Source organism: Mobula birostris, chromosome 32, assembly GCF_030028105.1.
Source record: "Mobula birostris isolate sMobBir1 chromosome 32, sMobBir1.hap1, whole genome shotgun sequence".
NCBI lineage: Eukaryota > Metazoa > Chordata > Chondrichthyes > Myliobatiformes > Myliobatidae > Mobula > Mobula birostris.
Window position 1 is genome coordinate 7,375,149 of NC_092401.1, and position 72,089 is coordinate 7,447,237.

Consider the following 72,089-nt stretch of genomic DNA (forward strand, 5'->3'; position numbering starts at 1 on the left):
GAGTTCATTAGCTGAGAAATTGCAAGTAGAATTGAACATGATGAACTTGTCGTTGCTGATTAACTAGAGTCTGAAAACCTGCATTTGTTTCTCAGTCACATTTTATTTGTGCACAACAAGAACAGTGCCATTCCTGTCACCGAACTGTTCTAACATCTGAACAAAGAAGTGATATTTGTATACAGAAGATGACTGGCTGGATACAGATATTGATCAGACGGTAACTTGCGGAAGTCTCTTATTTGTATAATCAGTCACTAATCACACTGCGATAATACATGTAGTAATAGCTAACGGAGTCTTCGTACTAAGGGGCAATCATACTTCAGAGTTAGTAAAGCAATGGACCAATAGTAAGTGTCACTCCAGAATCCTTTGCTTGCTTCCTTATCTTGTCTCCATATGCCAAATGGCTCCAGTCCCCTGCTGTGCAAAGGGAAACTATGCTCTTGAAAGACCTTTCTTGCCTGGGCTGACAGCACACCATCTGTAACCCATCCTTGCCTGGACATTATCTTAATCCTTGCCTTATCAAGAATTTTACAGAATTATAGGCAAACAAGGATTTCTGACCTCATACAGGAAGGAAGATTATCAAAGAAATGTAGTTGAACCCAAGAGCTCCTCCAGTGATGTCCTGGGGCTGAGATGATTGAATGACAACATTAATAACACCCTCCTCTGTGCAAAGCATGTGTCCAGCCTTTGGAGAACATTTTCCTTACTATCTGTCGACTTTGTATTACCAGAAGTCGTCTATGTCACATTCTGCAAATGCAGCCTTCATTTCAAGGCAGCCACTTCCCTACATTTCTGGATTCCAGTTTTTAGGCTCACATTTTTGACCAAGGCTATAATGAGGTTTGGAGTGTGGGAGTCCAGAGCAAGCCCAAATTGAGCACTGGGGAGCAGATTATTGATCAGTGAACGCTGTTTGATAACACAACTGAAGATTTCTTCCATTTTTTGCTAACGACTGAGTGTAGACTGATTATAGAATTTGTTTGACATTTTATTAACAATTTTTTTTTCACAATTCTAGCTATAAGATACAGTATATTTTAATTGTAGTTGAATAGCTTGGCTAGTTCAGAGCCATAAATGTTCAGTATTGTAAGCAACACACACAAAATACATGAGGAACCCAGCAGGCCAGGCAGCATCCATGGAAAAGAGTAAACAGTCGATGTTTCTGGCCAAGGCCCTTCATGACAGCCACCTGGAAGAACTGGAGAACAAAATTGAACAGTATTTTGCCTCTCTTGCCACACAAGTGTATGACTGGGCGAGGGACCCTTTCTCTGAATCTTCTGTTCAGCCTGAGAATTTGACTTTGACAGAAGAGGTGAGATGCATTCTGATCATGCACTCAAGATGAGATTTACTGTCCTGCCCCTGAACAAGTTCTGAATTTCTGTGAAAGAAGAGTATTCTCCATTCATCGGAAAGCAATGAACATTTTGCTTCAGTTTTCAACTCGTAAGCACACTTTTTCTTGTTTAACAAGCATCAAGAGCAAGAATAGAAATCGTCTCATTTCAGTTAAGGGAAAGAAAGAGATTAATTTCAAGAAAGGTAAGCTAAGCTTAACTACCTTGGTTTTTTTTTCCCCCCGAGAAAGATTAGCTAAAAAATCATTCTCTACTCGAGCAATGAAAATTAATTTTGGATTATTATATCTACAACTTACTGACCATGCTAATGTATGGTGATTTGTAGATAGAATAATTTTTATGCAGGGATTCCCTGAGACCAGAAAATTATTTCAAGGGTTCCTCCAGGGCAAAAACGTTGAGGAATGCTGCTCTATAGGTTTCAATGACATCCAATGGCTAGCACGCGAGGGCACAGTTTTAAGGTGCTTAAGTAGGTACAGAGGAGATGTCAGGGGTAAGTTTTTTATGCAGAGAGTGGTGAGCGCGTAGAATAGGCTGCTGGCGATGATGATGGAGGCGGATACGACAGGGTCTTTTAAGAGACTCCTGGATGGATACATGGAACTTAGAAAAATAGAGGGCTATGGGTAACCCTAGGTAGTTTCTAAGGTAAGGATATGTTTGGCATAGCTTTATGGGCCGAAGGGCCTGTATTGTGCTGGAGGTTTTCTATGTTTCTTTGCTTCTATGTGTGTGCTGCTTGGATTTGCAACATCTGCAGATTTTCTCTTGTTTGTGTTCAGTGTTGTAGTTGGACACAGATATTTCCAGGTCAATGGAGAGAATTTAATCTCCTAATTTGTCTTGTGAGTGGTGGAAAGACTTCTAAGAAGTTGGACGTTAAATCACTCACCACATAATAACAGCCCCTGAACTATTCTTTTGTCATTTTGCTGATGACTGGCTGGACTGAATTTAACCTAACTAAACTGGACTAGACTTGGCATAACTAGACATCTTTTGATACTATCAGGTACTGTAGATGGCAGTGTTGAAGCTTTACAGAAACTGCTTGGCTGACTTTGAGACAAAGTTCTTAAATCCGCTGCCATTGACTTTAATATCATATTCAGTATTTGATGCTTTTGAGATAGTGTCAAGGTTTTTTTAAATTGTGAGGCTGAAAAAGTCTTCATTCCCTTTGTAATTACTACTTTCCTCAGGAGTAACACTGTATAATTACCTTACCAATTTGCCCAATTTATTGATGTAGAAAATTGGAGGCTCTCCTGAATAAATACCCCCTTTCTCTGTAAGTTTCAAAATATGGTAAATTTTCAATAGACCAAACAAAAATGAAGACAAAAGAGTAATTCAAGGCAAAGTAGGGAATGATAATAGAGAAACACAAATCTTGGGAAGGACATCAATTTAGAACAGAGATGAGAAGATTTTCTTTATCCAGAGGATGGTGAATCTGTGGAATTCATTGCCACAGATGGCTGTGGAGACATTGGATATATTTAAAACGGGGGTTGATAAGATCTTGGTTAGTCAAGGCATCAAACATTATGGGGAGAAGACAGGAGAACGAGGTTGAGAGGGAGAATAACTCAGTCATGATGAAATGTTGGCGCAGACTCGATGGGCTGAGTGGCCTGTATCTGCTCCTATGTTTTATGGTCTATTGTCTTAAGTGTTTATCAGCTTTGATACTGACACAGATAATATAAACTGTATAATAAGCAATATGTTAAACTCTGGCTGACCTTGCTAAAACTTTGCATGAATCTGCCTTGCACCCAAAAGTAGCAGCTTCAACTTACTGCTGGTCTCCAACCACGGTAGCCACTCCTCCCGTTGAAAAAGCACTTATTTACATTAGTGGAAATGAAGGCAGTTATTTGTTCATTTTTATTCCATAATACTGCTGGATTTTTTTTTCTGGCATTCTCTCCATTCTTTTTCCTCATTCCTTAACTAAGAGAGTTGAAGATGTACCAGGAGAGCTCCAGCATTGTTTGGTACTGATTCTCAGAACTTGTGCAACTTGATCAAGTGTCTGCTCTCCTGCACTTCCTTGGAGCTTGATAGCAAGGTATCATAATGGGTTGATTGTGGAATAGATAACTACCAGGTGTCATTGGACTTTTTGCTATGTGGTCTGACTGAATGGTTATTGGGTGTGTCATGTGACTGACTGTACAGATCACAGCTATCACTTCTTTGTGATAAGGCATGCAAATAGGTTATATGATTTGCATTTTTGCTTTTTCTCACATTTCACTGAGTAGTAATAATGGCAATAGATTGTGATTACAGCAAGCAATTCAATGACATTAATTTAGTTTTTTCATTAGGTTGGTATCAAAAAACATCTAACTGTGTTTTCTCCCTCTCTTCCAGAAGGTATTTCCCCTCGCCTGGATGAGAATGCAGATGGGTGGCTTAGAAAGTTTGCGGGTGATACCAAGATTGGTGGAGTTGAGGATAGTGTAGGAGAGTGGTAAAGAATACAGTATGATACAGGTCTGATGCAGGTATGGGCTGAGAGATGGCAGATGGAGTTTAACCCAGATAAATGTGAGTTGTTGCACCTCGGTAGGGCAAATGCAAGGAGACGGTACACTGTTACGGACAAGGCCCTTAAAGTCTTGCTGAGCAGAGAGATCTTGGCATCCAAGTTCATAACTCCTTGAAAGTGGCTGCACAGGTCAATAGGGTGGTTAAGAAGGCTCATGAAATGCTTGCATTTATTAATGGAGGCATTGAGTTCAAAGGTCAAGAGGTTACATTACTACTTTATAGAACGCTGGTTAGGCCGCATGTAATAATCAGGAGCAAAAATTCCAAATAATAATTTTGACTAATCTCTCTGTTATTTACCCAGATTCAATAAACTTGCCAGCAGCACAATATCTAAGACACCTAATTTAACATGAGGCATTGACCGAAGTGGTTAAACTCTTGACTTATATTTCACACAATGCGGTATATTTTCACACAGCAGAGCAGTGGTGATTTCATTTATCAACGTGCTGGATATCTTTACACTGCAAGTACACAGGGAGCAAGATGTGCAGAACTAAGAACTGCAGTGACCTAGAATATTGTGTGAAATTCTGAAAGGTAGCAAACACAACAAGGCTTCAAAGCAGACTGACTGCCTCATTTTAGACATGACTGTATATTTTTCTTGTTATATTAAAATATCTACAGGATGTAGAGACTTAAGTAACAGGCTCACCATTGAATCTCAATGTAATACTTAGGAATGGGTAGTATAGAACATGGAACAGGATAGGCTCTTTGGCCCTCAATGTCTGAGCAAAGTAACATGCCAAATTAAATTAATTCTTCTGCCTGCACGTTGTCTATGTCCCTCCATTCTGTATATATTGCTGTGTGCCCTTCAGGTCTTCTAATAAACAGTAACAAAGTACAACAGATTCAGAATGGATCAAATTATAAGCGTGTTTACTACTTGCAAGGGAAAGTCTACCTCCATATGTTAAGTTGTTGGAAGGTAGCTTCAATCTTATAGCTCAAAAACAGTTTTTATATGTTTCTAAAGTCCAGTAATTCATCAGCTTTATGTTTTTAAGGTCATCCCATCCCATAACTGCATTCCTTCCTTTTCTGTATCCATCACATCTGTCTTCAATCATTCTGTTTGTCTTTTGCGGCTTCTTCTAACCCCATGACAACTGTGTCCTGTTTTCCTCTGCTGTGAAAACATTCCTGCCATAAATACACCCCCTGCTATAAAGCGCGCGCGCACACACACACACACACACACACACACACACACACACACACACACGCGCGCGCGCGCACACACACAATTCTTGTAAGCCTCCATCCAAACCAGCAAAGCACTCTGGGAACACACAAGTTCCATTTTGTTACATTACATTTTACAGAAGTTATAAATTCATAAAGACTACAGGGTTACAGATACATCTCCACAATATTTATGTGCCTGTCTAAAAGCCTCTTGAATATCACTATCCTATCTGCTCCCACTACCACACTTAGTTGTAGTTTGCAGGCATTTACCACTGGGGTAAAAAAAAATCTTTGCACACCCCCTTTATACTTCTCACCCCAACTTAAAGCTATGCTCTCTAGCATTTAACATTTCTACCCTGAGAAAAAGATTGCTGCTGTCCACCCTCTCATAATTTTATAAGCTTCTTTCTGGTGGAGATAGACTTAGAAGAAGTGTGAGTGTTTCTCACCATAAACACTCACAAAGGGCTTTATCTCTTTAATAGGCTTATTTTTGGAGTAGCATCTGCACCTGTACTCTTGCAGAAACCTAAGGGCCAGGTGCTGCAAGGTTGCCCAGGTACTCAACGTTACCTGGATGACATTATTGCTACCAGTGAGGATGACAAGGAACATCTTCAAAATATCAAGGGAGTGTGTTAAAAAGATTAGAAGATTATGGGCTCAGAGCACAACGCAACAAATGTGAATTCTTAAAACCAATCATCACTTACTGTGGTCACACCATTGACACACAAGACTTAGATAAGGGTGCTGAGAAAATTTGAGCAGTGGTGGATGCCCCAAGGCCAAAGAACCTGTCACATTTGTGTTCGCTTTTAGGATTTGTTAATTACTATAGCCAAGTCCTGCCAAACCTGGCTCCACCCCTTGAACTTGGCAATGGACACAGGAATATGAGGTGGCTTTCCAAAAGGTAAAGGAAATGGTGACACAGTAGTCAGACATTACGATCCACATCATCCAGTGAAGTTTGCCTGTCAGGCCCTGCCTTATGGTATCAGTGCAGTCATGTCACATGTTTTGAGTGATGGAAGTGACTGCCCTTGCATCATGTTGCTTTACCCCTGCAGAGAAAAGTTATGCACAAATTGACAGCAAGACCTTACCTCTGGTTTTTTATTTGTAAAATGTACATGTATCGGAGAGAGTTTACCCAAAACTGCAAACATCTACAGCCATTTGTACAGTGGTCGGTACAGAAGGCAGAATTTTGACTGTGCAACTCCAATTAAAATCAAAAATTTGCATTGCGTTACAGCCATTCTAAATGTACCTGCTTCTGATTAGTAGTCACAGGGCTCGGGAAACACAGTCAGCAAATCATTCCAATGCCGTAAAATCTGACTTGACTTGTTCTTTGGCCTGTGACCAACCCAGACCCCAGATCCCCCCATCTCTATTATACATCTTGAACAGAAGATGTATAACCCCTGAATTGTATCCTGGCCTTCAACTTGATTCTCCCATTATTACCTCCACTGAAACAGATCTGACCTCCACCCCCATTCATTATTCTACTTTGGAATCCATCTCTTGAACTGAAATCTACCTCAGGAACTGCATTTTTCAGCTGACATCCCATGCTTTATCAACTGGGTATAGACTCTAAGATTCCTAGCTACATCATCCAGTTGTTGATTTTCTTCATGAGGTTAATCTGCCTACATGCAGGAAAACAGAAGATGTATATGATAAATACGCAAAAACCTGCAGATGCTGGAAATCCAAAGCAACCCACACAAAATGATGGAGTAGTTCAACAAGCCAGGCAGCATTCATGGAATGAATAGATAGCCGATGTTTCAGACCCAGATTCTTCTTCATGCTTAGCAGAGATTTTTGTGCCTTCTTTAGCCACAGGTGAGGTACCGGAAGACTGGGAGGAGGCCAGTATTGGGCCTTAGTTTAAGACAGGCTGCAAGGACAAACCAGGGAACTACAAGCCGTAGAATCTAATAGTAATGGTGGGGAGGAGGTGATTCCAAGAGATAGGATCTAATTGAGGCTTCTGAAGAAGTGACCAAGAGAATTAATGAGGGCAGTGTAGTAGATTCCATAGACTTTAGCAAGGCTTTTTGACCATAAAACCATAAGGTGTAGGATCATAATTAGGCCATTCAGCCCATCGAGTCTGCTCCAACATGGTAGGATGGTCCAAGAGAGTGAGATTATGGGATCCCGGGTGAATCAGCCAAATGCATATAATATTGCTGGAAGGAGTCCATAAGACCAGAAAATATAGGAGGAGAAATAGGCCATTTGGCCCATCAAGCCTGCTCCACCATTCAGTCATAGGCTGATCCAATTCTTCCAGTCATCCCTACTCCCCTGCTTTCACCCCATACCCTTTGATGCCCTGGCTAATCAAGAACCTGGCTAATCTATCTCTGCCTTAAATGCAGCCAATGACTTGGCCTCCACAGCTGCTCTTGGCAACAAATTTCACAGATTTACCACCCTCTGACTAAAGTAATTTCTCCACACCTCTGTTCTAAATAGACGTCCTTCAATCCTAAAGTTGTACCCTCTTGCCCTAGACCCTCCTATCATGGGAAATAACTTTGTCATATCTAATCTGTCAGAAGTGTTTTTTCCAGACTGAAGACAAGTGGTGTGCGGCTGGAGTCAGTGCTGGGTCCCCTGCTGTTTGTTATGTATGTTAATGACTTATATGGGAATGTGAATGGCCTGATTAGTAAGTTTGTGAATGACAGTAGGATTGGAGGTGTGATGGACAGTGCAGAAGGTTCTCCAAGACTACATCAGAATCTAGATTAACTGGGAAAGTGGGCAAAGGAATAGTAAATGGAATTTAATGCCGACAAGTGTGAAGTGATACATTATGTGAAGTTAAACTGAGGAGCAAGAGGTTTACACAGTTAATGATGGGGCTCTTAGGATTGTTGGAGAACAGAGATAGCCCAGGGGTACAAGTTCATGGTTTCTTGGAAGTAGCAACACAGGTTGTCAAATTGGTGACAGATCGTTTCTGTCCTATATAACTTTGTGACCCTAAGAACTGTTGTTAAATTGGGCAGGATTAATATGTATTTAGGCCTGCTGGCTTAACTTCCAAATACTTCATTTCTCTAATCTGTATTGAGGACTTATTTGCTGTAAAGTCTAAAAAGCAGGGCAAAGCTGCTTGACTAGTTTCGGTTTAATAAAGTGATGTGATCCTCCAAGAGCTTTGACAGATTTTAAAATATACTTAAATATTCAGGTCCCTGAATTTCAACTATACATTGGCTAGGAAGAGACATGCCCCAAAGGCAATTTTGCCTATTGACAATCTGTTTCTGAATCTGTACTCATGGTCTCATCATTAACCAACATGACCTTCTCTAACTCCACTGACTCCAGCAGCACAGCACTGGTCACATGTCTTCAGTCTGATAAACTCGGTGTTCCTCACACTGAAGGTAAGGTTTAACCTCTGTTTAAGTGATTTTGATGACCAACCTATGCATATGCATTTTTAATCCAGCCATGGGACGCACAGAATTGAACCTGAAAAATGCTGGTAGCAGAATGTGCAAATCTTCTGTATGAAATCTTCGTGTTTTTAGAGCTCAACTGATTTATTTCAGGGAAGGAATCCTGTCCTACCACATGAGTTGCCAGGACAATAAAAGTGGCAATAACTACTTTAGTCAGTGTCACCCAATTCCCAGAAATTACCTAAGATCACAGTAAAGTTCAAAGTAAGTTCAAAGTAAAGTAATTTTATTATTATCAGAGTACATATCTGTCACCATATACAAAACTGATGTTCATTTTCCTGAGGGCATTCTCAGCAAATCTATGGAATAGTAACTATAACAGGATCAATGCAAGATCAACCAGCGTGCAGAAGATAACAAATGTGAAAATGCAAATATAAATAAATAGCAATAAATAATGAGAACATGAGATGATGAGATAAAGAGTCCTTAAAGTGAGACCATTAGTTGTGGGAGCATTTCAATGATGGGGTAGGTGATTATCCACTTTTTTATTCAAGTGTCTAATGGCTGAGGGGCAGTAGCTGTTCTTGAAACTGGTGGTGTGAGTCTTGAGGCTCTTGTACCTTCTACCTTATGGTAGCAGTGAGAAGAGAGCATGACCTGGGTGGAGGGGAATCAGTACGTTGAATTTAGCCCAATTGCACTATTTCTTCTGCCGGTATTCAGTTGAAAGTTGTTCTAACTTGAGTAAATTACATTTGCAAACATTCTGAAGTTAAATCTTGAAATTTGACCAGAGACTTCCCATTGTTTCTGTCCTTGTAGATGTGGGGAGGAAAGAAAGGATGGTTTATATGCTCTGGTTAAAATCCTTGACACAATGTTAAAATGAGGGATTAAATGTTGTGATGTTACTTGTCATGCAATACTTGGTGCATTGTAGAGAGGAATTGGAGAACCTGGCTTTGAGTACTTTCATTGCATAATCCTGGGAGAAATATAGGCGTCTGTTAGTCTCATGAGACCACGGATTTGCGCCTTGGAAGGTTTCCAGGGTGCAGGCCTGGGCAAGGTTGTATGGAAGATCAGGAGTTACCCATGCTGCAAATCTCCCCTCTCCACGCCACCGATGTTGTCCAAGGGAAGGGCATTAGGACCCATACAGCTTGGCACTGGTGTTGTCACTTGGTTAAGTGCCTTGCTCAAGGACACACGTTGTGCCTCAGCCAAGGCTCGAACTAGCGACCTTCAAATCACTAGACAAATGCCTTAACCACTTGGCTACGTGTCAACACCTGGGAGAAATACAGCTACACAATCCTTGGGATGTCCATTACCCACTGCACTGACTCTAAAGCCCCAGCGTGCTGCTGTTGATTCCCAAATGTGTGTCTAGTTTCCAACACCACCTTTCCTGCCAATTATGTCCAATTACTCACCTCTTCAAAAGCCCATATCCGATGCCATGCCCACAATCTCAGATGCTTTGTTACATGCACTGGGCTTTAACTCAGGTTGATCTTCTTGACCTTGTCCTTCAGTATCCACAATGGACCACAATTTTATTGTAGGGTTTGGAGGCTTGTGTGCCTCAATGACCCAGAGGGCAATGTTGGCTGGAGTCAGGGCTTTGTGCTTTGATTCTTGGCAGGGTCACTAAGACTAAGACTCGTCCACCGGTCCTCCAGGCTTGGAGGTTCACCTTGGGGCTAGCAGCCTTGACTTGTCGAACAAAATTGTTATGGAAACAGCAATGAAGAATCCTTCTACATCTGAGTGCGACGGTATTCCTGAGTCTCCACCTGGGACTTGCATGACCGACAGTGGTGAAAACCGAGAGGAAGCTACTGGCATGATTAAGAAAGCCCTGAACATCACCAGAGATGAAGGACCTTCAACTCCAGCAGTGTAACAGCCAGTAAGTAAGTCAGTATGCTCAATGGCAGGATGGTTGCAACGAAGGCTTTGTGACTGTTGTATGGTGTGGCAGCAATCAAAACGGCGATGATAAAAAGGCTTAACGATTGCATCACCATTTGAGAGAACTGCATGGCTGAATGATCGATGTTTTTTTTGTCATGGCCCATTGCTGAAAAATTCTATTCTGAACGAGGCGTTACAGCAGTGGTTGGATTGGGACTCTGAAGGTCAGATCAAGGTAAATGTAGAGAGCAGCAGTCAGGGCAAGGGTGGTGTGCTATAATCAGCATTTGGGGTGGAGTCACACTTCGCTACTGGGGAAGGAAGATAAGGTTTGCATGTCGCTGCTGGAAGTGGGTGGCATTGTGATTAGCTGTTGGCTGTTGGAGGGGTTCGAGGGAGAGTTGCCAGGAGAGGAAGCATTTATTTAAAGGCCACTTATTGAAGTCAGTTCCCACAGCTCAGCACACTGGTGAATAGCTCTTTATTTAAACATCTCTACATGTTACACACCTTAGCACGAAGGAAGGCAGTATACTTTGGAAGCCACCCAGCATTTATTATGTGACCACGTAAGCATTTCACGGCCAACATATTGGTCATCGTTGGAGAATGACTCAGCCCAACCATCTGCCTCCCGGGTTGCACATCTTCTGAATTACTTTCAATAGCATTGTATGTGTTCCTGCCTCAGGGTAAAGAGTTTTAGTTTTGTGTCTGAAACACTTAAAGCAATGCCAAGTATCAAAAGATTAAACACATTCAATGCCAAGCGTCAACATCTTGCAGAATCTATCCGAGGCCCATTCTTAGATGCAATGGTTCTCCTTCATGAGGAGTTGGAGGAGATTTGCTGTGTTGCCAAAGCCCTTTGCAGATTTAAATAGGTGTACGCCGGGGAGCATTCTGACTGGTTGTATCACAGACTGGTGCAGAAGTTCCAATGCGCAGGATTGCAGGAAGCTGCAGAGAGTCGTAGACTCAGCTGGTGCGTGGGTGCAACGCGGGTGTCATGGTAACGGAACGGCTACCGCAACGCTGTTGCAGCTGGGAGCGTCTGTGTTCAGAGTTCAGTTCCGATGTCACCTATAAGGAGTCTGTACGTCCTCCCCATGAATGCATGGGTTTCCTCCGGGTGTTCCATTTTCATCCCATGGTCCAAAGTAGTACCGGTTGCTAGGTTAGTTGGTCATTCTAAATTGATTAGTCTAGGGTTGAATTGGCAGTTGCAAGGGGAGAGCAGCTTGAAATTCTGGAAGGGTCTGTCCTGAGCTGCATCTCTAAATAAATATGTCCTCCACCATCGAGGACATCGTCAAGTGGCTGTGCCTGAAGAAGGAGCATCCGGCACTCAAGGTCCTCATTGACCTGAACACGCCCTCGTCTCATTACTACCTTCAGGGACGAGGTACAGGAGTCTGACGACCCACACGCAGCGATTTAGGAACAGCTTCTTTCCCTCTGCCATTAGATTTCTGATGGGACAATGAACCCAAGAACAGCACCTCATTATTCCTTTATTTTTGTATTATTTATTTATTTGTGATTTATAGTTTTTTTCTTTGCACTGTACTGCTGCTGCTGAACAAGACATCTCATGCCAGATATGTCAGTGAGAATAAACCTGACTCTGATTCTATGATTAAACCATGAACCCAATCACCAGGAGAAGAAAAATTACTGCACAATACGTTTGAGCAGTCCAGTTCACATCACTGGCCCACAAGAAATCTTTTCTTTCTTTATTAATCTTTTTATTGATTTAAAAGAAGCATAAATACAATCGAGGAGAATTATCTCAAATATATATATTGGTAACAATGCAAACCGAGATTAAGGTAGACATTGTCAAAATCATAGATATTGTTAAACTAGTATAAAATATATAATAAAAAATGAAAATAGCAATTCTCCTCTTATCAGTTTATAAAGAGAAAAGAAAAAATATTGAGTTTTAAATGAAGAGGAAAAAAACCCCCACTACACTATATAAAAAAAACAAAAAAAAAGGGACTGGGCAGTCCATTTTGAGGATACGACTAAAAAAAAGAAAGACTTTCTGATCAAATCTAAAACTTCGAAAAAAAGATTGAAAGAGTAATAAATCAAATTAAGTGAAAATATTGGATAAAAGGTCGCCAGATTTGCTCAAATTTAAAGGATGTATGAAATGTTGGACTTCTTATTTTCTCTAAACTTAAATAGGACATCATGCCCACAAGAAATCTAATGAGAAATAGATAATACTTGTGACCTTGCGATCAATATTCATGACAATGTTAAAAGTGAAACCATCCAGTGCGTAAGATAGAAGGCTGGCTAGTTTAAAAGTTATACAATTGGAAATTAGTTTGTTAATTTATTGTGTTCAATACCCATGTCAAATTAGGCTTCTCTAAAAAAATTACGTTAGCTGGAATACACTGTTTATAATGACTAGGACCACAAAATCTGCACTAAATCAGGACTTGCTTGTGTCCTGATGTGAAAAACTGAAATTCATTCTGCTGCCAGCAGATTCTGCTCAGCGGGATACATGCCTTAAGGGGTGACCTCTGGTGAGGGGAGACCTCTGCCAAGGGGGCCCAGAGACCTGCTCGGGTAGTAACACAAAGAGCTTGGCAAGACGTTCATACTATCCAACACAAGGGATAATCCTACCTCAAAAGTCAAAAATCAAAGTAAATTTATTATCAAAGTACATATATGTCACTATATAAAATAAAGAAATGCAATAGAATCTGTGAAAAACTATACATAAATAAATACTGACAAACAACCAATGTGCAAAAGAATACAAACTGCAAATTAAAGTGGTGGTGTGGAACCAAAGGCTCTACCTGGCACCCAATGGAAGTCGTGAGAAGAGAGGTCGAGGTCCTTGCCCTATAACTGCTGCTTCCCTGTGGTGCTCGATGGTGGTGACTTCATTCTCACTAATCTAACTGTGGCAGGCACAGATATCCATGATAACATTTCCATGAGTGACAATCACTGTCCTTGTGGAAATAAAACAAGGTCTTCACACTGTTCATGGGTAGTGCTAGAAATGTGATAGACTGAACCAATAAGACATTTCAAAACTGGGTTTCCTTGAGACACACCACCACAACTTGTAACCTGACATGTTCTCCATTCTCCCATTACTGAAAGGAGGAGCGAGGGAAGATGATGTCAGTGGTTTTTACAGACCCGGGTGACTTCTTCCCCATCCATGAAACAGCTTCTTATTCTTCTCTTCTGTCTTTCTTTTCTTTTCAAGGTGGTTGGGGTTCTTTGTATCCTTTCCAGTTTCAGTACATCCTCTCTAAGATAAGGGGCCCAAATCTGCTCACAACTCTCCAAGTGAGGCCTCATCAGTGCTTTATAAAGTCTCAACGTTACATCCTTGCTTTTGAATATTAGTCCTCTTGAAACAAATGCTAACATCACATTCTCTCTCCACATGCTGGAGGAACTCAGCAGGTCGGGCAGCATCCGTGGAAACGATCAGTCAACATTTTGGGCCGGAACCCTTTGTCAGGACTCAGAAAGTCCTCATTCCCATCTCTCTCACTTCCCCCCAGCCATTGTTTCACTTCCCCCTTAAAATTGTGAAACCTCTCCTCCTTCCTGCTTTCCCATGATTTGTCCATGTGCCATCCATACACTCCAGGCCATTATGTCCCACAGATTTCTCAGGGATTTGCCTATAACCTTGCTGCTTGCTGTTCCGTGATGTTTCCTCGGCTCTGCATTGATCTGTGGGTCTCAGACTCTCTTTGTGAACTTCAGTTCAGAAAGCTATTTGCTTGTGTTTATTGTTTGCATGATCTGTTTTTTCTCTCTGCACATTGGATGTCCGACAGTCTTTTTTTAAATGGGTCAGTTTGAGTTTCTTTGTTGTGTGGCTGCCTGTTAGGAGAGGAATCTCACGGTTGTCTGATGAATACATATTTTGGTAAAAAAATGTACTTTGACCTTTGTACCTCAAAGATGTACGTCATTGGGTCGGATTTGGTGAATTTCAATCATTTCCCTTAACGCCAAACTTTCCTGTTACCATGCACAGTGAAGATCGCTCAGTGAGAATGCTTTGTTTCTCTCCCAGGATACAGGGGTTATGGATGGTGTAAATCATTCTGAGAGCCTGATTGGGATGCTCAAGATTCTGCACTTGCCATTTCCCGATCCTCATAGGTGTTATCTTGATGTGTGGTGCTGGATATAACTTCAGTGTACTGGCATATCTATCTAGCACACTCTCACACACTCATACACACTCTTGCACACTCTCGCACACTCACACACAGCTAGGTGTATAAGTGCTCCATGTGAGTACATTTATGCACTTGTTTAGAGTCCCATGCCATACGGTATGTCTCAGCCCAGCAGGTTTTCTCTTCAACATGGGTGCTCTCCCTCTTTTATTTATTCAGATATAACACGCGTGGCCAAGTGGTTAAGGCGTTCGTCTAGTGATCTGAAGGTTGCTAGTTCGAGCCTTGGCTGAGGCACCGTGTTGTGTCCTTGAGCAAGGCACCTAACCACACATTGCTCTGCGACGACACCGGTGCCAAGCTGTATGGGTCCTAGTGCCCTTGCCTTGGACAACATCAGTGGCGTGGAGAGGGGAGACTTGCAGCATGGGCAACTGCTGGTCTTCCATACAGCCTTGCCCAGGCCTGCGCCCTGGAAAACTTCCAAGGCACAAATCTATGGTCTCACGAGACTAACAGATGCCTTAAAGAATAACACAGAATAGGCCATTCTGGCCCTCTGAGCCGCACTGCCCAGTCATCCTCTGACTTAACTCTATCCTAATCATGGCACAATTCACAATGACCAATTGACCTACCAACCGGCACCTCTTTGGACTGTGGGAGGAAACCATAGCACCCAAAGGAAACCCGTGCAGTAACAGGGAGAAAGTACAAACCCCCTACAGGCAGTGGTGGGAATTGAACCTGGGTTGCCTGTACTGTAAAGCATTGTGTTAACCACTACGCCACGGTGCTACCCCTTTGTTTGGGTGCCCACTGAGCAAGTACACACGCTGCCTCCAGCCCCTACAACCACAATGGCAAGTAACCCCGTACCACAACCAGTGACCCTGTCACACCAAAGTACCCAGTGCCGTCGCATACACACAGTCACAGCACCAGTCTGCTGAGGATGCTGAGAATGGGGCACATGTTGGACAAGCCCCCAGTTACTGTGACTATGAACAAGCCATACTGAAAGTAGAGGTGTAAGTGTAAAAAGTCTTTATTCAGTATAACAAAAAAGGCATTCTGGAGAATCTACATTTACAGGAAAAAATGCAGCAATATTTTACCAAAAAAATCATAAAAAGAGACTGACAAACAGCCAATGTAGAGAAGAAGATAAGCTGAGCAAGTACAAATAACACTGGGAACATGAGACTGGTTCTATGGATCGGAGAATCAGCTCATGGATGAAGTTAACCACAATGATTCTGAGGCTGGCTCAAAGATTGTTTGCAATTTCATTAGTTATCGCAGACTTCTGTTGTCCACTGCTGATGTCTGGAAGATTCTTACAACCTGTTCTTTTTTTCTTTCTGTTTAAGTTGTTAGAGTAAGTCTTGGAGCTCTATGGTCAAGCAAGGAGTGTCTTCTTCCTGTAGCTTCAGAAAATTCTTTCCTTGGTGGTATCAACAGGTGGCTTATGAAAGAGTGATGGCATTCTGTGTTACACAGACTCAAATCACTAACCTTATCAATTACTGTATGAAGTTAGGTGTGACCAACACCCCTTTTGACTGAATGGCTTGGATGTTGATGTTACCAAGAGTGATGAGAGGTTTACATTGACTCTTGCGGACAGGTATACGTGCCTTCACCTTGACTTCATAGATGATGGTACACAAAGACATATTAATTAGAAGCAGGAGTAGGCACTTGACATTTTAATCCCCTTGTCAATTAATAATATCTTAACTGATCTAATTCTAAATCAATCTCCACATACCCATCTATTGGAGATGCCCTTTCCACCTCTTGCTTATCAAGAACCTATTTACCATAAGATCATAAGATATAGGAACAGAATTAGGCTATTGAGTCTGCTCCACCATTTCATCATACCAAATCCATTTCCCCCTCAGCCCTAATCCCCTGCCTTCTCCCCATATCATTTCATGCCCCAACTAGTCAAGAATCTATCATCCTCTGTTTAAAAATACCTAATAACTCGGCCTCCACAGCGCCTGTGGCAACAAATTGCACAGATTCACCACTCTCTGACTCAAGGAATTTCTCCTTATCTCCATTCTTAAAGGACACCCCTTCTATTTTGAGGCTGTGTCCTCTGGTCCTAGACTCCCGCATCATAGGAAACATCCTTTCCAGATCCACTCTATTAAGGCCTTTACCACCGTCTTAAAAATACTTAAAGGCTCTGCTTTCACCATTCATTAAGAAAGAGAGTTTGAAAGATTCACTACCCACTGAGAAAATAATTTTGATTCATCTTTGACTAAAATGGGTGACTCCTTATTTTTAAACAATGCCCCTGGTTTAGATTTTGTCACACGTAAGAAAATTCCTTAACACTTCCGTCTTGTCAAGAAAGCTAAGGATCTTAATGCTTCATTAACTTCTCTGTCACCACGTTACATGTCAACAGAGGCAAGCTAGTTTGACATCCTTTCCTCACAAATCAGCTCTCCAGTGCCAGGTACTAGTGGAGAAAACACCAACTGATACGTCTTTGGAATGTGGGTGGAAACCCACGTGGCCAAGGGGAGAACGTACAGACTATTTACAGGCAGCAGTGGGATTTGAACCCGTGTCACTGGTACCGTAAAGCATTGTGCTAACCACTATGTTACCACTCTGTAAGTGAGCAAGAATGCCAAGAAACACTTGTTGAGAGTCTGTGTTTTAGAATAGGTTTGAAACTTTGGGGTAACACTCTTATATGAAAGGGAATACAACAGGCGTCACGAGTTCAGCAGCACCAATCTGGAGGACTGCAGAGTACATCCTCTGTGGTTTTAAGTACATGCTATTTAATTTTATTTGTCCCTTATACCTTGCTTAATATGGGAGTTAGTGTGTAAATATTTGAGGGAGACGTTATACCCAGATATATCTGTCAGGATGGCATTGATTGGGATTAGGCAACGTCAGGTTGAGGACCCTGATGACCCATGCCAGCCCTTGACCTTGATTATTACCATCCATAAGCCCTTCATCCCAAGGGAAAAACAGATCATTTTGTCAGAGCCGCCTTTACTTAAAATTGCTTGTGGGAATGCAGGATTATGGTGCAAGTTCAATGAAATGATTGAAATTCACCAGATGCATCGAAAAGGGATACATGTGTTGGTAAAAGCTAAATTCCAGGGGAATATGTAGGGCAGTCTAGGGAGTCTGTGATAGTGCATGGGTGTGACGGGATCCTGAATTATCCTTATGAACTGTGCTTTTAAAAGATGGAGGGAGAGAGAGAGAGTTGTTCAACACCAGACACCTCGTTATTAAGAGAGAGAGAGGTGAAGACTGCTTGGAGATGGTGTTATGGTTTCTCTGCAGCATGTTTACATTTTGCAAGGACACTGGCAGCTTCCAAGTTCTTACAGAGAGAGAAGGGAGGAGCTGCTTGATGGCAGCTGGTGTTCAGCACGTGAGATAAATAGGTCAGCTGATAGACTGACAGGCACGTGGTTTTGGACACTGAATGAGCTTTGTTGTGCTCACAGAAAAGGTGAGTTTTGGAGGATCAATCAGGCAGATCGATCAATGGCTCTCGCAGTGTGAAAAGTGTGTGACCGGTGGGGAGTTATTCGTGTGTCCGACCCTCACCTGGGTTGATAATTCCACCACAGAAGAATGGTCCCCTTTGTTGTGTTCACAGTCGGTGACTTCTAAAGGATTTCGGAGGACAACGGGACGGTCGACAGCATCAGCTCACCTGAAGACTCAAATCTCTCCCTCTCTCTCTTTTAAAAGCACAGTTCATAGGGATAATTCAGGATCCAGTCACAATGGGTAACTAGTGGGAATGCTAGTAACAGAGAGATATCACTTTTTTAAGGGAGAAATAAGCAGTGACTAGGTGAAGGTGAGAGTAACTGGGGAATGATATTGTCATTAGCTCAGAGAGCAGATGAGCCTGGCATGGATTATGTAAAATGTAAATATTGATCTTATGAGAAATTCTCAAGGTTGGACAATCCACTCTTCCTGAAAATGCTGAAGGAAGGTCTGAGCTCAGCCCAGCAGGAAGTTTTAGATTTGTGGAAAGCAGTGGGATCAGCGTGATTGAATTATGGGCTGGGCAGATAGACGATAGATGGATGAAGAGAAGTCATAAAATGGCTGTAGTGAATATAGCTGCTGTGAAGACAGAGAACTTGCTTTCTGTGCCAGCAACTGGGACACCAAGCAAGGAGTGATTAGAATGGACATAGAAGGGAGATGATATGTTACTGCTATGGTCTGCCAGACCATCGTTGGAAACTGAATCCCACAAACGGAGGAATGTGTGAGAATCAACCACCAAAATGGGCAGAAATGACAGCAGTCAGTGTCCTCCCTGTCCGATCTGACTGCTGACTAGATCATAGAGCTGGTGAGAACAGCATCCAGGTCCGTCAGACTGCTGCCAGTGTTGTGTATTCAATATTTAAGTAATATTTAAGTAATCTTGTAAATATGTTGTTGATTAAGCATTCTTGTTCGTTTTAAAATAATTCATTGTGGGTTATATGTAAAAATACGTTAATTGCACGTGTATCACTCTACCACATATGCCTCGCTTAAAGTAAAGTCATAGTTAGACCCCTGCCTCCTCTTTTGAATTAGTTTAATATTTTCAAGTTACAAAACATAACAGCTAGCAGCTTCCATTGCCAGTAATAGTCACCCACGGAGGTTTACAGAAGTTTATTAGGGGGCCAGTGTTGAATGTCTGTTTGATTTCTGATCCTCAGGGTTCTTCCAGGAGTCAAAAATACCAAGCAATCTAATTCCAAGGTTTCAGTTTATTTTAGAGCACAAACAAGCATACAACTACTAAGCAAACTAATTAAAGAGCTGTGAAATGATGCTAAGAAGGGCATTCATACATCCACTGCAGCCACTGGTCAACTTCTCTTCCCCCTTCTCTGGTCTATCTCGCTGGCCCGCGATACTGTCATTGAGTAGACCTTTCTCGCTGCTTTCCCCAAATCTAAAACTTCCTGCTGTGCTGAGCTCAGGCCTTCCTTCAGCATTTCCAGGAGGACTGGGCCATCCCTCCTCCAATTATCCAACTTTGAATACTCCTGATACGCTCGATATTTACCTTCTGCATATCCCATGGCAGGCTCCTTAGCTCTCTGAACTACTGACAGTATCGTTCCCCTGTTATTCGCACCTCCCCCCAGTCGCTCCTCATTTCCGCTTTAAAGAAGTGATTTCCCTCCATTGCTGGCATTCCCAATAGTTGCCCATGCACCACCTTGCACTCCCTGGGCCATACTGATTAACATCTTCCTCTGGCACTTTGCTTTTACCAACAGAGCTTGGGAGGATTAATGGCACCTAACGGCAACTCCTTTGCAACCATCATAGCTTCTGGTTCCAGGTGAGCCCCTCGCATTGCCCACTGGGATCTGAAGTTCTTTATTGTGCTCACATAATGACACAGGTCAAAGTGTTTGAAGTTGCCGTTACTGGGTAGAAGGTTCTTGGGAAACGGACAGGTCTGAAGGTAGATAAGTCAACTGACCAGATGGACTACATCCCAGGGTTCTGAAAGAGGTAGCTGAAGAGATTGTAGAGGCATTAGTAATGATCTTGCAAGAGTCAATAGATTCTGGAATGGCTTCAGAGGGATGGATAGTTGTAAATGTCACTCCACTCGTTAAGAAGGAAGAGAGGCAGAAGAAAGGAAATTATAAGCCAGTTATCCTGACTTCAGTGGTTAGGAAGAAGTTGGAGATGATGGTTAAGGTTGTGGTTTTGGGGAACTTGGAGGCACATGATAAAATAGGCTGTAGTCAGTTTGATTTCCTTAAGGAAAGATCTTGCCTGACCAATCTGTTGGAATTCTTCGAAGAAAAATACAAGCAGGCTAGACAAAGGAGAATTGGTGGATGTTGCGTATTTGGATTTTCAGAAGAGTTTAGACAAGTTGCCACACATGAGGCTGCTTAACAAGTTAAGAGCCATGGTATTACTGTAAAACTATTGGTATGGACAGATCAGTGGCTGATTGGCAAGAGGCAAAGAATGAGAATAAACAGAGCCTTTTCTGATCAGTTGCCAGTAAGTAGTCCTGATCTCGTCCCAAAATGTTGACGATTTACTCTTTTCCACAGATGTTGCCTGGCCTGCAGAGTTCCTCCAGCATTTTGTGTGTGTTGCTTGGATTTCCAGCGTCTGCAGATTTTCTCTTGATTGCCAGTAACTAGCGGTGTTCCACAAGGCTCTGTGTTGGAACAGCTTCTTTTTATTTTATATGTCAGTGATGTGGATGATGGAATTAATAGCTTTGTGGCCAAGTTTGTGGATGATATGAAGATGGGTGGAGGGGCAGTTAGTGTTAAGGAAGCAGAGAGGCTACAGAAGGACTTAAACAGATTAGGAGAATCGGCAAAGAAGTGAAAGATAAAATATCGCGTCAGGAAGTGTGTGTTGTCATGCACTTTGGTAGAAGAAGTAAAAGTGTACACTATTTTCTAAATGGAGAAAAAATTTAAAAATCTGAGGTGCAGTTGGTCTGGGGGGTTCTCGTGTAGGACTCCCTAAAGGTTAGTTTGCAGTTGGTGGTGAGGCGGGCCAATGTGATGTTAACATTCATTTCGAAAGGACTAGAATATAAAAGTAAGGATGTAATGCTGAGGCTTTATAAAGCTCTAGTGAGACCTCGCTTGGAGTATTGTGAGCAGTTTTGGGCCCCTTATCTGAGAAAGAATGTGTTGACAAAGGAGGTGCGGAAAAATGATTCCGGGATTGAAAGACTTGTCTTATGAGAAGTGTTATGAGCCCACTTCTGTTTCATCTCTTATATTCTTTTAAATTTTTTGAAATTGCAAAGGAGTTCTTTGGAGAATGGAACCTCCATACAGGTAATTCATTTAGACCCAAAAAGCCTGCACTACAGTGATAACATGCCTGAACACCGTTCTCTTAGCTATTGCAAAAGAATAAGAAACAGGTTTATCTTTGGTCTGGGTACAATATTTTAGAGACTACACAAATGGCTAAGGCATTTACAAACTTAACCATGTGATAATATTCGCAGATTTCAATACATTCACCATTCTGGGAAAGCGTTTGCCTGTTGCACGTTTTATAGCTGATAAGAATTGCTTTAACTTATCTCTATCACCCACAGGCCCTTATGTACATGCAAGATCTCAAACACCAACTGTAGAAGTTAGGAATGAATATGACATTTTTGAGTTTAGACTGATATTCAAGCAAAATCTTTGCTTCTTATGTGAATTCTTTTTTATATTCTCAGATGCATGTCTAGAAAACTAGAGAGAAAAGCAAGAAAAAATGTCTCAAAATTCAAAGTTCAAGTTTAAAGTACATTCATTATCAAAGTATGTTTACGTTATACAACCTTGAGATTTGTCTCCTTATAGGCAGCCACAAAACAAAGACACCCCATCGAATTATTTAAGAATGGACTGTCAAACATCCACTGTGCAGAAAATAAAAACAAATGGTGCAAACAACAAAATCAAGTAAACAACTAAATTTCACGTAAGTGAGTCCATAATCACGAAGCCAGTCATCATTGCTGCCAGTTCAGGAGCCTGTTGGTTGCAGGCCGCAGCCTCAGTTTAGTGCAGATATGAGTGAACCTCGTGAGCATCGAGCTGAACTGGCCTGTCCCTCACCTCCAGCCCTGACACCCTGACCTTTTCAATCTGCTCTAGCACTTAAGTTGTCCTAATCTCAGGACATTCCTCACTCTCGGACCTGGGCCCATCTGCTTCGATATGTCCTTGGGCCTGGGCCCTGTTGCCTTGATTTGGCCCGCTCACCACCTTTCCAATTCGGCCCTGCACTTACATCAATCGAACCCCGAGCCTTACCTTGTTCTTAGGCCTACTGGAAAAATTCAGTAGCCCAATGTCCTCTTTACCATTATAACAGACAGGACTAACTAGACAGAGATGTGTTGGTAAACCAAAAACAAGAAGCTAAAATTGTCAAATTTATATTTGAAGTAAAATTTATATTTGACATTATTTTGAAGGTGATATTTGGAGAAGTTATTTTTTATTATTTCCATTGATTTATCTTTAACATTAAAACACAATATAATCTGGTAATGTTTTGAGAGAAAAAACAAAATCAAAACATTAAGCTGTTTACTTGCACAAAACTATTAAACCGAGCAGCACTGTGATGTTTAATAGCCTTTAGAAATGACCCAGCAAGCCATTAATTTCAAGCAATTAGTATTGGAAAGTAAATTTGGCCTAGCCAAATTATAAGTCATAGGAATTTATAAGACCATAAGGCCATAAGATATAGGAACAAATTTAGGCCACTTGGCCCATCGAGTCTGTTCCGCCATTTCATCATGGCTGATCCATTTTCCCTCTCAGAACCAATCACCTGCCTTTTCCCCATAACCCTTCATGCCCTAACCAAACAAGAATCTTTCAACCTCTGGCTCTTAAAAGACCCTATTGTATCCGCTTCCACCACCGTCGCCGGCAGTGCATTCCATGCACCCACCACTCTCTGTGTGCCTTGTTAATGTGAGAGGTCAAAGGAGAATGGCTAGACTGGTTCAAGCTGATGTAAAGGTGACAATAGCTCAAAAAAAAAGTGTTACAGTGTTCTCGTGCAGAGGATCATCCCTGAATGCAGAGAGATCCCTGCTTTACACAATAAAGTGGCTACTGAGTGTAAAAGGGAACCATGTGTCTAGTTGGTTTCATCATATTCACTATCACTTCTGCACCTGGGGAGCTGTGACTTTGCTTCTCCCACTTTTCCCCCACTTGGGAATATAGCCAACCCTTGCCTCACATATCTCTCCTGTAAAGTTAACCTGTGTTGCAATCTATAGGAGATCTCTTTTCATCCTATAAAATTTCGGCCACCTTGACCAAAGTGAGGTCCCCGAAAGAACAAGCCTAGTCTGTGCTGGACTGACTGAGATATGTCGAGGGAAAGACTTCAGTGGCTGAAGTCTCTCCCTGTTGGCCAACTGAAAAAGTACCCATTGTACAGAGGATCTCCAAAGTTATAACACATCTACGATGCCAAGCAAAGTTTCAATAAATAACGTTACATTTTCTGGAAACCCCTGCACACAGCAGCTTGGCCTACAGAAGTTCAGTCAAGCTTTGTACAGTAATCATGGAAAGCTGCCTTCAGCTCCCTTAACTATCTGACTTTACCACTCTTTCTCACATCCGTCATGATGTCAGTTGGTCTTCCCTCTGTGAGGCTCTGCTTTAGGCTTCTTCCCTCTGCAGTGACAGGAGGAAGTAGGCCAGGGCCTGAGCTACCATTCTGGACCCGTGTCCATAAATGACGAAGTACTTATTGTACAGAGAATCTCCAAAGTTATAACACACTAACAAGACAAGTTCAAGCTGACAGGAAAGTGACAGAAACTCAAATATACATATGTTACAACGGTGGTGTGCAGAAGAGAGCCTCTGACTGCACAGCAGCAGAAAACAAAGCACATACACTCAGTGGCCACTTTATTAAATAAAGGAGGTACCTCATAAATTGGCTAGTGAGCGTGCCTGAAGGACTGTATTGCTTGTTGTATTACTCTCAGTGATAGAGCTTCAAGTCATCCAGAATGGAGGTCATTCACCAATGTGTGAAAGCAACATAATTACGTAATTAAAGTTGTTAAGTTATTCAGCTCCATCATGGGTACTAGCCTCCATAGTATCCAAGACATCATCAAGGAGTGATACCTCAAAAAGGCGGCATCCATCATTAAGGACCCTCATCACACAGGACATGCCCTCTACTCATCGTTACTGTCAGGAAGGAGGTACAGAGGCCTGAAGGCATGAAGGCACACACTGAACAAATCAGGTACAGATTATTCCTCTCTGCCGTCCATTTTCTGAATAGACATTTAACCCCTGAACACAAACTCACTCCTTTTTCATTTCTGTTTTTCTGCACTACTTATTTAATTGAATATATATATATATATATATACTCACTATAATTCACAGTTTTTTCCTCTAATATGATGTATTGCAATCTATTGCTGCTGCAAGCTTAGCAAATTTCATGACATATGCCGGTGATATTAAATCTGATCCTGATTCTGAAGGACAAGTGATTGATAGAACTTATTCACTGATCTACCACACCTTTGTAAATACATGCTGAGATTTGGCATGATATTTCATACTTCATACTTTATTGTTATCAAACAATTGATACTAGAACGTACAATCATCACAGCGAAATTTGATTCTGCACTTCCCGCTCCCTGGATTACAAATATTAAATATTAAAAATAGTAAAAAATAGTAAATATTAAAAAAATTATAAATCATAAATAGAAAATAGAAAAATGGAAAGTGAGGTAGTGCAAAAAAAAAACCGAGAAGCAGGTTCGGATATTTGGAGGGTACGGCTCAGATCCAGGTCAGGATCCGTTCAGCAGTCTTATCACAGTTGGAAAGAAGCTGTTCCCAAATCTGGCCGTACCAAAACCTTTGGCACACTTCTATAGATGTGCAGTGGAGAATGTATTGACTGGCTGCATCATGGCCTGGTATGGAAACACCAACGTCTTTGAATAGAAAATCCTACAAAAGGCAGTGGATTTGATTCAATATGTCACAAGTAAAGCCCTCCCAACCAGTGAGCACATCTGCATGAAACACTGTTGTAGGAAAGCAGCATCCATCATCAGAGATCTCCACTACCCAGTGCGTGCTCTTTTCTTGCTGCTACCATTAGGTAGAAGGCACAGGAGCCTCAGGACTCCCATCAACAGGTTCAAGAACAGTTACTACCCCTCAACTATCAGGCTCTTGAATAAAAGGGGATAACTACACTCACTTGCCCCATCATAGAAATGTTCCTACAACCAATGATTTCACTTTAAGGACTCTTTATCTCATTACTTATTGCTGTTTATTTATGTTTGAATTTGAGCAGTTTGTTGTCTTCTTTGCTCTGGTTGATCTTTCATTGATCCTGTTATAGTTACTAATCTATAGATTTACTGAGTATGCCTGCAGGAAAATGAATCTCAGGGTTGTATGTGGTGGCATATACGTACTTTGGTAATAAAAGTTATTTTGAACTTTGGTAGAATAATTGGTACTGTGAGTCTTTATGCCACATTCAGTTATCATAGTCATAGTCATACTTTATTGATCCCAGGGGAAATTGGTTTTCGTTACATTTGCACCATAAATAATTAAATAGTAATAAAACCATAAATAGTTAAATAGTAATATGTAAATTATGCCAGGAAATAAGTCCAGGACCAGCCTATTGGCGCAGGGTGTCTGACCCTCCAAGGGAGGAGTTGTAAAGTTTGATGGCCACAGGCAGGAATGACTTCCTATGACGCTCTGTGATGCATCTCGGTGGAATGAGTCTCTGGCTGAATATACTCCTGTGCCCAACCGGTCCATTATGTAGTGGATGGGAGACATTGTCCAAGATGACATGCAACTTGGACAGCATCCTCTTTTCAGACACCACCGTCAGAGAGTCCAGTTCCATCCCCACAACATCACTGGCCTTACGAATGTCATTCTGAATAACAAACATGATATAGAGTAGTAGTTTATTTTGGACTCATGTTTATTTCTTTTTATCCACCTCAGGACCACGAGACTCAGAAATAGGTACTTCTCTGAGCCATCAGAGCGGTTAACTCCTCCACCCATTAACCCTCAATGACGACTATATCCACATAACCTAATGTCACTTTATGTACATGCAATCAATCCATGTATGCAACAGTTACTTGTACACTGTGTTTTATCAGCTTGCTTTTATTCTTCAAATCAAATCAAGTATAATTATCACTCAACCATACATGGATGCAGCCAAATGAAACAGTGTTCCTCTGGAACCAAGATGCAAAACGTACACAGCACATACAGAATAGTGAGCAAAAAAACATAGTCATGCAAAAAAAAAAACGCACATACATAGACCAAGACCCTGAGCGACATGTCCTGCCAATTAACGGTACAGGTCTCGGCAATTGTGCGTGCAGCACGCAGGCATTCCACCAATCCAATACTGGAGGGTACACCGACAGGCGAGGCCAGCCCCCAACCAAGCATTGACTCTGCTGTCCCCTCTTCTGCACTGCAACAACAGACAAACCTATGGTTCAAGACCCTAGTCCTCACTACAACCAAGGCTATTCAGCTTCCTCGCCGCCTGTTGTACCACCAAACAAGGGAAATAGGCCTGCTGTCTTACATTATCAATGTCCAACAGGGTCTTGCAATAGCAAGAGAGAACGCAAGTCATATTTATAATTATTGTGCTTTTGCATGTTCTTTATGCTTTTTGTGTTCATTATGCTCTTTTATGGTCCGGAGTAACAATCATTTTATTCTCCTTTATGCTCCAGTGCTGAAGAATGACAATAAATGGTCTTGAGCCTTGGATCTTGATATTAACTAAACTTGTTTGGAATAGGTGTCATCTCTGGAATTTATTCACTGAATTCATCCAAAGGGATCATTTTTCCTCATCTTGTACTTAATTAAGTTCTGAAGGATTTTCCCGAGTTACATAGCTTCCACTTTTTGAGAGGTAGCATAACACCCAGCAGCAAATGACAGCCAGTATAACACAGAGAACAAACGCAACTTCTATAATAATCAGCGCTATCATCCATTCTTCACCTGTGAAAATAGTAATAAAGATACATATTATTGATTTTTTTTTCCTGGGCAGTCCATTTTTATTCAGCTTCAGATAACATTCAAAAATCCACATCTTCAACAGGGTGTGCGTCACACCAGTGCAGTGGTGAGTGTAACACTGCTACAGCTCGGGACATTGAAGTTCAGAGTTCAACCCAAGCAGCTTCTGTAAGAAGTTTCTACGTTCTCCCCGCAGAATGCTTGGGTTTCCTCTGGGTGTTCCTGCTTCCCCCCACAATGCAAAGACCTACCCGTCGGTAGGCTAATTGGTGGTTGTAAGTTGTCTTGTGGTTAGACTAGGGTTAAATTGGGGTTTACTGGGCAGGGTGGCTAGAGTGGCTGGAAGGTCTTACTCCACCTTGTATCGCTAAATAAATAAATAAACAAATAAACGGCTGGATAAATAAATTAAAATGAACAGATAAATAAATAAATAAATAACTACAGTGCTGTGCGAGAGCCTTAGGCTTATATAGGATGCCTAGACTTTTGCACAGTACTGTAGTAATGTTATGTATTGCACTGCACTGCTGCCACAAAAAGAAAAACAAGTTTTATGACCTATGTGAGTGATAATAAACCTGATTCTGATATGAGTCTCTATTGTGGACTGAGATTGGACAGGGGACTCATGATTGAGAAAAGGGGAAGAGAGAGGGGAGGGAGTGGGGAGCACCATTGAGACATTCTGTAATAATCAATAAACCAATGGTTTGTAATCAATTGACCTGCCCTGGTGTCCCGTGCCACTGCCCCCCACCACCTGTTCCACACCCATCCTCTGGCTGTCCGCCCTCGCCATTCCCAATATCCTTTGCTCCTGCCAAATTTGCATACTTGCTCTCTGCTCCACTTCAACAAATACAGTCTTAGGCAGCCTTGATATATATACAGTATGTGCCTCAGGTTTTTGTGCAGCTCTGTATATTAATCAATCCAGTTCATCTGGTCCTGCTGTTCTTTATTTTGTTTCATTCTCCCCAAACCACAGATCACTCTTGGGGATGTCTATCAATTTGCTAATTACTTCTCCTATACTTCAGTTCACTTATTATTTCTTTTCATTTTCTGCCTCCACCTTCGATTTGTTGAGATTACATGGGAGATATTCACTGCTAAAAGGCAGAAATTTCCTGGGAAGAGGAAAGCCATTGTCCTCAGTTCTGACCACCAACTTTCTATCTCCATCGCTATTCAGCCCGTTGTCCAATGCTGTACCAAAATGATTGGGAGCCTGGTATATTGATTCTAGGCTGATCTCCCAGCTGTCTTATTCTCTCCATAACATGGCTGCCTACTACCATCTTTGCAATATTGCCTCAATGCACCTGTGCACAAGCCACCTTTTTACAAATTTGCTGATGACACAACTACTGCTGAATGAATCACAGGTGGTGATGAGGCAGCATTCAAGAGCGAGATAGTACACCTCAAAGTTCAAAGTATATTAATTATCAAAGTACCTATATGTCACCACATGCTATCCTGAGATGCATTTCCTTGCAGGCATTCACAGTGGAACAAAGAAACATAATGGAATCAATGTAAAACTACATACAAAGACTTACAATGTGAAAAAGAATACAAACTGTGTATAAGGCATCCGTTAGTCTTGCGAGACCATGGATCTGCACCTGGAAAGTCTTCGCTCTCCAGGGCGCAGGCCTGGGCAAGGTTGTATGGAAGACCGGCAGTTGCCCATGCTGCAAGTCTCCCCTCTCCACGACACCAATGTTGTCTAAGGGAAGGGCATTAGGACCCATACAGCTTGGCACCAGTGTCGTCGCAGAGCAATGTGTGATTAAGTGCCTTGCTCAAGGACTCAACACGTTGCCTCGGCTGGGGCTTGAACTCACGACCTTCAGGTCGCTAGTCCAATGCCTTAACCACTGCTGAGCATGTGGCCAAGTGGTTAAAAACTGTGTACATAAATAATAATAATACAGAGATAGTAGACAGGTGATAATAGTTAGCAGATAGCTAGATAGATAGATTTATTTTAGTTATTTATTGAGATACAGCATGGAATTGGCCCTTCTGGACCTTCGAACCATGCTGCCCAGCAATCCCCTGATTTAATCCTACCCTAATCATGGAACAGTTTACAATGGCCAATTCACCTACCAACTGGCACATCTTTGGACTGTGGCAGGAAACCGGAGCACCCGGAGGAAACCCTCACGGTCACTAGGAGAACGTACAACCTCTTCACGGCAGTGGCGTGAATTGAACCCCGGTCGCCTCTACTTGAAAGCATTGTGCTAACCACGATTCCACTGCACCACTCTATCCACCTAGCTACAGCTAGGCAGGTAGATAGAGAAACAAATAAAATCACCTTGAATATATTTTTAAACAACAGTTCATCTGTGGCTGAACTCCTGTCTTTAAACTATTTATTTATTCTCGTATATGAACTGTTAGAAAGATGGAAAACAGACCTTTGACACCCCTGATGCTGATGATCACTGTCTTACTGTCACTTCCCAGTAGATTTGTAGCTATACATGTGTAAATTCCTCCATGTTCTGATGTCATTTCGGAAATGCGGAGAACCCCAGAAGGATAAGTCTCATTCTTGCTGGGGTGTCTCCACTTTATCGTGACTGCGGGGTTTCCATTTGAACGGCAGGTCACTACAGCTTCATCACCTTTTCTGATGAATATTACAAGCTTGGATGTGGTTTTATTATTCACTGATATGACTGTATTTTGAGGTTTATCTGGAAAAGTGAAAACAGGGAAATTAAGCCGCTTGTCAGAAACACAAGAGATTCTGCAGAGGCTGGAAATCCAGAGTAACACACACAAAATGCTGGAGGAACAGCAGGTCAGGCAGCGTCTATGGGGAGGAATAAACAGTCGACGTTTCAGGCTGAGACCCTTCATCAGGGCCAAAAGCAGCTCCTCCTTGGCCATGCTGATACTCCATATCAATAGACTGGAAGCACAAAGAAAACCACATATTCAACTTTGACATAGCAACAGAGAATGCTCGGAAATCAGCCAATGAAATACCTGTAGCATCTGTGTAGAAATAAAGCAGAGCTATAAGTTCACATAAATGACCTTACCTGAAGAACGATGATCCGTTAAACTCTAATCCACCTACGAATGCGCAGTTCAGATCACCTGAATTTTATTCAGCTGCAGTGAAGTTCAAAGCGCATTATTGCTTGAAGTTTATTCCAGTTGATTAGTTATTTTGTATCACTCTACAGAATACTATTGTGAAAAGAACACGATACTTATGTGTATATCATAAACTCAAGAGATTCTACAGATGCTGGAAATTCAGAACATCACACACACAGAGTGCTGGAGGAACTCAGCAGGTCAGGCCGCATCTGTGGAGAAAAGTGCAGTCGACGTCTCGGGCCGAACCCTTTGGCAGGACTGGAGAAAAAAATGGTTGAGGATTAGATTTGGAAGGTGAGAGGAGGGGAGAGAGAGCCACCAGGCGATAGGTGAAACCTGGAGGAGGAGGGATGAAGCAAAGAGTTAGGAAGTTGATTGGTGAAAGAGACAGAAGGCCATGGAAGAATGGGGGGGGGGGAGGAGCACCAGAGGGAGGCGATGGGTGAATAAGGAGATGATATGAGAGACGGAGAAGGGGATGGGAAATGGTGAGGGGGGGTGGAGGCACTACTGGAAGTTTGAGGAATCGATGTTCACACCATCAGGCTGGAGGCTACCCAAACGGAATATAAGGTGTTGGTCCTCCAACCTAAGTGTGGCCTTCCTCCACTGTCAGGATAAGTTCCTCCAGCATTTTGTGTGTGTTGCTCAGATATCCAGCATCCGCAAATTTTCCCTTGTTTATGGAAAAGAGTAAACTGTTGACGTCCCAGGCCAAGACCCTTCATCAGGACTGAGAGGTAAGGGGTGAGATGCCTGAATTAAAAGGTGAGAGGGGAGAGGGGAAAGGAGGCTAGCTAGAAGATGATAGGTAAAGTCTGGTGGGTGGGAAAGGTCAACGGCTGGCGAAGAAAGAATCTGATAGGAGAGGAGAATGAGCCATGGGAGAAAGAGAAAGAGGAGGGGACCTGACGGAAGTAATAGACAGGTGAGAAGAAGTCAAAGGTCAGAGTGGGAAATAGGGGAGATGTGGGAGAGAATTTTTGTTCACCAGAAAGAGAAATTCATATTCAAGCAATTAGGTTGGAGGGTACACAGATGGAATATCTACTTATATGGTGAGAAATGATCAGAACCCACACTTGGACTTTGGTAGCATGGGGGACAAATGGTCATAAGAAATCATTACCATTTGAAATCCAAGAAATTTCTTATTGTGGCATACTCCGCACACTAAAGTAAAACAGAATTGGAGTCCAAAACCAGATGTGGTAGGGTGTAGCGTGTGGGGGAGATGTGGAGTGCAAGGGGAAGGATTTTAATTGGGAGAGCGTGTGGACAAAGATTGGACACTGGCAAATAATGAATGGGGATCCGCTGCTGAAAAGCTGAATGATAGGTTAGGGGGCCAACAATCCCAAGATCGCTTTATTGAGAATTCAGGGTTATGTGATCAGGGATGGGACATTAACAGCAGGGTGTAAACTGATAAGTGTGCAGGGACTGAAGAGGAAAATAAATTAAAAGGGACCTATAAGTAGGGTTCCTAGCACCAGGCTTTGGCAGGCCACCTTTAAATTATGTTGGTGAAGACAAAGCAGCTCCCCTTTCTGACAGTCCTCAGCAAATGCTGAACTCTGAAATGGGCACTTGCTCCCAGCAACACTCAGAACTGAAATGTGATGGAAATGGCACCATTGTGCACCCACCCCACATGATTTATTTCAGGAAATGGTTGGAGTGGTACGAATCATCACAGAATCGTTGTGGTTCTTTGCTGAGAAGAAAATGTTAGTTAGATACTATGATTTGGAGAAAAAAACGTGTTTTGTTATCAATTTTCAAGGGCTATGTGTCCATCTGTGGCTCATGGTTGGAATGTTGGATGTTGGGTCAGACGGTTCTGGGTTCACACTGCTTTTCAAAGCCATGAGTGCAAAACCTAGGGTTGACTTTCTTGTTTGAAACTAAGCGAGTATGTCATTATTGTAGATGCTGTTGAGTTAAGGGCCAATAACAAACACCATTTTCAAGAAGAGCAACAGAATTCTTTTGGATGTCTTGGTCAATATTTTTTCTTCATTAGATCTCACCGTGTAATGACACCATATTTCACAGACATAAAGACTAGCACAGGACAGCCTAAGAAACACTTTACAACAAATATTTTGCTTCCTGAATACTTTTGCATATAGCTTATGGATTTTGGACTGCTGATCATGAAAATCACCTTGAAATTTCCTTATCACACACCAGTACTTTTGGAATTACCTATATTTGTACTTCAATTCATCATTCAAGTCAGAGTAACAGATGCCAAGATTAAGGAAAACGTTTTTGTTGGTCCATAAATCAAACAGGTCATCAATGACAGGCAATTTGAAGAACTTCTGGTGGGACCGGAGAAAATTGCATGGAAGGCATTCAAGGATGTTGTTGAAGTTTTACTTAGCAACTACAGAACACTAAACTACATACAGGTGGTTGACAACATGCTTCAAGCATACAAAACCATGAAGTGCAAAATGTCAGTAAAGATTCATTTCCTGCATTCCCATTTAGACTTCATCCCTGCAAATCTTGGCGCTGTCAGTGACGAGTACGGTGAAAGGTTTCACCAGGACTTTGTGGTCGTGGAGAAACGGTATCAGGGCAACTGGAATCCATCAATGCTGGCTGATTATTGTTGGACACTAAAGGGAGAAGCTTCAGACACTGAGTACAAATGAAAATCAACAACACAATGTTTTTTTTTAGCTTAGTTGAAATATTGCAAGGCGTTAGCAATTAGATGCATAATTCTATAAAAGTTACTTTCTTTTTCTCAAATTCCTAAGTGATACAAGTTATCTGAAATTACATTTATGTTCAGTTTCAAGTGGTCCATCAGAAACAAAAAAATGCAGAGGAAGCAACATTTTCGAAAAAAATAAATCCAGTGTTATACAACCTAATCTAGTGGATCTGTAATTATGCTGCGTGCTGACTTCAAAGGCAAAGATACTTCTCCAAATTGTTACAATCTATGGGCAGATGTCTTTTCATCCCATAAAATTTAGACCACCATTACCAAAGTGAGATCCCCAAGAGAACAAGCCTAGTCCATGCTGACAATGCTGGATGCTCATGTGCTGCCCTGACTGAGATATGTGCAGGTAAAAGTTATGTTCATTATAGAGGGATAGTGCAGGGCACACCAGGATGCCAGTGTGCAGGATATTTGATTGAATTTTATTGATAACCCTTTGCTTGTACAGTATGTGAACTCCTCCCACATGGGAGAGGCTAACTGAGAGGCATTGGAATAGCACTATTAACTACCACTACATCTCCCCTTCTTGAAAAAGAAAGAGAAACTTTGTGCGTACTTCTTGTCTGTAGAACTGCATTGAAATTACAGTCACTGAAATTGAGAAATTCAGTTTGCTTTACCCATGGTATGTAATTTATGCTACATTTGCCTGTTGGTACTGTGGACTGCTTGTTTCATGTTTGATCTCATAATCCCTCACAAAAGCTTTGAACTGTGAGCAGCTGTATTCTGGACCATTGTCTGATATTCCATCATGAGCGAATACAGCCTTTGAGTGCTGTATAACTGCTGCTGAGGATGTGGAGGACAGCTTGGACACCTCAGCATTACATGAGTAGTAATCCACAGTGAGAAGATATTTATCTCTTTTCAACTCAGAAATGTCTGTGCCACGGAAAGTTTGGGAACTCTGTGGGAGAGAGTTTCAGCATGAATTTTGTGTGGTTTTCTGCATGCTTCAAATTGCTTTTACAAAGTTTCCCTGCTGCGAGCTCAGACTCGGCCACAGCATGGATTGCTTTGCTCTTAGGGTACAATTTTTAATCTCTTCTTTCTTTTCAAATCTTCTTATTATTATTGTCCAAAATTAACAAGAGTACATCGAAGTAGGCAATACTTACAATATCTCAAGAAAAAAAATTGTTTTAAAGGTTGAAAAAATTTTGGTGACAAAAAAGAAAGAAAAAACCCCCTACTAAAACAAAGAAAAGTGAGAAAAAAACCCATTAGGTGTTCAACCCCGAAGCCATGGTTCATACAAAAAGCTTCTAAAAATAAACAACAAACCACCAGCAAGAAAAAAAAATGTACCAAAAATTTACAAATAGATCATGGAGGAAGTCTATCAATTAACTCAAATGATAGTAATGAGCAAATGAACCCCATCTTTTCTCAAAATCAAACACAGGTTCAAAAGTTTGACTTCTAATTTTCTCCAAACTAAGACATAGCATCACTTGAGGGAACCATTGTGACAAAATGGGAGCCGACATATCCTTCCACTTCAACAAAATGGCCCTCCTAGCTATCAATGTAACAAATGCAATAACACGTTGGTCAGACACAGAGATACGAGGGGTATTTTGAGGAGTTATTCCAAAAAGCACAGTTAATTTGTGAAATTGTAAATTAATTTTAAATGTTTTAGAAATTGTAGAAAAAACTGACTTCCAGAACTATTCCAGTATAGAACAAGACCAAAACGTGTGTCAGTGTAGCTGTCTCAGTTTTACATCTATCGCAATAACTATCAACATTAAGAAACATCTTAGACAGTCTCTCCTTTGTCAAATGGTAACGATGTACAATTTTAAATTGAATCAGTGAATGACTAGCACAGGTCGAGGAAGAGTTAACCAACTTCAGAATCTGCGTCCAGTCCTCCGTCATAAAAGTCAAATTAAGTTTCTTTTCCCAATCTTGTTTAATCTTAAATAAAGGACACTTATCCCATTGTAATAATAAATTAGAAATTCTTCCAATAGAACCCTTTGTCGGAGGGTTCATACTCATAACAGTATCTAACGGGTCAGCCTCCAATATGTAAGGAAAATTACTTAAATACTTTTGTAAGAAATATCTAACTTGAAGGTATTGTAAAAAGTGTGAGTATGAAAGAGAATATTTATCAACTAATTGTTCAAAAGACATCCGTCTATCTTCTTTAAATAAATCCAAAAAAGAATTAATACCTTTATTTTTCCAAAGTAAAACAATTGGATCACTCAAAGAAGGCTTAAAAAAGTAATTTTGATAAATTAAACTACAAAGTTTAAATTTTTTTAAATTAAAAAAAATTATGGAACTGGAGCCAAGTTTGTAAAGAATGCTTAATCACAGGGCATAAATTTAAATTAGCAACTTTAGCTAATTGTACAGGTCAGGCAGCTCCCAATAACGAGGTTAAATAAAACTGTTTCGCAGCTTTCAATTCCAAGTCTACCCAAATTGGCTGATCGTTCTTATCAACCCAGTGTAACCAAAAGGACATATATCGCACATTACAATTTTTGATCTCTTGATGCCCTTGGTAGATTTGATTGATGATTTTGATGTGCACACAAGTAGGAATGATGAGTCTGGTGCCCTTTAACAGTAAACCATCAATAATGGTGAGTGTGTCCCTTTCAAGCCAGTGAGGTCTGAGTTTGTGAGCTCCTTTTGGAACAGCTGGTTATCCACACTCACAATATTACATGACCCTGCTGCAGATTTTGTCCTCTTTCAACTCAATAGTATATACTGCAGTATATCAGTGTGCTTACTTGATGCTCTTCTGAAGTCTGGGTGTGATTACATGCAACCCTAAATCTCTCAAAGCATCTGAACCATCTCTCAAAGTCCCCTGGTTTAGAGAAATCAAATGTCTCAGGTGTGTTGTTATGTATTTACATAATAAAGAACTGCAGTTCTGGTGTACAATATGGGAAGTTCACCAGGTACCAGAAGTCATGTTGGTGAACAGACATGCTTGTGGCAGGCTGGGCATCTAGAGTATCATTAAACCACCACAGAGGTGGATTGAAAGTAGATGAGTGAATAAGGGACTGTATTTGCTTATTAGAATTGAAGTTAATGTAAATATTTTTGTTGGAAAGGATCATTGTTCCTTGCAACTTAATGAGGTTATACTATTGTGCTTGTTTTCTTTAAAGGGGAAGATGTGTTGTTATGTCTGTACATAAAAAAGAATTTCACTTCCTTGTGCACAATGTAGGCAGTTCACCCAGAACCAGAAGTCATGGTGGTGAATAGACAAACTCATGCCATAAAGTGTGGTTGAGCAGAAGCCATGACTATAGTATTCTGTAACTAAAATAGTTCTAGCATTTCTTCCCACGCGAGTTTGTCTTTGTTAAAGAATGAACATAACCTGCTGTCAGTAGTTGGCATGTGGTCTAAATCCAAAGCGTAACTGAATATGGCGAGTGACTAAGAAAGAGACGCTCGGGTCCGACAGAGAGAAGCTGTTGGAAAAGGATCACACTGTTTCAAAGTTCAGCAAGAAATTGAGGTGAGAGCAGCCTGAAAAATTCTGTTACAGATAACCTAAGTCCTCCCACAGCTATACAGTTTACCAACAACCTAGCTGACAATTGGAAATGCTACAAACAACAATTCAATATGTATTTAGTGCCAAGCAGAGCTGGTGGGGTGGAGGAAATATTGAAAGCATCTATCTTTTCACACATAATTGGTGAAGATGCTTTGGATGTCTATAACAGCTTTCAAATTGATGAGACAGTTTTAGACTTGACAATCTAATGACAAAATTTGAGGAATATTTTTTCTCAAATAAAAATGTCACGTTCTTCTGTGAACAGGAACAAGGTGTTACCTTTGACCAATGCTTAGCTGAGCTTCACACATTGAGTGAGTCCTGTGAATTTGGAGATTCGAGAGATTCACTAGTCAGAGACAAAATAGTTTGTGGAATCCCAGATAATGTTCTCAGAGAAAGCTTGCTCTGTAAAAAAGATCTGACGCTAGAAAAGGCTGTGAATATGTGGTGGGCAGCGGAGACTGCATGAGCACAAGAGAAAGAGATACACACAGCAGAAACCACAGTGCCGCTGTGAAAACAGAGGGACACAAGGTGTTTTGCAAAATGGCAGCATAGCAAAGAAGTAGGCTCAAACAGAATATGTGGAGGTAGGCATACCCCAAAGAAATGTCCTGCGATAATTGTAGGAAGAAGAATTATTTTGCAAAGTGCTGCAAAGCTGTGTCTACCAAGAGAAAGGTGCACATTGTTGGTGAGGAAATGGAGGAAGTCTTTGAGGATTCTCTACAGACTGCTGGTGCTGGTATAACAGAATGGATTGTTCCAGTGACTGTGAGTGAGACAGTAATTCCATTTAAGCTGGACACCAGAGTCCAGTGTATCTATTATCCATGGATCCCTCAAAGTAAAGAGCAAGATTTACCCAGTGAAGTTATAAGTGACAGGCTATACTGGAGAGAATGTTCCAGTAAAAGGGGATGGTATAGTGACTTTCAGGCACGAGGGACAGCGTCTAAAGGGACCACTACTGATTGTAGAAAAGCGAGTACGGCCAATATTAGGTCTGAGTGCATGGGAAAAGCACAACATGTTGGATTATGTTTTTGTAGTGGCCTCACAGTACAAAGCTGACCAGGAAACATTCAACAAAGAGTATGGAGATGGCTTTGTGGGGCTTGGATGCTTATCCGATGTAACTTGAGAAACTCCTAACAGCATCCGTGAGAGACTCAGAGAGGCCATACAAGAGAAGCACAAGAACTCCACCTGTACTAGCTACACCAGCATAACAGTGTGGGTGTGAGTGCTGAAGAGAGTGATCATGATGAAGTTGCCAGTCTTGCTTCCACATCATGCAGTTTTGGTTCAAACTCTGTCTCTCCCTGACTTCCAGTTGAAGACTGGATATCAAAAAGATCTCCATAAACCTCTCCAATGTTGAACCAGAAAAATAAAAAGGGAAGATGGGGAGAACACAGTGTTCCTAAGGTCAGAACAACAGCACCAGTTCAAAACAAACGAGGAGTTGCTATCTATGATACGCAACCAGCAGAAGAAGCTCCATGAATTGCGACAGAATCAGCTGGAACTTGTACAAAGACTTTTTGATCATATAGATACAGTCCAGGGCTCCATTATGAGGCACATGGAGTGGAGTATGGCCACACAACAGGAATAAGAACAGTAATTGAACACAGCAATTGAAACTATACATCAGTGGAAACAAATAGCAGACCAAAAGCAATCATTAAACCACCAGAGAGGTGGATTGAAAGAAGCTGAGTGAATAAGGGACAGTATTTGCTTATTACAATTGAAGTTAATGCAAATATTTTTGTTGGAAAGGATCATTGTTACTTGAAAGTTTATGAGGTCATACTATTGTGCTTGTTTTCTTTAAAGGGGAAGATGTGTTATTATGTCTGTACATAAAAAGAACTTCATTTCCTTTGTGCAATTTGGGCGGTTCACCCAGAACTGGAAGTCATGATTCTGCAGGGAGCGCTCATGGAGTGAGGTCGTCTCTCTGGCTTCGCTCCATTCCCGTTATCCTTTTTAACCTATGATCTCCTTGATCTAATCAACTTTAAGTACACCAGAAGACTTACTTTATCTCTCTGAATTATCGATTAATTGACTTCCTTTTGTCAATCGCAACTTTTGAGCTTAAAGAAATGAGTACGAGATCTAAAACCAAAGATGGGAAAGACGCTGATGGGAACGGAGGAAAGAAGAAAGGTGACTCTAAACCAACGGAATTAACTTACGAAGTTATGGTGAAGTGTTTGGAGGAAATGTTTGAGCAGCATCAGATAAAATTATCTGGAAGTTTAACTGCTCAATTTGAACAACATCGTCAAAGCCTTAATGAAGATTTAAAATCAATCACGGAATCTTTGAAATTCCTGAATGCTGATGTTCAAAAACATGATGCAAAAATTTCTGAGCTGGATACTAAATCTCAGAAGACGGATACAAAAGTTGAGATCTTAGAGAAGAATCTAGCTTCGCCTACTAAACAGTTCCAACAACTTAAATCCAAAGTTATTGATCTTGAGAATCGATCGAGAAGACAAAATTTATGTTTAATTGGCCTACCCGAGGATGTTGAGGTTGGAGATCCTGTAATATTCTTTGCTAAACTTTTAAAGGATTTGTTCGGTTCAGTTTTTCCCAACGATCCTCCATTACTCGATTGCGCCCATCGTATACCGTGGATAAAGTCAGCAGCGGCTGTTTCCAAACCCAGACCAGTTATTCTTCGTTTCCATTATGTTAATGTTAAAGAACAACTTCTTCAGATCGCTCGTCGACAAGGGATGATCAAGTATCACCAGCATTCCTTCAGAATAGTTCAAGACTACAGTCCTGAAGTGATGAAGGAACGACTGACTTTTAAACCTTTAATGTCGGAATGCTATCAAAAAAATCTCAAACCGGCATTACTGTATCCTGCACGACTCAGAATCTCTCTTCCCGATGGAAATCGTCGTGTCTTCCACTCTGCAACTGCCGCTCGGAGCTTTTTGGATGACAATTTCCCATCTGATACAGATACCCTCTCTTAATCTGTGTTGGGTGCTTCCAGCGCCAATTTTTTTCTTCTCTCTGGTGTTTTCCTTCAAAATAAACCTTCTACTACTGTGCGATGAAGGTTTTTTATAAGTTTAAGATTTTTGTTCTTTGTTCTTTACTATAGTGATTATTTTATAACTTATATAGAATATTTATCTTCTGTGAATAACATCACTTTCCCTTAGTTAACCTTTTGTTTTAATTTATCCTTTTTTGTTATTACTAATGATCTGATCCGACGGTCATTTGTAGTTATATGCTTCCTATTTTTGATTTTCGCATAATTAAAATGGCGACTTGTCTTTCTTTTTCTATAATTTTTATTTTTTTTTTGGGACGCCATGTTCTTATGCTTCTTCTTCCCATAATCCATTTTTCTTATTTGGGAAGCGTTTTTTTATTTACTCGTTTATAATTAACTAATTATATGCACTGATACTGGTTTCTTTTATTTTATATATTTTAGTAATTTTTACTATGGAGACTAATTTACAATACTGTTTATTTTTCACATATTAGTCTTTGGGAGATCACTTATCTAACATATATTTTTGGAGTTGCCCCCTGCAGAAATGGGGTTAAAGTTAGTATTAGTTAGCGCTTTTTTCAGCCTTCTCTGGCTCAGTTCGGGTTTCTATTTGGGGTTGGGGGAGGGGGTGGCCTTTTTCTTTTTTAATTTTTTCTGTTGGGCTGATTCAGAACTACAAAGATGTCCCCAGTGTCGAGATTTCCAGTTCCTCTCTAATCATGTATTCCTCTTCCGATTTCATGAGCTCACATTATGGTTAACCCCTTACTCACCAAAGGGTTAATTTTTAGTTATGGCTCATTCTATTAATTTTATCTCTTGGAATACAAATGGTTTAAACCATCCAATAAAACGGAAAAAGATTTTCAAAATATTCCAAAGACTGAATGCTCATATTATCTTTGCTCAAGAGACTCATGTAAGGAAAGAGGACAGTCAACGCTTCTTTAAGTTTTGGAAAGAACAACAATACCATTCAAATGCTCAAGCCAAAATTAAAGGCGTTTCAATTTTTATTGATCCCTCAATTACATTCATTCATCAAGACATCATTTCAGATCCTAATGGCAGATTTCTGTTAATTACGGGGGTACTTTTTAATAAAAAGGTCGCTATGGTTAATGTTTACGCTCCGAATGTGGATTATCCTGAATTCTTTAAACATTTACTTACTTCCCTTCCTAATTTAAACGAGTATATGTTGATAATGGGCGGTGATTTTAATTTATGTTTGAATCCCATGTTGGATAGATCCACAAGTAGTCCGGCTTTACCGAATAAGTCGGCTACTATTATCAACTCTTTTATGTTGGATGCTGGGATTTCAGAAATTTAGAGATTTCTACATCCAAGTGATAAGGAATTCCCCTTTTTTTCACATGTTCACCGTTCTTTTTCTCGAATTGATTATTTCCTGATTGACTCTCGTTTGATTCCATATGTAGTTGATTGTAATTATGACATTATTGCTATTTCAGATCATGCTCCATTGAAACTTTCCATCAAGTTAATGGATACCTTTTGTACTACCAGACAATGGCAATTTAACCCTATTTTGCTTCAAGATCAGGACTTTGTCAAATTTATAAAGGAGCAGATTGATTTCTTCTTTTCAACTAATACTACGGATGAAGTTTCCAACGGAACTGTTTGGGACGCCTTTTAAGCTTATATCCGTGGTCAGATTATTTCCTATTCGGCCGGTTTGAAAAGACGTATTAACAATGAAGTACTTCTACTGGTTGATAAAATTAAAGAAGTTGATAAAAAATATGCTATTTCTCCTAACAAGGAGCTGTACAAACACAGAGTTGAACTCCAATTGGAACATAGCTTATTATTAACATCCTTGATCGAAAATCAATTAATGAGAACTAGAAGTGATTTTTATATTCATAGTGATAAATCGGGTAAATTACTGGCTAACCAATTGAAATTTGATTCGGTTAAACGTCAAATTACTAAGATCCGCAAACAGGATGATACTTTCACAGTTGATCATGTTGGGATAAACCAAACCTTTTAAGAATTTTATACCTCTTTATATCATTCTGATTTTCCTCATGATTCTAATTTCATGCATGATTTTTTAAGTAAATTGAGTTTTCCGAAACTATCTCCCGAAGATTGCCTATCATTAGAAACTTCCATTTCAGAGGAAGAAATAATAACTGCAATCTCATCATTAAATTCCGGTAAAGCACCCGGTCCCGATGGGTTTACAGTGGAATTTAAAAAATTTTTTTCCTCCATTCTTTCTTCTAAGTTGTCTAGAATATTTAAGGAAGCAATTAGTTTAGGTAAATTACCACAATCGTTTTATGAAGCCTCTATTTCCTTAATTCTTAAAAAGAATAAAGATCCTACGGATTGTGCATCCTATAGACCGATTTCTCTTCTGAATGTAGATTCAAAAATTTTTTCAAAAATTCTAGCTACTAGACTGGAGAAGGTGTTACCTCAAATTATTTCCATGGATCAAACCGGATTCATCAAAAATCGCTATTCATCTTTTAATATTAGGAGGTTAATGAATATCGTTTATACCCCCTCACTTACTACCCCGGAATGTATTATCTCATTAGATGCTGAGAAAGCCTTTGACAGAGTTGAATGGCCTTATTTATTTAATGTTCTTGAGAAATTTAATTTTAATTTGACATTTATATCTTGGATTAAATTGTTATATTACTCCCCGGTAGCCTTGGTCTGTACAAATAATTATAGATCTCCTTTTTTTCGTCTTTTTCGTGGTACTAGGCAAGGTTGCCCTCTTAGTCCTTTACTATTTAATATTGCTCTTGAACCTTTAGCAATTGCTATCCGTGACTCGCCAAATATTGTTGGTATTACCTGTGGAAATGAAATACATAAACTATCATTATATGCAGATAATTTGTTGTTATATATCTCTAACCCGGAGAAGTCAATTCCTGCTACCTTAGATCTGTTAGCTCAATTTAGTAACTTTTCTGGTTACAAATTGAATCTTAGTAAGAGTGAATTATTCCCTTTAAATAAGCATGTACCTATTTATGGATGTTTACCATTTAAATTGGTTACTGATTCATTTATATACTTAGGGATAACAATTACCAAAAAATATAAAGATTTATTTAAAGCTAATTTTTACCTTTAATTGATCAGATTAAACTTTTATTTACCAAATGGTCCCCAATCTCTTTGTCTTTGATTGGTTGGATTAACGCTATTAAGATGATCATTTTGCCTAAATTTTTGTATATATTTCAATCGGTTCCAATTTTTATCCCAAAATCTTTTTTTGACAATGTGGATTCAAAAATTTCCTCATATATTTGGCAGAATAAAAATCCTAGGTTAGGTAAAAGATATTTACAGAAATCCAAGAAGGAGGGGGGACTTGCCCTCCCAAATTTTAGATTCTATTATTGGGCAATTAATATTCGATATTTAAAATTTTTGGCTACAAGATTTGGACGCATCTTTAAACCTTCATTGGGTAAATCTTGAATCTAATTCATTACAAGGGTTTTCCTTGGGTACGGTTTTAGGAACTTTACTTCCTTTTACTTCTTTTAAATCATATAAATAAATGAATAACCCAATAGTTAAACATACTTTACGTATATGGTTTCAATTCCGAAGATTTTTTGGGTTTAATCAATTCATTCTAGCAAGTCCCATTATATCAAATTTTCTTTTTCAACCTTCCATGATGGATCAAGCTTACTTTGATTGGAAAACCAAAGGTATAATATCTTTTCGCGATTTATTTTTGGATAACTGTTTTATGTCTTTTGATCAACTTTCTAATAAATATAACTTACCCAGATCTCACTTTTTTAGATATTTACAGATTAGAAACTTTTTAATTACTGTCTCTCCTAATTTTCCACACCCATATCCAATGAACACTTTGGAAAAAATCTTAGACTTAAATCTTTCTCAGAAAGGTGTAATAGCAATTGTATATAATATAATTATGAATTTATGTCCTGATGCCTCTAATAAAATTAAAGCTGACTGGGAAAGAGAACTTGAGATTAATATACCGACTGAAAAATGGGAAAAAATTCTTCAGTTGGTGAATTCATCCTCTGTATGTGCTAAGCATAGGTTGATACAGTTTAAAGTAGTTCACAGGGCTCATATGTCCAAAGATAAACTATCTCGTTATTACTCTTATATTAATCCAATATGTGACAGATGCCAGTCTGAGATTGCTTCTTTAACTCACATGTTTTGGTCATGTCCCTTGTTGGAGAAATATTGGAAAGATATTTTTGATATTATTTCAACGGTCCTAAATCTAGACTTACAACCTCATCCAATTACTGCTATCTTTGGATTACCAATGATAGACTCAAATAATTTAACCTCTTCATCACGAAGGATGATTGCATTTCTTACTTTAATAGCTAGAAGGTCCATCTTGTTGAATTGGAAAGAGATCAACCCTCCTACAGTATTTCATTGGTTTTCACAAACTATGGTGCGTCTGAATTTGGAGAAAATTAGAAGTGCAGTTTATGACCCTTCTATTAAGTTTGAAAAAATTTGGAGGCCATTTATTCAGCATTTTCATTTGATGTAATTTGATCATTTCCAAACTGGTTTTATTTCTCTGTACTGTTGTTGGAGGGGAGTGGAGGCGTCGACGCTGAGGTTTTCTTCTTTTCCATTTTTAAGTTGTTAGTTTTGCCCAAGTCTTTTAGTTTTTTTTTCTTTTGGGATGGGTTTTTTTTTCCTTTTTTTGCCTTTTTCCTTTTGTTTTTGCTTTATATTATCCGTGATCAGTTCTACATGTATGGGAGTTTTGGTAATTTCCACTATTTGGTTTTGCAATTACTCTTTTTTTAAATGTAACAATACATCTCATATTATTTGTATTATTGCTATGTTTTGTTTCTATATTTTGAAATTAATAAAAAGATTGAAAAAAGAACTGGAAGTCATGTTGGTGAACAGACAAGCTTGTGGCAGGCTGGAGGCCTGGAGTAAAATGTGGTTGAGCTGGTAAGCCATGATGGTAGTATTCTGTAAATAAAATAATTTTAGCCTTTTTACCCACACAAGTTTGTCTTTGTTAAAGAATAAACATAACTTTGGGAGGTAGGCGGGTTATTAGGTACTGCAGGTATTTGCTCCATTTCCCTGTTTGTTTCTTTCTTTATTATTTTATTTATTTGGACGACAAACATTTTCTTTTCTCTCCCTGAGAGCTTGACTAATGTCTTTTTGACTTCTCTGCTCTGTTTGTGCACTTCCCCAGGATAGTGGCCAACAGATTATTACAATGTATCCATTTTTGGGTGCAGTTTAAAGGTATTGTCTAGCAATCCTGCTCCTTTATCAACTCATGCAGTGGATACAATTAGCAAACTAGCATAGGCAGTTTCAGTTGATAAATCTCAGGATATTTTCCATAGACATATGCAAACAAAAACAGTTTTACTGTAAATTCCTTTTTGTTGGGGATCTCACTTGGTCCGTAACACCATTTCATCAATGATCAATCACATCTGACACCATGTTGTGTTCATTATTGAGGGAGAGTGCAGAGCACACCAGGACACCAACATGCAGGAAACTCAATGGAGCGTTATTGATAACCTTCTGCTTGTGGAGTATGTGAACTCCACCCGTGTGGGACTAGCTAAGTGAGTGGCAGAGGAATAACACTATTAACTATCACTACACTAGTAAAGGCAAATCCACAGGTTCAGTGGCTGAAGTCTGCCTGTTGGTCAACTGATAAACTCACCACTGTATGGAATGTCTCCAAAATTATAACACACTAATAAGACCTCACAGAGTATGTTTTCTGGAGACCCCGGCACACATCTGCTTGGCCCACAGAAGTTTGGTCAAGTTTCATATAGTAATCATGGAAAGCTGCCTTCAGCTCCCTTAATTATCTGACTTTACCAAGCTTTCTCACATCCGTCATGATGTTAGATGGTCTTCCCTCCATGAGGCTCTGCTTTAGGCTTCTTCCCTCTGCAGTGACAGAGGAATCAGGTCAGGGCCTGAGCTACCATTTTGGACACAAATGTCCTTAAGTAGCAAGTGATTGCAAGACCTTAGCAAACTATTTTTAAGAATCCCTGGCTGTTAAAAAATGTCCAGGCAATTTATTGTCACACTTTGGAAAACTGAACGTTTTTGACAGTGTCCAAGATATTTAACTGACAGATTTCATAAAATAGATTAAACAGGAGCAATGAAAAATGTTCATAGGTTTCCTCTTCAGTATTAACTATCGATAAACTATTTAAGTTTTATCTATTCTCAGAAGGAGGAGCAAACATCATTAATGTGGAACTCACAGTACATTTGCAGAGTCACAGATGCATTTGCGATCCATTTGGTGGAGTTATCGCTCAATTTCAACTCTGCCAAGCAGGTGTACACCAGTCCATTGTCTGAATTACTTGGAGTGAAATGAAAGATGTTCTTCAGTGGACCATCTTCTGGGAAACCTTGTTCCTCTGTGGAATTACGTACAACAACCTCACTCCCTCTGAGCCAAGTGAGTACGAGTTTGTTATTTGGATAGACTTTCGGGCCAATGCACTCCAGCTGATGTGGTTTGTTAACTTCCAGCACATCAGGAAGTGGAACAATGCTTAAGTTTCGATCTGTCAAAGGAGAATCAAAGATTACTGTAATCATCGGATCAGTCTGTATCCCGACTACAAATACGAATCTTTCTACCCTGTGACATTCCCAGTTTGAAGAATCCCTTCAAACCACAGCAAATGAAGAATCTTCATCTATTGCAGTAACTGTGAAACCCAGCTATGAATGTCCGTTACCTAACTGGATCCTAACACTCCCCCATAGATCAGTGTATTGCGTATCAAAGCATTGGAGTGTGAAATATCAGCATATTCTTAACCTGAGAACAAATTTGTCCACTCTCAAACGTTCCTTTCTCCATTTCTGTAGAATTGTCTCTGTTAAATATCAATATCTGAACTCATCTCAGACCGTGAACTCATTGTGGGGGAGTGAAGTGTAAATCTATTTCCCAGCAGGCCGTTCACTACCTCACCTGATACACGACAGCATCTTTCTGTGTAATGTTTCCAAGTTAAACATAATTTTATTTTGCTGCCTTTCATCCTGTTATACTCTGCTATGGGATGTGTTCAGAACAAGAGACGTCACTTACTGTACACTGGGACCACACATTTGCTCTCCTTCACTGGTTTGTTTGCAGATGGACAAACTACAGTACATGGCACAGTCAGATCCCATTTCTGGACACTCAGAAGTCGATCTGTAATCCACTTATCACCAAGAGTTCTTATGGGATTTATCCCTGGTTTATATTCCACATTTATTGTTGAGTTATTACATGTTGTACTGCAGGTCACCTCCAGGGATTGTCCAAATTCCACCACTGGGAGGTTTGTTTCAATAGAAACCTCAAATCCATTCAGTTTATCTGCCAGAGACACACATGGAAAAGGAAAACATTTAGTACAGCTTTGATCTCTGTGCCTAACAATGGATGGACTTTCCATTGAGGCAGTGAAGAGGAGATTCACCAGACTGATTCCTGATATCGCGGACTTTCAGAAGAGAAGAGATTAAGTTGACAGACAGGTGTAAACTAGAATTGGAGAAGATCGAACTGAAATACACAGAAATGTCAACATATTTTGACAAGTTGAAACAGGATTGATGTTTGCTCTGGTTAGGAATTCTAAAAGATGGGCTGAAGATTCAGTGAATGTCATTCGACCATAGAACTACAGAAAAGTACAGCACAGGAACAGGCCCTTCAGCCCATTGTATCTGTCCTATACTTCTTGCTGCCTCAGTAAAGCTGCTAACATAATCAAAGACCCATCAACCACAGACACTTTTTAATTTCCTCTCTCCTATTCACCACGTTATTCTTTGTAACTCCAGAAATGAATCAAGAGAAGTGTGTGGGAGCTGGAATATTTGTCTACTTAGTTTTTCTTTTCCTTTTTCTTTCATCAAGCACTCACATATATTGTAGTGACATTATGGATCAGAGGATCAGAGGGATCTTGGGGTCTGAGTCCACAGGACACTCAAAGCTGCTACGCAGGTTGAATGTGTGGTTAAGAAGGCACACGGTGCATTGGCCTTCATCAACCGTGGGATTGAGTTTAAGAGCCGAGAGGTAATGTTGCAGCTATATAGGACCCTGGTCAGACCCCACTTAGAGTACTGTGCTCATTTCTGGTCGCCTCTCTACAGAAAGGATGTGGAAACCATAGAGAGGATGCAGGAGAGATTAACCAGGATGTTGCCTGGATTGGGGAGCATGCCTTATGAGAATAGGTTGAGTGAACTCAGCCTTTTCTCCCTGGAGCAATGGAGGATAAGAGGTGACCTGGTAGAGGTATGCAAGATGATGGGAGGCATTGATCATATGGATAGTCAGAGGCTTTTTCCCAGGGCTGAAATGGCTAGCATGAGAGGGCACAGTTTTAAGGTGCTTGGAAGTAGGTACAGAGGAGATGTCAGGGGTAAGTTTTTTTTTTAAAAACGCAGAGAATGGTGAGTGTGTGGAATGGGCTGCTGGTGGCAGTGTTGGAGGTGGAAATGATAGGGTCTTTTAAGAGACTCATGGATGGATACATGGAGCTTAGAAAAATAGGGGGCTATGTGTAAGCCTACATAGTTCTAAAGTAAGAACAAGTTCAGCACAGCTTTGTGGGCTGAAGGGCCTGTATTGTGCTGTAGGTTTTCTATGTTTCTATAATGACGTGCGCCATTCACAAACATCTAACGTGTAACCCATTATGAATTATGTAAACAAACAAAGAATGTTTAATCAAATAATATGTTTACAAATTTATTCAAGTACAGGTTGACCACTGATCTTCCAGAAACTGATGGTTCAGCTCCTCTTTTCATTCGGATGAAATTGCAAGATGTAGTTTACTGGGCAGCCACCAGATGGCACTGTATGTAGTGCACGCAGCGCCATGTGTGGCGGGACTCATTTTGACAAAAGCACACTACTTTCATTATTGCACTTTGTGGTAGTCCCAATATTTTGTGCTTATTTTACATAAATTAAGCCCTAGCTGTGGCTTCTAAGATGAGTGCAAATACCAGTGGTGGTGTCAAATGTAAACATCAGTCAATATTGATCTAAGAGGGTTGAAGAGTTGAAAAAACTGTACTAAGGTGTTTCTGTGCATAAGCTGTGTGACTTGTATGATATTGGTTCATCAACTGTGTGTGATATAAAACGCCAAAGAGAAAAGTTCAATCAACAGCTAAGCAAATAAGCATTAGAAAAAACTATGGAAGTTGGTAAGAGCACTGAGCATGATTGAGTGTTGATTGAATGGTCTCGCCAGCATTGAAGTGATGGAATCATCTTGTCGGGCAGCATGATAATGAACTAAGCTAAGTTATTCCATAAAGAACTTAAATTAGAACCTGTGTGTGACTATAGTGAACGATGGCTTCAAAGGTTTAAGAAGGGCCATGGAATTTCCATGCATAAAGTGTGTGGAGAAAAATGATCTGCAAACCAGGAAGCAGATGTGGAGTAGGTGGATGAATTTGCGAAGCTCATAGCTGCCGAAAGCGTCAGTCCTGAGCAGAAGTATAATGCAGACGGAACTGCATTATTCTGACAATGCACACCTTGGAAAATATTAGCAATAGAAGAAGATCCCACAGGATTCAAACAACCTAAGGACAGAGTTACCATTTTAAGGTGCTCCAACCCAGCAGGTACTCAAGTTCCACTGGTCAGCAGAAAAAGTAAATGCCCTAGGGCCTTGAAAGGTGTTAAAACTGACCCAGTAACATATTGCGCAAATGAAAATTGCTGGATTACCACTGATATTACGGTAGAGTGGTTTGAAAAATATTTTGTGTCAGAAGCCAGAGCACGTTGCACATCTACAAAGCTACCCAAAGATTGCAAAGTTCTTATTTTGGACAACTGTTCAGCTCACCCCAAAGCTGAACTCCTGTGTAAGAATAATGTTTTTACAGTGTATTCACCACCAAACTGTACATTGTGTATCCAACCTCAAGATTAAGGAATACTGTACTCTCTAAGGCCAAGTATCGCTCTCTTTACATGAAACATCTGTTAGATGATGTGAATGCTAGCAATTCTGTACAGATATTTATTAAAGAATTTAGCATGAAGGATGCTCTTTGGTTCATTGCTTGAGGGTGGGAGAAGTGAGAACATTCAACACCAAAGAATGGCTGGAATAAGCTGTGGCCTGCCTTGATGTGTGACAATGCACCTGAAGGAAAGCTTGTCAATGATTTTACAGGATATCACGTACCAAAGGAGAAAGTTGTTCATGATTTGCTTGCATATGAAACAAATGTTACAGGACCTGCTTTGAAAGCTATAGCAAGTAGTCTTAATGTAGAAAATCTCTGCGAGTGGATGATTGTCAATAACAAAACACCTGTCTGCATCCATCACCTTATGGACTCAATTATACAGTGCTCTGAATACTGATAAAAACACTGCAAGTGGTCAAGATGGAAATGATGATTATGAAATGGATGAAACTGAAAGATTTACCGTTGACAAGTTAAATGAGCTGTTGGGTGATTTAGTCAAAGGGTTAGAGATACGTACCTTCATGACAGAACAAGAGCTAATGAATTTTTATTTGATGCAAGGAAAATCACACAGTGAGAGATCAAAACACATGAAATAACTTTGCCTGGATGAAGTGTTTAAAAAGATAATCGAGAAACACCATTCTTTGTAAGCACAGCAATTAATAAATTTACATTTAGTTTTGTTTAATTAGTAATCCTTTTTAAGCTTCTGCAGTCCATTTTTGCCATTATTATTGCGTGACCTCTTAATCTGGCAAAAACGTTAATCTGGCAAGGCTCAGGACACAAGGGTGCCAGAAAATCGGTGGTAAACCTGTCTTACTGAAATATTAGATACAGTACACTATACTTGTCCCTGCTTAGCCATAACTACAACTCCATATAGAATGCATCTCAACTCAATATATGATGTATTACTCCCTAGTCATTTTATATGTATGTGTGTGTGTGTGTGTGTGTATATATATATGTACATACATATATATACACACACACACACACACACATATACACACACACAATATACTATATAGTACAATAACCATATAGACATCCACAGCATAGTAAATCTTAAACTGCTCCATTCAGACCTAAAGATTTCATCGCTGTGGAGGTTTTCACACTCTTGTGGGATAAAGTCTTTCCTGACAAGGGGGTCACCTTACTTGGCTTGTGAGTTCTGTGGCTGTGAATCATTCTCAAGCTCTGGGGCCTCCTCTATGATGGTTGTGAGACTTGACTCTCGGAGTGGTTCTAACAGCTATGGACACCTTTCTTCTCAAATAATTGACACTGATCAAAGTGTCATCTTCAGATGACATTAGATGCAATCTCCATTGTGTAGGAATGGTCCAATTCTATCCGTAACCTTTCCAAATACCCACTTTTGATCATCACTGCAGTCCCTCACCAGGACTGCTTGTCGAGGAGTGAAACATTGAGCCTCCTTGTTTGAGGAGCCCTCAGTTTGTCTCAGCTGCTTGTCCTGCAAACTACTTCTGAGACTGGGTTTGGGAAAATCCAAGCGTGAGCACAAGGGACGGCCAAGGAGAGCATAGCTGGTGAGTTGTTGGTTTTGAACTGTACTGCATTAGGATATGCAAAGAGAAAACTCTTGAGGTTCTGATTCAGTGCCCTGTGTTCTGATGACATTACTCACAGAGTGTTCTTTAGATTTTGGACAAATCTTTCCACCAAACCATTTGCAGGTGGGTGGTATGGTGCAGATGTAAAACCTCTTATTCCATTCATTTTCAGGAATGACAAACTGTTCCACAACAAACTCTGGTCCATTGTCACTGACTAAGTGTTCTGGAACAGCAGTCTTGAGAAGAGGCTTCTCAACACATCAACAGTGTGCAAAGCTGTCGTGGAGGCTATTGGAAACACATCTGGCCACTTTGTAGCTGCATCGACTACTGCCTAGAAATCTGTGCCCATGAATGGTCTGGCAAAATCTAAATGAAGCTTCTGCAAGGACACCTTAAAGCTTCTGTCACCTTAAATCTATGACATTTCCAACCTGGGAGGAACACTGACTCTCTACCCTATCTATGCCTTCTATCATGTCGCCTCTCGGCATCCGATGCTCTTGCCTCTCCTTATAGATAATACACCACAATCCAGACAACATTCTGATGAATCTCTTCTGCACCTATTCAAATCTTCCACATACTTTCTCAATGAGGTGACCAGAGCTACACAAGTATTCCAAATATAGCTGAATCAATGTCTTGTACAGCTGCAATGTACCTGTCAACGTTCATGCTCGGTGTTCCCACCAGTGAAGGTGAGCATGCTTCACATTGTCTTTACTGCCCTTTCCACTTTCAGGGAGCAATGGACGTCAACCCCAAGATCCCTCTCTACATGAGTACTCTCAATTGTCCTACCGTTCATTGTATACATTTCTCTCGTATTTGATGTCCTCACTCAGCCTAAATTTCCAGCTGATCTCCTGTAACTCCTGCTATATCCTTTGACAATGTTCCTCAATCTCCAGTACGCCATCAATTTCTCTGCATACTTACTGATCAGACCATCCACATGCTCATCCGAGTTATTACTTTATATTACAAACAAGAGATCCTGGAATGATACTTGCAGAACACACAACTATCTATCCTCTCTGATGAAGCCAATTATTTGCTCTTAACTATTTGAAATAACCCCTAATGTCTGTAGGCCCTGGCTACCTCTTAGAACGGACCATAGATCAAAATAGTGGACATGACATTGATTTGTTGGAGAATCACAACCGGAAACACAGAATTTTTCACATCAAAAGTGAAAAGAAGTTGTTTGTTTTTCCACTAATCGGGACAGTGATGTTTCAGGTAACTGCAGACCATCCCCAGTTTCCCCCGAGTCATTTTCTAAAACAGCCTCGGCTCTTCAGGTGAAGGTGGGGAGGGAATTCCAGGATTTATACCCAGTGATAATGAAGGGATGTCAGAATACACTCAATGACCAACTTTATTCGATAAACCTTGCAGCTGCTTATTAATGCAAACATCTAATCCGACAATCATGCGGCAGCAACTCAAAACGTAAGACCATGTAGACATGGCCAAGAGGTTCAATTGTAGTTTAGACCAGACATCAGTTTGGATAATTTGGAGGGAAAAAGGAACTGACGACCTTCCCAGTGGAGACCTTACATCAGGGCGCGTTATGGTGACTGGTCAGACTGTTATATCGGAAGGACATATAGGAACTCGGGCTATGTGCACTTTGGTGGCTGTTGCAGTTTTACACAAAGGTATAGTGTTGTAAACGGACCAGCGGTCAGACTCAGCCCAGCGCTCAACAGTGATCGCATGTACAGAGTACTGAAAGAATAGAGTACCAGGGACTGAGAAACGGAATGAAAGTGCTTCTGGCGTAATGGGTAAAATAATGAGATATATTCTTAATTTTAAATTTAGTTCATTCCTGAATCATGCAACTATTTTGCTCGGTGCCTAGTTTTCATTTCTATCTTCCTTGCCATTCTTGAGTGGAATTCAAGTTAACGTAAAGTTTATGTTTCGCCAAAATGAATATTGCCGAGGAAATTGAAAACGAGATACGGTCCATGCCCACTCAGTGGCGCACAATCCGGAATGTACAGTTTGTATGTACAGTTACTCTCTAACGCTGCGTGACTCCGTGCAAATATATTGATTATATTTAAAACCATTTTACCTACCTGTTACCACCAAGAGTAAAGCGAAAAGGAAAATCGACCTGGAATACATAATAATCAAATCTCAAACGAAAACGTGGTCTGAAATTGATCAACTTTTTAAGAAGCCCCACAATCAACGTGAAGAGCCAGTAGTGATCTGCTCGGCGCATCGAGTCAGTGTAAGAGGTGACAGCGCGGACCGCCCCCTTCGGCTGGGACTCGGGTTTTTTAAACATTCGGACATCTACAGTTGTTACATAACTACTGATCGACTAGTAAAACTCTGGTTCATGAACACCTTGCTCTTCTGGAACATGACAAGTCGTGCCTGGTGCAAAATGCGCAGTTTGGTACTACTTATACAGTTCAACTCTCAACATCAGCTCTGAATCTTTTAATTCTCCGGCGCAGCGTTAACTTCTTCCTGGTATTGCATCTCCAAGACCGTCACTAAAACTAACCTACCTTCACTGTAGAATTTATTTTGAATATCAACGTGAGTGGAGGTGTCCCATTGCGGGGGAGTCAGAAGTAAATTTTAGAGTTTGTGTCGGTGCCTCAACTGTAATATTCGGGGGTTGGGAGTTATCTGGAATGCATGAGGCCGGAAGTGTTTCGGATTTTTCTGGAATTTGGAATAATATAATGAAGTAGCTTGGGAAAGCCATTATTTCCAATTCCGAATTGATTTGTTACCATAAGCAGACTTTGTCCTACGCTTGCCCATCTCACGTATGTACTGATATAGCCATTCAGTGAGTTAGATTTTCATCAGGATGATCTTGGCAAACTCATCAGTGAATTTCTCTGCTGCTTCATGACCAACAGACACTTCATCACCACAATTCTTTAAACATTTAATGCCATGCCTTTTCTTAAATTTCTGCAAATAACCTGCTGAATATCCACAATTACCTTCAATTTTCAGATTTTTGCTTGTTTCATGATCAGCGTACCGTTAAGTGGCGAATGTTCACTCTGACACTGACGAATCCATTCTTCATTTTCGCTTTATGCAGTACTTTTCTATTTTTCATTAACCTCTGTTCACTACATATGTGAGGTAAGTTTTCAAAGCTGTCTGTGATGCTCAGAGACCTGCACGTTTCCTGGGGACCTTTCCAGCACCTTGTGGAATTTCAGATAAGGGGTACTCAACCTGTAGTTGGCTATAACTATAATGTCATCATATAGAATGAGAGGTCACTCTGTGTTTGGCGTGTGATGACTGTGTGCCACTCTTTCTCAGATTTCTTGTCAGTGTGGGCTTTTAGCTTCAACCATGCATACTTTACTTTTCCCTCTCATATCTATATACTGGCTAACTTCACTCGTTTTCTGTCCGAATGCAAGATCTTGGTCAGAAATGTCGACCGTCACTTTGCATCCACTGATGCTGTTTGTTGCTAAGTTCTTGCAGTGATTTTTTAGTCGATGATTAGTGGGTTGGTTGTTAAAGTTGTCTACATAGAGGTGTAGGATTACCTCTTCTTACACGTGAATTGCTGGCATTCGCACTTTTACAGAGACCATAGAAATTAGAACACTACAGTGATGTGTAACAAGAGAGCAATCGAGGGTGGTGAACCCAAGGTCTAGAATTAACTCAGACCCAGACCTGAAGTAAACAAAATGAAACAGACAAAATCAGAATCAGGTTTATTATCACTGGCATGTGATGTGGAATTTGTTAACTTAGCAGCAGCAGTTCAATGCAATACATAATCTAGCAGAGGAAACTAATAATAAAATAATAATAAATAAACAAATAAATCAATTACTTATATTGAATAGATTAAAAAACATGAAATAACAGAAATACTGCATATGAAACAAAAATGGGGTATGTCATGGTCCGGTCTGTGAACTCCACATTCCAGTTCATGGTCAAGTCCATCGATCCATATTCCAGGTTTTCTGGATGTCCATTGCTCTTTTGGGTGCTCTAATTAAGGCACATGATTCTCGTTTGGGCAGATGCATAAGTACCTCCGGAGACCAGAGCTTGGCTGCTGGATTGTTCCCGTCAAAACCCCCTGTCTGAATCCCTTCTTGGCCACTTCCTCCTGAAACCTTGCCCTGTAACCAGTGTCTGAGCCTTACCTTGCCATGCCTGAAGCCTTGCCTTGCCTGTAACCCTCGCCTGCAGCCTTCACCTGCACTGCTGTCAAGTTCAACTGCTGGAGCAAGATAAAGAACTGTCTATTGTTGTTTTGAACTGTCTCTCATTGTTTTGAACTGTCTCTGTGTCCACGCCTTCACTAGGTAGGTCCAGCCGTTTGCCCATTACCTTGTGTTGGGAACCATCTCTTTGTGCCCTTGGGTAAGTCTGGCCGTTTGCCACTACCTTGAATGGAGATCTGTCTCTCAGTGTTCTGTGTATGAGTCCTGGCCCTACATCCTGTTTCCAAGGAGGTCCTGGCTCTGTGCTCCATGTTCCTCTCTCAAGATTACCAAGGCTCTGCATTCCTGTCTCCCTCGACCAAGTCAAGGCTTTCATGTTCCCGTCCTGTCCATGTGCCTCGCCCAGCCCAGGAGTACCTCGCCCAGTCTGGTGCTGGGGTTCCCTCGTCCTGTCCAAGTGACGTCCAAGGACCTCGTCCTGTCCATGTCAAGGCTTTGTGTTCTCATCCTGTCCATGTGTCTCATCCTGTGCAGGACTTCTATGTCCTGTTCTGTAGCCACGTCCTGTCCTTGCCGAGATCCTAGTCATGAGTCCTAGCCTAGACCCGGGTTCCAGTTCTGAGTCAAGACCCAGGTTCCAAGTCCCAATCAAGTCCCAGGTTCTGGGTCCTTGTCCAGGCTCTGGTTCCGGAGTTCTATGTCACCAGTCCAGGCTCCTTGTTCCTAGTTCCACGCTCAGGTCCTGTGTCTCTTGTCCAAGTCCTAGCCCAGGCCTTGAATCCTTGTCTCGTCCAGGGCCTGTGTCAATGTCCAGCATCATTTCTTCCCCTCTTCCCTTGCTGCCTCGTCATGCCTAATCCTGTTCCTAGTACTTCAGTGTCTGTGTCTTGCATGGCAGAGGGGAAGAAGCTGTTCCTGAATCGCTGAGTGTGTGCCTTCAGGCTTCTGTATCTCCTACCTGATGGTAACAGTGAGAAAGGAGCATGTCCTGGGTGCTGGAGGTTCTTAACAAGGGATGCTGTCTTTCTGAGACACCGCTCCCTAAAGATGTCCTGGGTACTTTGTAAGCTAGTGCCCAAGATTGAACTGACTAGATTTCCAAACTTCTTCAGTTTCTTTCGGTCCTGTGCAATAGCCCCCCCCACCCCCCATATCAGACAGTGATGCAGCCTGTCAGAATGCTCTCCACAGTACAACTATAGAAGTTTTTGAGTGTATTTGTTAACACGCCAAATCTCTTCAAACTCCTAATAAAGTATAGCCACTGTCTTGCCTTCTTTATAACTATATCGATAGGTTGGGACCAGGTTAGATCCTCAGAGATCTTGACACCCAGGAAATTCTCTCCACTTCTGATCCCTCTGTGAGCATTGATATGTGTTCCTTCAACTTACCCTTCCTGAAGTCCACAATCAACTCTTTCATCTCACTGACATTGAGTGCCAGGTTCTTGCTGTGACACTATTCCACTAGTTGGCTTATCTCACTCCTGTACACCCTCTCGTCACCACCTGAGATTCTACCAACAATGGTTGTATCATCAACAAATTTATAGATGGTATTTGAGCTATGCCTAGCCACACAGTCATGTGTATACAGCGAGAAGAGCATTGGTAAGTACGCACCCCTGAGGTGCACCAATGTTGATCGTCAGTGAGGAGGATATGCTATCACCAATCCACACAGACTGTGGTCTTCTGGTTAGGAAGTCAAGGCTCCAATTACAGAGGGAGGTACAGAGGCCCAGGTTCTGCAACTTCTCAATCAGGATTGTGGGAATGATGGTATTAAATGCTGAGCTATAGTCGATGAACAGCATCCTGACGTAGGTGTTTGTGTTGTTGAGGTGGTCTAAAGCCTTGTGGAGAGTCATTGAAATTGCATCTGCCGTTGACCTATTGTGGCAATAGGCAAATTGCAATGGGTCCAGGTCCTTGCTGAGGCAGGAGTTCAGTCACAAACAGTAGTACTAGAAATGGAACTCTTATGATTGAGCACTGAGTGCTCGGCATGAGATTTTTAAGCATAATCTGTCCATGAAGGAATGTGGCAGGCAATAATTGACAGTAATTGACAATAATTAGGACTCATTTAAAGGGACAGCAACAGCTAATAATACTCCAAAGAATTAGAGTATTTACCTGTTAAATCATCCTATTCTTACCCTAGATTAAACTAAATTTGCCGTGGGGTGGGAACCAAAGTGAAGAGACAGAGGATGGGGCAATAGGTGCACAAGTAGAGACAGCTTGTAGGGAGTTTATGAGGAAGGATAAGCAGATGATGGAGCAAAGATCCACTCAGCCAGATGGTTTGAGATGTGTCTATTTTAGTACAAGGAGTATCATTAACAAAACAAATGAAATTAGAGTGTGGATCAATACATGGAACTATGAGGTTGTGGCCATTGCAGAGACTTGGATAACTCAGGGGCAGGAATGACTGCTGAGTGTACCGGGCTTTAGATGTTTCCAGAAGGACAGGGACGGAGGCAAAAGAGGTGAGGGAGTAGCACTGCTAATCAGGGATGGAATCACTACTGCAGAAAAGGAGAAAGTCATGGAGGAATTGTCTACTAAGTCATTGTGGGTGGAAGTCAGAAACAGGAAAGTGGCAATAACTTTACTGGGTGTTTTTTATAGACCCCCCCAATAGTAACAGGGATATCAAGGAGCAGATAGGGAGGCAGATTCTGGAACGGTGCAATAATAATAGGGTTGTTGTGAGGGGAGATTTTAACTTTTCTAATATTGACTGGCATCTCCTTAAAGCAAGGGGTTTAGATGGGTTGGAGTTTGTTAGGTGTGTTCAGGAAGATTTCCTGACCCAATATATAGATAAGCCAACTGGAGGAGAGACTGTACTTGATCTGGTATTGGGAAATGAACCTGGTCAGGTGTCAGATCTCTCGGTGGGAGAGCATTTTGGAGGTAGTGATCACAAATCTATCTCCTTTACCATCGTGCTGGAGAGGGAAGGGAGCAGACAATTTGGGAAAACATTTAAATTGGGTAGGGGAAAATATGATGCTATTAGGCAGGAACTTGGGAGCAGATGTTCTCAGGGAAATACATGGCAGAAACATGGCAAATGTTCAGGGAACATTTGCATGGTGTTCTGCATAGGTATGTTCCATTGAGGCAGGGAAAGGATGGTAGGGTAGAAGAACCACAGTGTACAAAGGATGTAGAAAATCTAGTTAAGAAGAAAAGAAAAGCTTACAAAAGGTTCAAGAAACTAGGTACTGTTAGAGTTCTATAAAATAACAAGGATGCCAGGAAGAATACCTTGCTTCAGTATTCACCAGGGAAAAGGACCTTGGCAATTGTGGGGATAATTTAGAGTGAACTGAAATGTTTGAGCATATTGTCATTAAAAAAGAGGATGTGCTGGAGCTTTGAAAGGTATTAAGTTAGATAAATCACTGGGACCGGATGAGGTAATACCTCAGGCTACTGTGGAATGGTAAGGAGGAGATTGCGAAGCCTCTGGCAATGATCTTTGTATCATCAATACGGACAGGAGAAGTACTAGAGGATTGGAAGGATGCAAATATTGTTCCTTTGTTCAAGAAAGGGAGGAGAGATAACCCAGGAAATTATAGAGCGGGGAGTCTAACTTCAGTGGTGGGCGAGTTGATCCTGAGAGGCAGGATTTATGAGCATTTGGAGAGACATAATCTGATTAGGGATGGTCAGCATGGCTTTGTCAAGGGCAGATCATGCCTTACGAACCTGATTGAATTATTTGAGGCTGTAACAAAACACATTGATGAAGGTAGAGCAGTGGATGTAGTGTATATGGATTTCAGTAAGGCATTTGATAAGGTTCCCCATGCAAGTCATTCAGAAAGTAGTGAGACATGGGATCCAAGGATAGCTTGCTTTGTGGATCCAAAATTAGCTTGCCCACAAAAGGCAAAAGGTGGTTGTAGATGGTTCATATTCTGCATGGAGGATGGTGACCAATGATGTTCTGCAGGGATCTGTTCTGGGACCTCTCCTCTTTGTGATTTTTATAAATGACCTGGATGAGGAAGTAGAAGGGTGGGTTAGCAAGTTTGCTGATGACACAAAGGTTGGGGGTGTTGTGGATAGTCTGGAGGGTTGTCAGAGGTTACAGCAGGACATCGATAGGATGTAGAACTGGGCTGAGAAGTGGCAGATGGAATTCAACTCATATAAGTGTGAAGTGGTTAATTTTGGTAAGTCAAGTTTGAAGAATATAATAGAATATAATATTAATGGTAAGACTCTGGGCAATGTGAAGGATCAGCGAGATGTTGGGATCCACAAGACACTCAGAGCTGCTGCACAGGCTGTCAGTGTTGTTAAGAAGGCGTGTTGGCCTCCATCAACCATGGGACTGTGTTCAAGAGCTGAGAGGTGATGTTACAGCTATATACCTTGGTTAGACCCTTCTTGGAGTACTGTGTTCAGTTCTGGTCACCACTACAGGAAGGATGTGGATACTATAGAAAGAGTGCAGAGGAGTTTTACAAAGATGTTGCCTGGATTGAAGAGCGTGCCTTATGAGAATAGGTTGAGCAAACTTGGCCTTTCCTCTTTGGAGCGATGGAGGATGAAAGATGACCTGATGATGCGAGGCATTGATCATGTGGATAGTCAGAGGCTTTTACCTAGGGCTGAAATTGTTAACACAAGGGGGCATAGTTTTAAAATACTTGGAAGGCTGTTGGACTGAAACATCGACTATTTACTCTTCTCAATAGATGCTGCCTGGCCTGCTGAGTTCCTCCAGCATTTTGTGTGTATCGCCCCGCTAGAAGGTGACAGGTGAAGCCAGGTGGGTGGGAGAGGTAAAAGGCTGGAGAAGAGTGAATCTCATTGGAGAGGAGAGTGGACCATGGGAGAAAGGGAAGAAGGAGAAGGAACAGCAGAGGTGATAGGCAGTTCAGAAGAAGAGGTAAGAGGCCAGAGGGGAAAATGGAAAAGGAAGGAAGGGGGAGTGAACAAAAAAGATTACTGGAAGGAGAATTTTTCACAGTTATTTCTGTAAACTATATATATTTTTAATGTACTGCACTGTAGAGCTGCCACAAAATGACTAATTTCACAACATACAGTATGTTATTAATGATAATAAACCTGATTCTGATTCTGATTTTCAATAACTTGGTCTGGAATCATTGGAATTTCAGCCTCCAAATCTGTTATTTACCAATGATCAATCAAAGGTAGAAGTGTAATTTCCTAATTGCTGCACCATCTGGACACTATCAACAGGTCCATGGAGGATATTAATCTCTGCCAACAGAGGAAGACTTACATGAAAAGTTCACTTGAGTCAAGGCTCAAGTGAAAACATTAGTCATTTCCTAAACCACTGACAATTACCCTGCATGCACTATTTTCCCATTCTTTTAATATTACAAATTGTGGAAATGTTGGAAACATCCTGCTTCATTTGATTAGCCATAATGAAAGTACATAGCATAAACTAGGAGTTAATAAAGGAAGCTTAGATTTATTTGGCCTTGAATGCTTAACAAGTTGGAAATGAGAACATTTGTAAACATTTATAGAATTAACAGATCTTGCAGCCTAGAAAATAGCCATTTAGCCCATTGTGAGTGGGCTAGATGTCTGGCAAAGTATAAACAGTAAATATTGGGAACTCTTGACCTTCAGATTGTATCTGTGGGAAGAGAAACTGAGCTAACATTTATGTCAAAGACTTCGTCAGAAATAGGAAGGAATCAAAAGCAGTTTTCAGGGCAGGTGAGGGAGAGGATACATGACACATTTGATCTTAGCCAAAGGTCACGGAACTTAGCGACGTACTGTAGAGACAGAAATGAGGACCCTGAACCACATCTGGGGCATAATAGGGAAGATGACCAAGAACAGACAGAGATGGAGAACCTTCATTACTACACTGAATGCCAGTGGTGTAACGGGTGGCTAGTAAGTAAGTTGTGAGGGAGGGGATATAAATGCAGGATTACCAGGGAGCTGGGGGGCTTTAGGGTTCTAACATTTAACTGTCATTCATTCTTGGGGCGCTCCTCTGTTTTTGTGGATGATTGCGAAGAGAAAGAATTTCAGGATGTATATTGTATACATTTCTCCGTCATTAAGTGTACCTATTGAAACCCATTGAGATACACCATAAAGATTATTTAGCCAATGTGTAAATGCAGCTATAAGGGGAAAAAAAGTGTCAGGGTGGGGGGGGGGATGGAGCCCATCTGAGCCAATATCATAGATTCTTATAGGCTTTAGAACTGGCATTCCCTCGGATATGATAGCAGGAACAATTTTACTGAGCATGCTTTATCGGCCTCAAATCCCACAAATACACTTGCCAGATTCGGAGCTGCAAGATGTTTGCTGTCCTGAGCAGTTGACAAGAAAGAAAAGATTGACCAAGAGGATAATGTAGGTATACAGGCCTATGTTGACATGATTGTCGCCTCCCTTTCAGTATCTCCTGATAGAACAGAGCAGATGTAAAAAAATGAATGTGTTGATTAAAGTTTTCAGAAAGACACACATATTCATGCATCATATAGGAGCAATGCACCTGTGGAAACAACTAGCAAACTAAAAAGGACCATTACCCCACCTCAGAGACTGATTGAAAGTGTATGAGTGGTTAAGGGGCTGGAGGTGTTCATAACAATTGAAGTCAAAAATTCAAAAAAAAAGCAGAGGAAAGAGACCAGCTACAGAATGTATATATCTTTGTTGGAAAGAATTATTGTTTCTTGCAGATTTATGAGGACATAGTATTCTGTTTGTTTTACTTTAAAGGGGAAAGATATGTGTATGAAATAAAGAACTTCAGTTCCCAGTGGGCAATGCAAGTGCTTCAATTGGAAGCTACAATGGTGAGCTAGTTGCATGGGCTCAGTGTTGTGCAGCAGTTCAGTAATAAAATGTTCTAACGAAAACCCACTCTGAGTTTGACTTTATTAAGAACAAACAGCAAGCACTGGCTGATACAATGACTGCATCACACAAGTGTTCAAAAAATGACCTGCACGTGATATCCTGTGCTTTGGCCCCCTCCATGCCAGATGGTAATGTAACCAGTCAGAATGCCCCCCACAGTATCTCTATAGAGGTTTGCTAGAGTCTTTGGCGGTAAACCAACTCTCCTCAAACTCCAAATGAAATGCAACCACTGGGGTGCCTTCTTCATAATTGCAATGATATTTTGGACCCAGGGTAGATCTGAGATGTTGACACTCAGGAACTTGAAGCTGTTCACCCTTTCCACTTCTTCAGTGAAGACCGGTGTAGTTCCTTCAATTTCTCCCTCCTGAAGTCCATAATCAATTTTTTTTGTCTTACCAGGGTCAAGAGCAAAGTTGTTGCGACGCCATTTGACCAGTCAATTGATCTCATTCCTGCAACTTGCTTAAAAAGAATTTTCTTTCCCCTCTTCTCCTTACTCCTCATGGTCTTAGTATGTATTTGACTCCAACATTATATCCCTACAGTTCTTCAAAAAGTTAAAGCACTTTGCCAGTGGCCACTTTGTATGGTACCTCCTGTATCCGAAAGAGTGGTCACTGAGTGCATATTCATGGTTTTTTCTGCTATAGCCCATCCACTTCAAGGTTCGATGTATTTTGCATTCAGATACTCTTGAGTTACTGTCACCTTCCTGTCAGCTTGAACCAGTCTGGCCATTCTCCTGTGACCTCTCTCATTAACAAAGCATTTCCATCCACAGAACTGCCACTCACTGGATGCTTTTCGCTTTTTGCACCATTCCCTTAAACTCTAGAGACTGTTGTGTGTGAAAATCCCAGATGATCAGCAGTTTTTGAGAAACTCAAACCACCCCGTCTGGCACCAACAATTATTCCATGGTCAAAGTCACTCAAATCACAGTTCTTCCCTATTTTGATGTTTGGTCTGAACAACAACTGAACCTCTTGACCATGTCTGCATGCTAATATGCATTGAGTTGCTGCCACATGATTGGCTGATGAGATATTTGCGTGAATAAGCAGGTGTACAGGTGACTATGTAACTTTCAGGATAGCTATAGATAAAGGTAGCTATGGTCCTTGCAGGATAGTTTTGAATCAGAGTAGGGCAAATTATAAGGGCATTCATTAGGCAAGAACTAAGGAGAGTTAATTGGGAACACCCTTTTTCCTGCCAAGTGCACATCAGATATATTGAGGGTGTTTAAAGATCAATTACACAGAGCATAGGAAAGATATGTCCCTGTAAGAAGGAAGGACGGAGATGGAAAGACAAGAAAACCTTGGATGTCCAGAGAAGTGATAAATTAGGTCAAGAAGAAAAAGGAAAAGTATATAAAACTTCAGAAGTTTGGATCAAATAAAGCACATGAGGAGTATAAAGAAATCAGAAAAGAACTAAAGAAGGGAATTAGGAAGCCAGGAGAGGCCATGAAAGGTTCTTGGCAAGTAGGATTAAGGTGAATCCCAAGGCATTCTATACATACATCAAGAGTGAAAGGATAACCAGGGAGAGGGTGAGACCATTCAAGGATAAAGAGGGGAACATTTGCTTGGATGCGGAGAATGTGAATGAGGTACTTAATGAATATTAACCATTCTGTGTTTACCAAGGAAAAGGATATGGATGACCAGGAGATCAGTGCTGAGTGTATAGATATGTTAGGACATTTAGAGGTCAAGGAGGAGGAAGTTTCAAAACCCATGACCTAATTAAGGAGAACTAGCATGGATTTGTGCAGGGCAGATCATGTCTTACCAACTTGATTGAGTTTTCTTGACAAGATGTTGTCTGATGTTGTCTACATGGATCTTAGTAAGACTTTGAAAAGTGTCCCATGGAAGGCTAATTCAGAAGATTAAGATGCATGGGATCCGTGGCGAATTGGGTGTTTGGACTCAGAACTGGCTTGTGCGTAGAAGACAGAGGGTAGTGGTTGAAGGGACTTATTTGAGCTGAAGGTCTGTAATTAGTGGAGTTTCACAGGGAACTGTGCTGGGACCTCTGCTGTTTGTGATGTATATAAATGACCTGGATGAAAATGCAGGTGGGTGGGTTAGTAAGTTTGCAGATGACACCAAGATTGGTGGAGTTGTTGGCAGTGTAGAAGACTGGCAAAGAATACAGTTCGATATAGATCAGTTGCAGATATGGGCAGAGAAATGGCAGACGGAGTTTAACCAGGATAAATGTGAGGTGTTGCACTTTGGCAGGGCAAATGCAAGGGGACTGTACACTGTTGGGGGCAAGATCCATAACAGAGTTGCTGAGCAGAGAGATCTTGGGATCCAAGTTCACAGTTCCTTGAAAGTGGCTACACAGGTCGATAAGGTGGTTCAGAAGGCTTATGGAATGCTTGCTTTTATTTGTCAAGGCATTGAGTTCATTAAGTCAAGAGGTTATGTTGCAACTTGATAAAACTCTGGCAATGCCAATCTGGAATATTGCATACAATTCTGGTCACTCCACTATAGGAAGAACGTTGAGACTTTGGAGAGGGTGTAGAAGGGGTTACCAGAATGCTGCCTGGTTTAGAGGGCATGTGTTATTATGAGAAGTGGATAAACTTGGGTTGTTTTCTTTGGAGTGGCAAAGGCTGGAGGTACTCAGCAGGTCAGGCAGCACCTATGGAAAGGAAGAAACACTCTACATTCCAGGCCAAGGCTCTTCATAGGAAGGCGGGGAGAAGCCAGAATAAGAAGGTGGAGGAAGAGAAATGGAAGGTGATAGGTGAAGCCAGATGAGGGGAAATGAGATGGCTCGGGGACGAGGGATGAAGTGAGAAGCTGGATTGTGATAGGTGGAAAAGGTAAAGGGCTGAAGAAGAAGGAATCTGATTGGAGAGGAGAGTGTACCACGGGAGAAAGAGAAGGAGGAGGGGCATCAGAGGGAGGAGTTGGGCAGGAGAGAAGAGAAGGGATAAGAGGAAAGACAGAATGGGGAATGGAAAAAAGAGAGAAGCGGGAGGGGGAGAGTTTACCGGAAGTTAGAGAAATCAAGACAGCATCTGCAGAGGAAAAGAGATAATTGATGTTTCGGGCCAAGACTGTGTACCAGGACTGAGAGGTTAAAAGAGAGTAGCCACTACATCGAGGTGAGGGAAGGGGTCGAGCTGGTCCTGGTGGATCCAGGTGAGGAAGGTGGATGAAGCCACGTGGGAGGGAGAGGTGGAGAAAACGAGTGAGAAGGGAGGCAACTGGTGGAGGCAATAAGGGGTTGCAGATTATGGAGTCCCACACCTGGCTCCATCTGCCCATGAACCCTCCTCTCCCTCCTCAAAGGAATTTGCTCTCCTCGTGCAGGATTCCCTAAAGGTTACCTTGCAGGTTGAGTCAGTAGTAAGGAAGGCAAGTGCAATGTTCACATTCACTTCAAGAGGACGAGGATATAAAAGCAAGGATGTAATGCTGATGCTTTAGAAGGCATTGGTCAGACCGCACAGAGTATTGTGAGCAGTTTTGCACCTCATATCTAAGAAAAGATGTGTTGATATTGCAGAAGATCCAGAGGAGGTTCCCAAGTATAATCCTGGAAATGAAAGGGTTAATGTCTGAGGAGCACTTGATGACTCTGGGCCTGTACTCGCTGGAGTTCCGAAGAATGGAGGGGTATCTTATTGAAACCTATTGAGAATTGAAAGGTGTGGTAGCATGTACGTGCATAGGATGTTCCAAAAGTGGAGGAATCTAGGACCAGAGGGCACAGCCTCAGAATAGAGGGACGTCCCGTTAGAACAGAGATGAGGAGGGATTTTCCCTAGCAAGCACCTAAAATACACAAGACTTCCACATCTGGTGATGCGATAGGTCCTGCTAATCCTGGACTAGTCTCAGGCGTCTGCACTCTGGGACACAAAAATCGTAGACTTATTGTCAGGTCTGTGCATCTGCTTCCTGTTTTTTCACAGTCACAAAGGTTAGTTATTTATCCAGTTATACTCCCCTCAATACATGAGGCTGTTTTCCCCTTGAAAAATAATAAGCAATCAACATTATTTTCTTATCTCACAAATTTCTACAGATGTACCGTGGATTCTAAGTGGCTGCATCACCATCTGGTCTGGAGGGGGTGGGGTGGGGTGCTCACGTACAGGATCAAAATAAGCTGCAGAAAGTTGTGAATTCAGTCAGCTCCATCATGGGCACTAGCCTCCTTAGCATCCAGGACATCTTCAAGGAGCGATGCCTCTAAAACGTGGCATTCCTGTACCCATCACCCAGGTCTTGCCTTGTTCTCATCAGGGAGGAGTTACAGGAACCTGAAGCCACACGCTGAATGATTCAGGAACGGCTTCCTCCTCACTGCCATCTGATTTCAGAATGGGCATTGAACCCACAGACACTACCTCACTATTTCTTTCGCACTACTTATCTAATTTAATTCATTATTATGTGTTGCAATGTACTGCCGCCATAAAAACAACAAGTTTCAGGACGTATGCCGGTGATATTTAACCTGATTCTGATAAAGTCCAGGAAATGAAAATATCTAGATACTGTATTGCATTATCTGTGTGTAATTCCCTGGTTCACAGCTTTACTGGATTTCCTTTGGAAAATGCCTAAATGTGCCATCATTTCTTATAATGGGACCCGTTCCTGATGAGTAAGAAATACCAAACCAGTTCGGACAAGATAACTCAGAATTTGACACATAGCAAACCACAGAACAGAAATGATTTTGCTGACAATGACACCTTGCTACACTTCACGCCCTCAGTTCCCCAGTCGTCCTTTCTGTGTTCATGGCCAGCTATGTAGTTACTCTCCTAAGGGACTCCAACAAGAATGCCTGCAATAACGAAAACGCTATAAAATACAATAAGGAATATACATAAATTAAATTAGTGCAAAAAGTATGTGGTAGTGTGGATTCATTGCCCATTCAGAAACCCAATGGCAGACGTGAAGAAGCTGTTCCTACAATGTTGAGTGCATGTCTTCAGGCTCCTCGACCTCCTCCTTGATGGCAGCAATGAGAAGAGGGCATGTCCTGGGTGATGCAGGTCCTTAATGATAGGTGCCACCTTTTGCCGCATCATTTATAAAGATGCCCTCGATGGCAGGGAGGCTTGTGCCCCCGATAGAGATGGCTGAGCTTGCAAATTTCTGCAGCTTTTCCTGATTCTATGCTGTAACCCCGCCATACCAGACGGTGATGCAACCAGTTGGAAAGCTCTCCGTGGTTCTTCTGTAGAAATTCGCAAGAGACAACTCCTTTGCTTGCATCATTGAAATCAGCTCTATTTCTACCTTTAATATCTTTATTTCTCCCTTTCAGGGTTCTTTTGAAGACCCTGACCTGGAGTTACACACAGGCTTTGGATCTTTGCAGGAATGGGAACCGTTCTCAGGGTTCCACGACTGCCCGTTATTCGACATGCCAAGGGTTTGGCCTGAGAGTCTTGATCGTGTTCGGAAGCCTAAAATCTTGGGGCTCTGGAGACGGGCGGATCAGGGTCGGTTTCAGGGCAGGAGACTCGTGTATCGTCGGGGAGGCTGGAAAACTTTTCACTGTGGGCCTGAAGATCGGAGGTCTTTGCGGTCTTCGGACACTGAGCTCGAAAAGGGCGACAAAAGCGACTTTTAACATTGTAAACCAGCGGGTTGTTGTTATGTCTCCTGCTCACTGGGAAAACTGGGGACACCTCCCTCTCCCTTACCAGGGAGAGAGGGAACCTGCGGTTTGTCAAATGTCGGATGAAATGTGAAGCCTTTGGGGTAACTTTGGTCTGTGTCTTTGCTATTGCTTAGCACACACTTCGGCTTGGTGTCAGTACCAATGTGCCTTTTTATTGCTGGTGGGGAGAAGGGAGATTGCTGCTTGCTGCCGTTTACGCACGGGAGGGGGGACTTTGGGATTCTCACGTTTAACTGTCGTTCATTCTTTGGGGCACGTCTGTTTTCGTCGATGTTTGCGAAGAAAAAGCATTTCAGGATGTATATTGTATACATTTCTCTGACATTAAATTCGACCTCCATCTTCAAACACACTTTTCTTCAATTAACCAAAGGCAGAGAGGCATATTGAAGACAATAAGTTCAGTTATTGACTTCTGCCTTAACGAAAGATGGCCCCCAAGATCGAGGAGGTGGTCCATATTTTCAGAGTCAATCAGCCTTTACTGTAGAGGGCAGTGAATCTGAATTGAATTAATATCACCGGTATACGTTGTGAACCTTGTTAACTTTGTGGTAGCAGTACAATGCAATATATGATAATAGAGAGAAAAAGAAAACTATGAACTATAGTGAGTGTGTATACATATATATAATAGTTAAATTATGATGGTAATGCCCTGGGTGGTGAGGGTCCTTTACTATGAATGCCATATTTTTGAGACCCCACTCCTTGAAGATCTCCTGGATACTACGGAGGCTAGTGCCCATGATGGAGCTGACTAAGTTTACAACTCTCTGCAAGTTACTTTGATCCTGTGCAGTAGCCCCCCCCCCACCAACACCCCCCACCATACTAGACAGTGGTGCAGCCAGTTAGAATACTCTCCACTGTACATCTGTAGAAATTTGCGAGTATTTTTGAAGACATACCAAACCTTCCTGATCTCCTAATGAAATATTGCCATTGTCTTACCTTCTTTATAGCTGCATTGATATGTTGGGATCAGATTAGGTTCTCAGAGATATTAAGACCCAAGAACTTGAAATTACTGCCTCTCTATTTCTGATCCCTGGTGTGTCTTCCCTCACCTTACTCTTTCTGGAGACCACAATCCACTTTTCAGACTTACTGATGTTGACTGCAAGTTTATTGCTGCGACACCACTCAACCAGCTGGTATGCTTCACTCCTGTACGCCCTCTCATCTCCATCTGAGATCTTGCCAACAATGGTTGTATCAACAGCAAATTTATAGATGGTGTTCATGCTGTGCCTAGCCCCACAGTCATGGGTGCAGAGAGCGTGGAGCAGTGGGCCAAGCATGCATCCCAGTGGAGCTCTAATGTTAATCGCCAGCGAGGTGGAGATGTTATTTCCAATCAGCACAAATTGTGGTCTTCTGGTAAGGAAGTCAAAGATCCAGTTGCACAGAGAGGTACAGAGGCCCAGGTTCTGTAGCTTTTCGATCAGGGTTGTATGAATGTTGGTGTTAAGCACTGAGCTACAGCCAGTAAACAGCATCCTGACATTGGTATTTGCATTGTCCAGGTGATCCAAGGCTGCTTGGAGAGCCAATGAGATCGCATCCACCATAGACCCATTGTGGGGATAGGCACATTGTAGTGGGTCCAGGTCTTTGCTTAGGCAGGAGTTGATTCTAGCCATAACCAACCTCTTCATCACCAGAGAGGTGAGTCCTTCTGGCCAATAGTCATTGAGGCAGCTCATCCTGTACTTTGCGGGCACTGGTATACTTGTTGCCCTTTTTTTGAGCCAGTGGGAACTTCCAATTGTAGCAGCGAGAGATTGAAAATGTCTTTGAACACCCCTGCCAGTTGGTTGGCACAGGTTTTCAGAGTCTTACCAGGTACTCCATTGGGGCCTGGTGCCTTGTGAGTGTACACCCTCTTGAAAGACAGCCCGATGTCAGCCTCTGAGACAGAGATTACAGGGTTACTGGGTACTGCAGGGATCCTCATAGATGTAGTTTAATTCTCCCTTTCAAAGTGAGCATAAAAGGTGTTGAGCTCATCTGGTAGTGAAGTATCACTGCCAATCATGATATTGGGTTTTGCTTTGTAGGAAGTAATGGCCTGCAAACCCTGCCAGAATTGTCGTGCATCTGATGTCGCCTCCAACCTCACTCGGAATGTCTCTTTGCTCTCGAAATAGTCGTCCGCAAGTCACACCTGTTTTTTTTCCGTACAGGTCTAGGATGCCAGACTTGAATACTGCACATCTAGCCCTCACCAGACTACAAATCTAGACCTACAACGGCTTTTGGTTTGGGAAAGTACAGTAAGTTCTCATAGGCACACTCATCGACACAGGTTTTAATGAAGTCAGTGGCAGCTGTGATGTGTTCATTCAGACTGAGATAAATCCCTGAATACGGTCCAGTCCATCCTTGTCCTCAAGTAGTCCTGTAGTCCTGTAAGTACTCCTGTGCCTCCCTTGTCCATACCTTCTTGGTCCTCACTACTGATGCTGCAGTCTTCAGTCTCTGCCTATACTCAGGGAGTAGAAGTACAGCCAAGTGATCAGACTCCCCAAAGTGGGATAGCACAGTAGACCCTCCTGATGGTGGTGAAACAATGGTTCCGTGTGTTGAATCACAGATAAGAGAAAATCTGCAGATGCGGGAAATCCAATCAACACACACAAATCGCTGGGGGATCTCAGCAGGCCAGACAGCATCTATGGAAACGAGCAAACAGTCGATGTTTTAGGCCGAGACTCTTCCAGTGTGTTGGTTCCTCTGGTACTACAAGTCATTTGTTGGTAATAATTATTTAGAAACTTTTTCAAGCTGGCCCTGGTTAAAATCCCCCAAAATGACAGGGAAGGCACCAGGATGTGCTGTTCCATGCCTGTTGATCACATCACACAGTTCGTCTCGAGCCTGCCTGACATTAGCCTGCAGTAGGATGTACACAACAACCAAAGTGATCACTGAAATCTCCCGGGGCAGGTAAAATGGACGGCACGCGCTCATGAGGTGTTCCAGGTCTTGGTGAACAGGACTGGGACAGTACTACCATGTTTGTACACCATGAGGAATTGATCATGAGGCAAACTCCACCCCCCTTGGCTTTGAAAGACTCAGCAGCATGGTGTATGTAAAGTAAGAATTAAATGTGGTTCCTTCTTGGTATATGCTAAAATAAAATGGAAATCTGTCAGACAAAAAGGTTAGGCTGATGTGGGATTGTATTGTGAAAGTTAAAGGAGTAGAAGTTGACAGCCTTGAGAGTGAATAATGATGAAAACAGGTTTGTCTAGAGAAGATGAGGTCATTGTGGCAGAGCAGGTACCAAATGGTGCTGTATCATGAGAAAGTATTGGGGTAAGAATTATGTCAGAGTTTTGAAAGGATCTTGGAGTATAGAAAGGAGCACTTTCTTTGTGCAAAGTGGAATCTTCTCTTAGGCTGGGTCATGACTAGTGCTAGTTCTAAGGACTGGGGATAGACACAGGGACAGAGAGAGTGGTAGGGGAGAAGGGAATGGAGAGGGTGAGTGAGAGGGAAGGAGAAAGAGGGAGAGAGAGAGAGAGGGGAGGGAGAGTGAGAGGAGGGAGAAGGAAAGAGAGAGAAGGGGAGAGAGAGAGGGAGAGAGGGGAGAGAGAGAGGAGGGAGGGGAGAGGGAGAAGGAAAGAGAGAAGGGGAGAGAGAGGGAAGGGGAGAGACAGAGGAAGGGAGAGAGGAGGGCGGGGAGGGAGAGGTAGAGAGAGAGGG

General features: G+C 41.4%; 1 protein-coding gene across 2 annotated transcripts; it reads right to left on the bottom strand.

Annotated features, from left to right (window-relative positions):
• Nucleotides 1–24,955: 24,955 nt before the first annotated feature.
• Nucleotides 24,956–53,838, bottom strand: LOC140191018 (intercellular adhesion molecule 2-like). 2 transcript variants are annotated; one of them, XM_072248054.1, is made up of 5 exons: nt 53,665–53,835; nt 47,050–47,325; nt 46,202–46,513; nt 29,834–30,115; nt 24,956–27,371 (listed from the first exon to the last, which is right to left on the bottom strand). In XM_072248054.1, the coding sequence occupies exons 1-5, from the start codon at nt 53,711–53,713 to the stop codon at nt 27,226–27,228; spliced, it is 1,065 nt and encodes a 354-aa protein (XP_072104155.1). In that variant the 5' UTR covers nt 53,714–53,835; the 3' UTR covers nt 24,956–27,225. The 2 variants fall into 2 exon arrangements, with proteins under 2 accessions (XP_072104155.1, XP_072104156.1); XM_072248055.1 differs by lacking the exons at nt 24,956–27,371; nt 29,834–30,115 and adding an exon at nt 39,405–42,743 and having other exon boundaries at nt 53,665–53,838.
• Nucleotides 53,839–72,089: the final 18,251 nt, after the last annotated feature.

Excerpts from the sequence above, each read along its gene's own strand:
- LOC140191018 (XM_072248054.1), bottom strand. The coding sequence starts at position 53,713 with ATGTATTCCAGGTCGATTTTCCTTTTCGCTTTACTCTTGGTGGTAACA. Across the intron at positions 30,116-46,201 it reads TGTGACTCTGCAAATGTACT|ATAAACCTCAAAATACAGTC; the intron begins GTGAGTTCCACA and ends TCACTTTTCCAG. Across the intron at positions 27,372-29,833 it reads CAGCATCAGGGGTGTCAAAG|GTGAAGAATGGATGATAGCG; the intron begins GTCTGTTTTCCA and ends CTATTTTCACAG.